Below are 62,908 nucleotides of genomic sequence, written 5' to 3' on the forward strand. Positions count from 1 at the left end.
AATATGAGTGATAGGAGGCATTTGTGCTAAAAAGATCATTAAAAATATCTGGCAAGGCATTCGTATGATAATGATACATAAAGATATAAGTATACATAAGTACAAGGTCAGAGACCTTTAATGTTTTACATTCAACAAATAAATTGCTTGTATGGTAATTAAATGGTACATTACAAACTGTTCTTATTTGCTTTTTTCTGAGTAATAAAAAGTCTATTTTAGTGTGTTTTAAATGTATTTCCCCCAAATCATACAACAGTAAGTGAGATGAGGCAAAATCAATGTGTTATATAATGATATCATAATATGTCTAGGTAAAGTAAATTTAATTCTGCGGAGGACACCAGTAGTTCTACATAGGCGAGTGCATAGATCATCAATATGTGGTTTCCAGGATAAAAATTCGTTTATTTTGATACCTAAAAATGTAATATTTGATACTTGGGTATTAATCTTGCCATCCATAGTGACTTGTGGGATATCATTACTAGCTTTTTTATTTTTTGTTTTAAAAAGAACATATTTAGTTTCTTCAAAATTTAAAGACAATTTATTGCATTGCAACCAGGTAACAACTTTGTGGAATTCCTTATTTAACAGGTGAATTAATGTGCTGATTTTTGAGTTAGAAAGAGTAATACTTTGTAGGCAACACTGTTGCCTATAAAGGTTAAAGGGATAGTTGAGTTCTGTTTTCAGGCCGCAAATGCCTTCAAAGTGCATGGTTATTGCTCTTATTCTTATCTATGACATGTCTAGTGCCCTTTTAGAACCTAAAATTGCCATGAAGGTAATTTTAGACCCTAAAATGTGTGAAATGTAGCCAATACGATCATACCAATTCAGCTCCACTTTAATAAAAACACGGTGACCGTTAATTAATTATTAAATTAAAAATAATAATACATGGGCCGGCTGGTTGTGCGTAATATAAGCAACACGAACATGCCAACAAAAGAGCCAACATCGGCATTGGCTGAAATACGACGTATAAGGCGTTATTTAATTTTTCAACGGTTTTTTCAAATTTTTCAAAATATCTAATATTTGTGGTGGTACACAAGTATTAGAAATCGTTATATTTCAGCCGTCTCTGAACCGATTTTGATCAAATAAAGATGATTTCGTCATTTAAATATTATGTTCTTTCAAATTTGACACTCAGTTTTTCATTATCTCACAAAATAATTATTTTGTGTAGCGCCCTCTGCAACAGCACTCAACTATCCCTTTAATGGACAAGTCCAATCGAAAAATAACTTACTTGCAATAAAAGCAGAAAAATCAGACAAACCAATCAAAAAAAGTTTGAGCAAAATCAGATAACTAATAAGAAAGTTATGAATTTTTGAAAAAGTATGTAAAACTATGGAACAATAAGAATCACAACACAAATTGCCAAGATGGTTATCAGTTTGTGACGTCATGTCCTCACAACGTATCAATTGTTTTACACAGTTTAATCCTATTAATTTCCCTTTTTATCCCCCAAAACTTGATTTCCCCATACCTTTGCCCAGGTTATATGATTTGTATTATATTGCGTGCATGATATTTCTCAAAAACTGTTATGAATTTTGAAGAATTTATACTATTTTCTGAATATTGTATTTCATAATTATTGACTTTTATATAAATAGTTTATCTAAATTCAATTTGTTCATGATTAAACTGGACAAAAAATACTCTTCATTTGTGCATCCACACAAACACATATTACTAACAATCTAACTTGGATGCTGGTGTGAAGAAACAAGATTCTTAGGGTGAAAATAGAAAATTTATATTATCAATATACAAAAAATAATTAGTGTATAGTGAGGACCATACGTCACAGACTCATGAGTGAGTTGCCAATTTTGTGCAGTGATTTTCAAAGTTTTCATGTCATTAAAAATTCATAAAACAATAGCTCATACTCGTTTTGATTGGTTTGTCCGATTTTTCTGGTTCTATTGAAAGTAAGTTATTTTTCGAGTGGACTTGGGCTTTAAGATCTAATCTACCCCTTTTCATGATATGAAAGTGACAATATTTTATATTCTTGATAGTTGCAGTGTATATGTTCTCAAACCTTTATTATAGAATGGGTTTATCAATCCCTGCAATCTGATTGGTTAATTGCTGCTTATAACTATCGGCTTGCATGGTGATGTAGATATACAGTAGGCTTGCGGTTGCACCATGCCAGACACCTAGGGAAGGATTGGGGAGTCCTGAAAAGGACCCTCGGTAATATTTCTTTCTTAAGTGTGTGTAGTCCTGAAAAGGACTGTTGTTGTAGTGTTGAAAAAGACTGTTGTTTATCTTTCTTAGCTTATAGTTCTAAAGAGAACTATAGCGCCGGTTTGAGAGGAAGGGTGGTCCCATCTTCTCAAGATTGCTCAGTTTTTGTTTTGGGTCAAGACTATTAAAATCATGTTGCACAATCATTTCTTGAAGAGAGGTAAAACAAAATTATTCCAACTTGATGGGCAACAGTGTACAAGGTAAGTTATCATTTATTTGGCTATGTTGCATTTAACATCTTAAAACACATTTACAATATTATCATTCCTCTTTCCTGTTTAGTCAGATATATCTGAGATAGGTTGATACAATTGCAAAATGGTCATAATATCTAACGGTTGTTGCGTAATTTTCTGTATTGACAGGCGCGAATCCAGGATTTTCCAATTGGAGGGGGGGGGGGGGGAGCGTAAATTTGAAAATAAGAGGAATATTAATTCAAATCAACATATCAATACTGACATGGTCGTATTAGAAGCACCGTACCGCAACCTACAAGCTGGCACAATTTTGGAAAGGGTGCAAGCCCACGTCTCGTCTCTTATCCGATATCACCTTTCCCCGTTTTTAAGTTGAACCCTGTCTTAACTGGAAAATAAAGTGGCGGTGTCGTCCGGACGTTGTCCGAATGACATTTACCCCCTTCCAGTTAAGACGCGTCCATCGGGGTAGCGTCCGGACAATATCGAGGTGACATCGAGGTAAATCTCACCCTAGTCGAGCCAGGGTGATATCGCGGTGACGCCCGGACGTCGTCCGATCGACATCCTGATAAACGGCCTATTAAGACGCGCGCGGAACGCTACCCGGATAAATGACGTCATCGCCGTGAAAAAATGTATAAATGTACACTGCGCGCGCCAGCTGATCGCGATTGGGGAGGTGCGGTTGTTATGGTAACCTACCCGGGTGAGGTTTTTGCGGATGGCAGGATACCAATTACAGAATACCAACGTGCTCATATTACTCCGTATTTCAAATGAATGTAACGTAAATATAAGTTTCTTTTTTTACAACCACCATAAGAAGCAAAGCCGTCGATTATTTTCATTGTTGGGGATGAATTATCTTTGTTAAAAACGCTTCAAAGGATACACATCCCACATAATATTAATTATTATCAGAGGCTACTGCGCAAGTACTATTCTATTCTGCGCAAAGACATGCACAATAATGTGCCATTTTCAAATTTCTCAACAAAGAGTGATGACCTTTGTAGCGCAAGGGATGTTTTTAAAGTTTAACTTCGAATCAGCTGCTCGGGATTTTATGCGGCCGGCCCCCTCTATTCAATAAAATATCCCGATCTTTCTGGAATGACCCCCAGTCTCCCGATTACCATTCTGCTCTTTGTAGTAGCCGGGCGCGGCTTTATCATGAATGCTTTTACATGAACTTTTAAAGAATAAATATATCATGCTGGAATCTGACCCAGATTGCACAACCTCAAATGATAGGATGATCATCCCCAACATGCTTGCAGTCTACATGTGCACCCCTTCCTCCTTATTCCCTCATCGATCGTTACCGTCACTGCCATTTACGTATGGCCGGCCCCCTCTTTAATAACGGCTCCCAAGGCTTCGGGTATGACCCCAACATTTCCTAATTACCATTTTGCCGCTCTTTGGAGGGTCCGGGCGCAGCCTTTTCAGGCACTACGGCTTAACATAAACTAGCATGCTTAGAATTTTTGAAAATAAGCTGAATCGTGATTCCGACTCAGTTTTGCACAACCTAAAAATTAGAAAACGGTTAGTCACCCCCTCATGCCCGCGCATTTCACACACGCCCCCCCCCATTCCCCCTTATTCGTCGTTACTGATATAGTGCCATTTCCTTGTCTTTTTCCCTGTCTCACAAGGCTTCTTTTTTTCCCCAAAAAAATCAGCTCTTGAAAGTTTTCATTAATCCTAGGCTGCGTTTATTGGGTCTTGCCACTAGATATGTACATATCGTACCCCACTATCATACCCCACTATCAAACCCCACTATACGAAAGTGATTTGCGGGATGTCGCGTTTATCGTCTCTTCACGATTAAAAATAAAGGCCTTGTGTCTGCGCAGCTGTTTTGACCCGGGAAGCAGACAGTTTCTCGGAGGTCAACTACACACAAATGCTTATACACAAGTTAACACAACACATGGCGCGCGCTAGCCTCCGAACCGGAAATTAACCTGGGTGGTCCGATTTGTATGTGGGGTTCAAAACAGCTTTGCGTTTATCATCTCTCAGAAACGTGATTCTGGCTGTATGTCACATTAAAAACACACCTTTATGCGTCTTTAGATATGCCCATATCTAAAGACCTTTAAAAAAGGCTTTGCGTTTATCACCTTCTAAATTTGCCTGAAAGACGTTTGAGAAACCTGATTCTAGCCAAAAATTTGGTCAATAAAAAATGTGAATGATAACCATTATCATTTTCATTATGACTGAATATAATTTCTGTATTAAAAGCCCAAAGTATGCAGTTCCGTTGCATTAATATCATGAATACATGAATTCACGTCCCACTCCTGCCGCAACTTTTAAAGTTTCAGACTATCACAGAAAAAAAATCAGTTGTGACCTTATATTACGTATATTTCAAAGAAGATCATATTAGACTTCAATCATGATATTTATATATAAATGACTATATAATATATATCGCAATTTCCTTACCTTGTGGTTCAAGTCTGCACCATGCATCAGCAGATAATGTGCACATTGAAAGAACCCGTGTTCACATGCCTTAGCGAGACATATGTCGCCATGCGGGCTGACGGCATGCACATCAGCCCCTTGATCTAGAAGATATTTCACAGCTTCGTATTTGTTGCTTCCGTTCGGAATGGGTGTGTAAAGAAAACGGGCGGATGATCATTTGTTTATTTTAACCCGAAATAACTTAATGGATTACTTGAACATAGGCAAAGAGCACAACAATCACTGGACAATTTGGTTCCAATTCTGTTGCTGTACATTGCACCGTTTATGAATAACAGCTAATATATTCACTCATACAATTAATATTGAAGTCTTCAAACTGGCAACGCAAAAAATATTGTATAACCATTTTTGTTTGTTTTATGTACAAAATGGCAATTTCGTGTTTACGTGTTGATTATTTAATTCAAAGCTGTTTATTTTTTTTAAACACCTTTTTTACATTATGAAAGAGTGGGTTAGGGTAAAAAGGTACATAAAATGACAATTAAAAAGTCAGAAAAAATAGGAATAAACCGCAAAATAATGAACTAAAAATTAATGGATAAACAAATGATAACAAGTCAGCCATCATATATAAGTGTCACAGGTATTCTGGAGACAAATTACTCTGCAATAGAATATGCTATGGGGAATGGTGCGTAGGGGCGGGGTGGGGTGGGGGGGGGGGTACATCCCCACGCTAGTGTGGTTACAGTGCAGTTGACCGAAGGCCGGCGAGACCGAAAACCATATATTGTGTGCATTACACAACATGCAGTAGGCCTACATATGCTTTTGGCTTATGGTTGTAATTTTTATGACCGTAAATTTTGGTGCTTTTGATCCCTAGGCATATAAAGATTTACAATGCATTTTATAATAATTATAGGGGACAGTAGATTGAAAGCAAAATACTATACACCCTAAATCGGTTTTACCAAAAAGGTAAACTTGTCATGAAAAATATGAAATCTGAAAATTTATTACTCTTCTCATTTATGACTAAAATCACACTATCATAAATTAGGTCATTTCATTGCGATGACAATTGATGATTAAAATATCATAATGTTACTTGTAGAATGTGAGGGGGAAAATGCCAAGATACCTCTCCTTAAAAGTGAGAAATGATACGTGTCCTGGCTGCTGTAAATGCAGAAATAATAAATATGCCTAGTTGAAGGACGGATATTAAAATGCAACATTTGTACACGCTTAAATTTACTTGCCTCAATATAGACGTCGATGTAGAAAGTCGAGACAGATCTCATCACCCATTATTAGTTTACAATATCACACAGAGTTTTTGTTAAATGTAAAATATTGTTGGGGGCAGAATATTAGAAGAACTCATTGGTATTCGAAAACTGAAAATGTTTGCAAGATTTTGACCCGTAATAACGAGCGACCTAAGGAGGAAAACCGCCGTTTCTCCGGCGCTGGAATGTTTATTCTCATCCGAGTCTGTGGGCTATGCATCGTGTGCATGTAGCGCATGTCGCATGTTCAGGTTCAGGGGATGGTAGACCACCGCATTGCGCTAACTCGTTGAGTGTCAAAAAGTGAGGAATTTGGTTTTCTATCAAATGTCAGATATCTTGAAGAGTTTATGAAATAATAGTCTCTCACATAACATTGTTTAATATGGAGACTAAGTATACGTAGTTGAAGCGTAAATCTTATTTTCTCTTTCAAACAAAGTTCATCTATTAATAGTCTGATTAAACAAACTATTATTTCCCAGAGCATTTTTTAATTGGGCTCCTTTTTAGCATTAGCAAAATTAATGACAACCCTTCCACAGCTACAATGATGCACACACATACAAATGTGTCACGATGAATCTGTGTGCAGTAGGATATTTATAATAATTTATTATTGTCTGTATAAATAATGTCAACCATAAGCAGCCCAATTTGTCCCAGATAGATAGCTTACGTTATATTATGTACACGCGCGAAGTCTCGCGGACCTTCAGTCAAGTGGGCAGACCCCAATAGTGCCTCAATGGACAGAAAGGTCATACAAATTCATTTAAACTAACATGTATAATTTCGATTATCAAAAATTAATCGAGGAAGTAAAACAAAAAGTACAGATAAACAATGAATACATACTGACAAATCAATATTAAATTAACTCGAAGGTACATTACTACAACCAAAAGGTACATGTGAGAATTTCTTCTTACATGATAACAGATTTTAATGATGCGCAAATAACTTTTCTCTTTTTAGATGCATTTAACATGAATTCAACATGAATTTGATTAAATTTAAATTCATCAGAGAAACGCATGCTAATGGTGAAATTAGAAAATATTTTGTAAAGCAAATTAGATATGAGATAACCTTCTGTTTGGAACCGTCTTCAGGAGAATGTGTGTACAATGGCTTATAGACTCGGACGAAAAAACCTGCGGGATATCTAATTTTACTGATTTAAAAAACCTTTTCATGTGAATCATGTTGTAACATCAATGTGGGATGATGGAAATTGACTTTCTCTGTTAGATTTTGAATAATGTATTAACAGATTAGCAAACACAAATTATCATTTGTTTTACAAAAAACACTGTCTTTTCTTGGAGTATCTTACGCAAGTGTCGAATGGTGAAGTGGGGAACAGTGGTCGTTATCAATAAAGGCCCCTTTCCCAACGAGGAACTTCATCATGTGTACATCTCCTTTAAGTGCACTGCACCCTAACAGTGTTATACCCGGCTCTGGCTCATAATGAATCTAGATGCAAAAAGATAAAGAAAACTACTATACATAATCTTTTCACGGACAGCTTTTCTTCAACTCCCGTTAACGATAGGATTCGCTGTATCTATAATATGAATGCTTCGTAAACTCTTAAATTTAATATCGCATGAGGGAAACAAGATCCAGCTCATTAACCCCCCTCATTTTGACACCTACGTGGCATAACTAATATGTATACATAAGCCGAACATGTGCTCCCTTTTAAAATTGGTTTACCTTTCTTTCTTCTTTCTTCTCCTTCTTTTTTTGTTGTTGTTACAGAATTCGAGAATATAGGAAAACCCCCAAAATTTGATGACTTTGGTACTCCCTCCCCCTGTATGGAATTCTAGATCCGACTCTTAGTACTAACCGATTCTGGGTGTATAGCCAAGATACGCTCTACTGCTTTGATGTCACCTGCGTCTACATCAAGCACGATGCTCCTTTCATGATTCTGCATGATCCGAGGGACACCTAGAGGCAAGGAAAAACATTTTCATATAAAGCTTGTAACGAATGCTCGCGTAATCACGTTTTACGTTTTGAGTACTTTCGTAGATACAATCTAATCCAGCGTTTGTCATACTTTTTATAGTCACGGCAGAGAAATAAAAACATTTGCGATATATGACGATATTCGGGCACCTCGCTAACAAAAGAGATATTCTGGCACCTCGTTTTCAGATGTATGCGAGAGAGCGCGGAGCGACTGAGGAAAAAAGTCACTGTATTGTCCTTAAAACTTTATTTCTGCATGAAAATAAAAAGCAGTTTCTGATAATTTGTTTTCACAAAATTTTATTTCATTACAGATCCAGAAATAGTTTAACGAATTTGTCTCGCGGCACCGCTGTCTTGAGGTTGTTGTGGCACTTGTTGAAAAACGCTGATGTAATTTTCGAAGTGTAAGGTTGACACAGTAAATCATGAATTCTCAGGCTGTGCGAGTACGCGACGTGACTCGTATTAAACCCTACATTTTACCGGTGTCTGACATAGGGGAACGTGTATAACAATGGAACGAAGTTTTTATTCACAAGGCCTGCAGACAAGTCCACAAGTCCGCAACTACTAAATGAAAATACAGATGATACAATATCTAATCTAAAGATCTATGAATTATATTTAATTTTTTACCGTATGACGCAAATCCGATTGCTTCCGAAAGCGATGATGATTCCTTCTTGAAAAATAATATCAAAGGGTGAATTGCAAGGAAATGTGCTAATAGGACTTTCACTTATTGATTCGTGATTTTTATTTTATTTATAAATTAATTTATTTAATTTATTCATGAATTTATTTTATTTATGTTTTTATCATTTTTTTTTATAATATCTTTTTCGAGGAGGGGGGGGGGGGGCAATTAAAGTTTGCATCCTCTTTGGATGTAGATATTGAACCAAATTGTAATGTGTAATCGTAAATGTAATCAACTTTTATAAATGGAGAGCCTTGATTTAGTCAGCACTATTGTTCTTTTTACTTAAAACTTACCACGCAATTTTTCTTTAATATCTACATCTGGTTTAGGAGCACGAAACCGTTCTGGAGTCAAGTTTACAGAATTGAAAACGAATTTGTGATTGCCCTTGATTTTGACGTGAATATCCGATCCGTCAATCTCTACCACCTTTCCAACTGTACCGATGGCCTAGAACAGGAATATAATGATCATGATTATTGGGCTACATAATTGTTTTGTTTGTAATGTGGAAGTAAATAGAAGGATGGAGGGCTGATATCATTGCCCGTATATTAACTTCGTTTGCGACCTAAGCGAGAGAGTTATAACAAAATATAGATTCGATATGGCATAACAAAAACGAGCATCTGTGATGCCGAAATATAGGAACCTTGTTAGTTCTCGAGGGGAGGGGTTCGCAGAAAGCAGCTCCCCTCTCCCGCCTCGCGCACCCGTATTCTATAGATAAAATAGTTATAAAGACAGAAGTCACCTGTTTCATAGCTGCCGTCCATCCGCCATGTCCAGACTGTAATCTTTTGACCATCTCGATATCATCACTTATCCGGACAAGCTGACCGAGACTTAATGGATGAATCTAAAACGAACAGGTGGATAGAAATGGAAATGGTAAGAGTACTAATGATATCAAGAAAATTGTTGATAATTATGTGTCCCCGTAGATTTGGTAATTATTTAATAACAATAACAACAACAACAATTGCAAAAACAGCAAAAGTAATGATGATAATTATTATACTAATACTATTGATAATAGTAGGTTATTGTTAAGCACTCATGTCTGTCAGGCTTGACACTCCTGGAGCTTCTAAATTAACATGGCTGCCGGTATGGTACCTGAGCATTTCTAGAAAAGGAATGAATTCCTGCTAGGTACCAAGTAACCTCATTTGGGTTGAGCGTGGCAAATGGAAATTTATGTCTTGCCAAAGGAAATTAATGCTGCGGTGGGGATTCGAAACCCGTTACCTGTTTGGTTACTGAACCCCCGTATCACGGTACCTCTACAATTAGACCCCATTTATCAAGAAATATATCATAAAAACATTTGTATAGTCAGTTAGGTATAAGCAAGGCCTGCTGGTTATGTCATAGTTACCTTCCTTAGAGCTGCAGAATTCATAGTAAATGTTTCTTGGCTGTCATGGAAAGTCACTGTGAAGTCACCAGTATTCGTCCTTTTAAGCACATATCCCTTCTCGAGAAACGTCTGTGTATAGACAGAGAAAGTAATAGTAAATATGTTTGCCTATTCAAATTTCTGCATTTTATTTTTAAAGTTACATTTAATTTGCAATAATGACGATAAAGTAATTAAAAATAAAACTTCGCACAGTTACTTTAAGTGCCATGTTACAAATTATTGTATTCACTAGTTACGAATAATAATTACAATACTCAGAATGCGAATTGCATATATTAGTTGCTGCGAGGTAGGCCAACAATTGTAAAATTTGAATTGTTGCTTGCAAATGAGTTTTACGAAACAAATTCCAGTGACATTTTAAAAGTCTTTGTTATTATTGTTTAAATGGTCCTCATACTATGTTGAAGAGCAAATTGTGAAGCGCTTTGTAACTGCACGGCTATACCAACTACTCTGTAGATTGGATTGGAGATTAAATCTTCAGTCATATGTAGCATTAACATGTAACCATGAGAAATACCCACATGAAGCACTAGTATGTAAAAATGTTTCTTTGTGAACTCGATTCAATGTATAGTCATACTTGTCTATTGAGGCTACCCATGGGAAATAGAGAAAGTGGCTTTTGTAGACAGGTTCTACGAAATATATTTTTTTCTCTAGGGTGACAAAATACATGGCCGCTATATACAGGTGGCATTTGCAAGAGATTGGGCGCTAAGACAGGTATGACTGTAGTTTACTAACAGGGGCAGCGGTGGGATATACATTTACTGAATTGCAAAGATAAATTCCTCTCTATTATCAAGTTCATTCATTATTTGAATGGCAAAACATTAACGAATTAGTGTTTGAAATATTTGAAATAAAACAATTTTTTGGGGGTAAAAGCTAAAAATTGCAGCATCAAGATGTTATTTGGAAGAAATAAAGGAACCTAAATCTCTCCAACACTTGATGAAAGTATATAATAGATATTAGTGAATATAGACTTATACTCACTTTGGTCATATCTGGCTTCCACAATCCCCTGCGCTTGTGGAGTTCCTCCAATTCTGCAGGAGTGGCAGTTATCAGGACGTTGTCACCTTCATTCACTCGCTCCAGATCCCCTATGATTAGCGAACAACTAAGGTTAACAAATCTGTTCTATGTAGCCTAGCTCTTTCTTCTTTTACATGTCTCAAGGAAGACATCTATTTTTTTTTCTTCTAGTTTGTTCTTTTGTTTACATGTTTCATAACCCAATAAGCGATAGTGGTAATAGTAATCTCAGTTCCAATGATGATGATGATGATATGGATATTTATGACTATACAAATGACCATATCTTTCCGGGTCTATTTACATGATTTAAGAACATATTCTATCCCCTGATATCAATATTTATTGGTAGGCAGGGTAACCCCCGAAAGAATATCTGCGATCTGCAACTTCAGCGACCTCTTCACGGCTTGCCATACAATCAGCTGTTTTGACCGGACGGAAATACGTTTCTCAGCTCAGCTGGTTGTATGGGAAGCCGTCATGCGCACATTTCTCACGGCTGCAAGTATTTTGCCGGTTGTAAAAGTATCAAAGTTTGAAAAAATATTGCCTCACAAAAATATCTGTAGAATCAAAACGCCTTACCGAAACACTTATAATCTTGGTGTCATTTTACCCGGAAAAAACAGAAATCAGTGGTGTCTTCGAAGGTGGTGTCTTCGAAATGGTGTCTTCGAAATTGCTGATCTCAGGTGTTGCAGACTTTTTGGAGCACCTCGTATATACAACTACTTGGAAAAATAAGAGATAAAATAAATTGTCTTAATTGTTAAACTCTAAGCACTCTAAGACATTGCTATTCTCACCAAGATTTGCTAAGTGTCCAGCATACACAAAACCTCCTGACCCTGGTAGTGTACAGAAGATTTTATTGAGGTCTACCCTCTCTCGCCCAGAAGAGAACTCAACCGCTGCTCGTACATTGACTTTATCCTCAAGTGTCTGTCCATGTCTGACTACTGTCCCGAGTAGCTTATCTGGAAAGAAATAAAATAAAAGGTCTGATAGATATCATTTGTATCTAGAGACTTCCTTGATTATTCTTCATTTCTGTCGCCAAATGCAATTATTTGGAGATTTCACCTGGATTATGTAACATACATGTGCGGTGAACCCTTTTGATTAAATACTATGATAGCCACTTTACTTGTTCATGCGCATTGTCAACATCTCTTTGGAGAGTATATATATATATATATATATATATAGAGTGGAAGATATCAAGACGAACCTGACTCAAGTCTCTTGTGCCACTGGGGATGTTTGACAACTTTTGCTCCAGCAAAGCTTCCTTTAAGAGCAAGACGAGGAGATGATGATCTTGGTAGCATCTTAGGACTGCATCAATTACAAAAATCAATATCGAACGCTGGAAACTGTTATGTGTCAACTTGTAGCAACGGAATATTGGTAAATTTAGGTCTGACTTCGATTTTCTGATTTTCAAAGACACTAACTAAGATTCCAACATGTTAAATAAACATTCTTATTGGTCTGTAGAGGCCGTTTCATGAATCTGTCATAAGTCTAACTTTGTGGAAATTCCATTGAAATGTGTTAAAGAATTAACACGAATTTTATATGAAAATTCTTTGAACTTAGACTTATGATGGTTTCGAGTTTACAGGCCCCAGGAGGTTTTCTTTTATCGGCATTAAAAAAACACAATACCAGTAATTTTAAATGTAATTCATCAAACCAATGTACACTCTGGCTGTTGGAACTCAACTGAGTTTAGAATGGGGTAACACAACCACATCACAATCTCATTTCTAAACGACCCCAATGACTGTTAAATTAAGTATAATACACTCGACTTTTAGGAGCAATTAAACGTTCTATAAGAAGATATGGCACGCAGAGAAGACAAAATCGGTGTAGAAAAGTGGGACTAGAGAAGATCGTTCCAGTGTAAGACAAGCTTGATATATATAGTAAGAGATGTACAAACAGGAAGAGTGATGTTGTACTGTTTCAAAAACCTGAGATATTATGATGACCAAGTTGCCATTTCTCCCTAAATTGCCCGTAGTAATAGCTGATTACTTGGTCTTTCATCACCAAAATCCCACAATATACCTGCAAATGTGGAGTGTAATAATATACAAGTGCATACCCCTTGGATGTTTTGTCTGAAGACAACACTCTCGTGAAGACATGACTGAGATCATGTTCGTCATTCATGTAGCAAGTGGTACAGAGGTCAAAGGCGTAGCACTCGGTGCATCTCCATCGCATCCCCCTAATCTCATCAATGTCACATCCGTCACACCAGACCTTTGGATGACACACTAAAACAGAGGGGAAAACAATACCAATTTCAACAAAGACTAATGGAATTTTTGTTCAATTTGACCTTAATTTATAGACCACACATTATGTTTGTCTGCTCCCTTTATCAAGCATATGAAACGCCGGAACCAAGGTTTGGCTGAAATCTAAAATGGAATATTGTCAATTGCAGCAGTTGTATCCGGCATATTATCCATAGGACACTGTAGAATATTTCTTCATTCGATTGACTTTACATTAAGAGGACTACTTTAAAATAATTTGTGATGATTATGTCATTCGACATGGCATTTGGTTAAAATGTCTTTCTCGATCCAGGTGTGTCATAGTACCTGGTAAGGAAGATAAATTGATTGCTGGATGCTTGGGTGCTTTGATCACTGCGATGGCATTCAGGCGGAATTTTATTAGTATCTACCTGTGCCAGGAAAAATAATTTTGTAACGAGCATGAGTTTATGTATAAAACGCTATTTGTCATTGATGTAATTGGTGAGAGGTACGAACCATATCAAAACATCAATAGTTATCACGGTGTCGTTGTATAGTAATTTCTTGTAATAGTTAATTTAATTGACTGTTAGGGTTCGACTTTGAATCTTAGCCTGTCACTAACGTTCTTTGGTAAGACAATAGGGCGCTTTAGTAACGAGACGGTACGCACAGGAGACGGAGTGTTTAACCAACTGTGACGGGTCTCGCACTCTTGTTACCGTCGTGATGTTTAAGCGCTTTCGCTGTCTGCTAAAGGCGACGGGGACGCAAAGCCGCGCTGAACTGCACACCTGCTGCATTTTGGTGCTAGTGCTCTTGGGCCTCGAGGCTTGGCCGGAGCGCCGGGGCAATAGACCCGGCGGTGGGCTGTAGTGCGCAGCGTGCAGGCACGTCATGCATAACGATGAAAAAGGGCCCCCACAGTAGGCCTAAACGGCCAAACCATGAATTTATTGTAGATTGAGGTATAGATACCGAACAGACATTGGAAACACTAGTAGATTCCCTGTTTTTATCTTCAGTAGGGCCCTGCATTGTTAGATCTAGATACAATTATTTGTCAGCTCTCTCTCTTACGTCGTGTTTAGGGAACGAACGCTATGTTGGCCGAGTACCGTTCCGAAAATCGACGGGACGGAGATAATTCAGAATCGCGCATGCGCAGTTTTTTTTTTTCGCTCGCATTACCGTCTCCTGTGCGTACCGTCTCGTTACTAAAGCGCCCTAATAATCCATATTTGACACTCTCCACCCAGGTGTAAATGGGTACCTTGCAATTGCTGGGTTATTACTAATTGCAGGGCCCTCAAGGAGAACAGCATTGAAACGGATGAGGCTTCCCTGGGTTAACAAAAGTATTAGTAACCATATTGGGAACTACCTGCATTAGCTGTATCAATGATCCTGAGATCGTAACCCTGGTCATGTCCAGCCCGGTAGAGACCTTTATCTCCATTGTCCCACTGAACGAGTACCGAGAGTTTTGGAAAATGTGGTTGGCGTTCATCATGTAGTCTTAGAACCGTTCCTGCGTATCCCTTTCCGCCATCTTGGTTCTTATAAGTCCAATCAGGTCCTCGGATGACACGGAAACCTGGTTTTACAGGGGTTTCCATTTGTGTTAACGTTCAACAGCTAAATAGAGGGCAGAAATGGGAAACATATAAGATAGATATATAGGAAGAATGTTAAAAGAAATAGAAACATGTACTGTATAGATTAAGAGAGGGTGAGATAAAGAGAGGGTAGAAGTCTATGTCATGTTCGGAGAGGTTTGTAGTTATCAACGTTTGCAGATTAATCCACTCTTTTTAGTTTCATGCCATTTGAAGCAAGGATTAATCAAGGTTTATAATCATATTCGTTTATTATTCATCCTGTTAAAATATATCGTTTTTAACGAGATAAAGGGAGACCTCCATAATTTTCACAAATAATCCATCGATATAGAGCAAGTATTGGCTAAGATCGATTAATGATGACTTCTTAAAATACTTGACATATTGTTTACTTGTTCACTTATCTACTCCTTATACCATTGTATACGTTCTATGCCGTTTACCCCGACGTTCGCCAAGGCAGTGTGAAGGCAGTTCTCTTGTTATTGTACTCAGTTATACGCCCACTATTCACTAACAATCCGCGATTAAGGTTCCTCACCGTGTACAATTATTGAACTTCTTTAACCTTTGTTCACCATTCTGTTGTACCCTGTACTAGTGAGGCTTCTTACCATAGAAACGTCATTTTCACATTCCTTTGTATATTCCTCTAACTCCTAATCCAAAATTTGTTTATCCATAAATAACATTCTAGTTCTGGAGAAGATCAAATATACATTATGACTGAAAATGTATAAAACTCAAAATGATCACATCATTTCTTACTGGCTCTATAAATGCGTATAGATTGAATTTGGAATCCATCAAAACGTTGTTCTTATCGGCTAATAAATAAACGGAAATTCATGTAGAACTTCCTCCTTTTCTTTTTCTTTTAATTTCATTTAAAAAAAAATTGTTTTAAAAGTAACCAATAGTTGAAATTGGAAAAACCTATCCGCATTTTCTTTTTAAAAGTTACATCTTATTTTACATTTCAATGAAAATTGAACTTAGGCACTCATTCACTCATCCGATTAAGATCTATTCATACAATTAACATGCAAGTTAGTTTCTTTCGTGCTTCTTTGAAATACAGGAAATAATACACACACACACTTATCCAGTCATACACCCCAGGCGCATATAACCATTCTCTCCCTCTCCCTCTTCCATGTTTCTATTAACAACAAAAAAAAAAGCAAATTATACACACACTTGTCTATACACCCACACCCATGCGCATATAAAATTCTCCCCTCTCTCTCTCTCTTTCATGTTTCTTTAAATCCATCACACAATCCATCACACACATCACATAAAATAAGGATGAATTACATGTTCTTTGCTTCCTTCTCCTCTCTGTCCAATTTTGCGTCACTGGCTTCATACAATGACTTCTTTCAATACGTATGTTGTTGATTAGTAATGGCGGCTTCAAAACCTGGCACATACAAGTACAGCCAATTCTCAATAGCTGTCTGCAGCGTATTGAATTTGTAGAGTGTTCACGGGGATTCCCCAGTATTGCGCAATACCAACTGGCAAGAAATTCCGACCGTACACTGCTTACGCGTCCGTGTGTTATTTATCATACATTATAAAATGGGTTCAATCAAGGATGTAGCCAATGAGAAGCGTGAAAATGGATCACGTGATCGTGCATTATTTTTTACTATCTGCATGGTACCATCTGCATGGGGTTCATTTTGGTGATAACAACCGCGGATAAAGGTTGCGGGAGACATCTTATGGCATTGCTAAGTAAGATTGTCGACCCATTTTATAAAACAAATAATACACAAGTAAATATATATTTTTAAAAGTTTCTCTAAAGTTAATCAAACTATAAACATACACACACAAATACTTATCCAACACACCCCCCCTCCTCCTATCTCATTCTCTTATAAATATGTTCATAAGGAAATATATCTGGATCAAAGACAAGTTTAATCATATAGAACAATAAGGATGAAATACATGTTCTTTGCTTCCTCCTCCTCTCTGTCCATTTTTTTTTCACTGGCTTCATAAAATGACTTCTTCCAATAAGTCTGTTGTTGATCAGTAACGGCGGCTTCAAAACCTGGCACATACAAGTACAGCCAATTCTCAATAGCTGTCTGGAACGTGTTGAGTGCGTTAAGTGTTCACGGAAATTCCCCAGTCTTTCGCACTAACAACTATGAAGAAATTGCCACCACGCAATGCTTACGCTTCCGTGTAAACTGATATCTATCATACAATGGCTTTTTTTTGTTCTTACGCACCATAAGCACACTATGTATTCAGAATACACTGGTCTGACAAGCTTCAACGAATACTTATAATGTGGGATCCTGTGATAATTGTCATATTTTTTGTTATACACAAGTCATGTACATAAAGTTTGTATACCATACTAATAGTAAACTGACATGAAAGTTATGTTAACAAAATTACTTATCAATTCAAATCAGTTCAAAATGTTTTTTTTATTAAAAACAAACGTGCGTCTCAACATAATTTTAAATTGTTTATAGTTTACAATCATTACAAAAAATAAAAGTCAACACAATTTTACCAAATGTAGTTTTTACCTTCTCGGCTAATATTTTCCCTCCGTGAAAAGGAAACGTTTTGTTATTGAATAAAAAGTCTTTCCAATTAAAGCTTCATGCGTGATACATGTATAACTTGGTACGTCACATCTAAAATGGCTGCGTCCATGTCGTGTTAAAAGACATAACATGATGCCAAGCAATCCACCGCCACACACACCGTCCCTTGTTGAACTAAGTGCATGACCGTGAGCTATTTAGTTTTGCCCCTCCTATTTTGTAAAGTAGCAAACATAACTTTAAAAGAAGCACATTTGGATACGAATGTTGAGCCATTAGGGCTCATCAGCATATCTTAGATAATTGTTGTTATAAACTCTTATTTAACATTAAGTACAGAGGACAATTCTCATCTAATTAGAAAGGAAAGAAAAATACAAAGCACATTATTGAAGTAATGAACTGTAACTGCATAACGAACAAAACAAAACAAAGAAAAAGTTACACAAACTTTCATAGTAATTTCTGACAATATCTAATACAAAAGAAAGACAAAAAGAGCGTACTCTTTCATTTTCATAATGAAATGAAAAGGCATTTTTCTGTGGAAAATGAAACACTCCAGAACTGCAATGACTTGCCTACATATCAGGGTATTTTAGTTATTTCATAAAAAATTCTTGTACATTGATTAAAGAGATACGTTCCTCCACATTTGAATTCGATCTGAATATAATAATAATAATAATAATATCGAATATTTAGGAGCGCTAAAAACAATAAGTACCATAGCGCTTACAAATACAAATATATGTAAAGAGGACAAGAAAGTACAATACAGGAAGTATATCACATAGATCATTGGTGGAAAAGGTGAGTTTTGAGGGATCTTTTGAAGGTGGCAAGACAGGTAATTTTCCTTATGGAAAGAGGGATGCTGTTCCATGTCTTTGATGCAGCTACTGCAAAGCGTTTTTCAGCTACTGAGAGTCTAGATTTGGGAATGTTAAGTTTACATGTGTCGGTTGCTGAACGAAGATTACGAGTTGGTGTATATATTTGGAGGGTGTCATTAAGATATTCAGGTGCCAGATGATTGAGTATTTTAAAAGCATACAAACAGAATTTAAACAGAACACGTTGGTGAAGAGGTAACCAGTGGAGCTCCTTAAGTAAAGGTGAAGTATGAGTTCTTGACCCAAGGCCAAAAATTAATCTAGCGGCACGATTCTGGACAGTTTCAAGTTTCCTTCTATCTTTAGCAGATAAAACAGTATAAAGACTATTGCAGTAATCCAATCTAGAAATAATAAGAGCTCGGACAGCATGGTGACATGTCTTTAAATCAATAAATCTGCGAATCCTCCATAAATTGCGGAGATGAAAATTACTATTACGGACTACTTGGTTTACATGAGAGGTCAATTTGAACATATTATCGATGCATACACCAAGATCTGTAATTTTAGGAGAGAGAGGAATGAATTGATTATTTACTTTAAGCTGTACATCTGATATATATTGAAGATGGTGAGCGGAAGAACAGAAGGCCATGAATTCAGTTTTGTTATTATTAAGTTGGAGATAGTTCGACGACATCCAAGTGCTGATCTCTGCAATGCACAGTGAGATTTGGTGGAGTGTTTCGTTAATGTTTTCCAAAGAGCGTGGGTCAAAAGAAGTAAATAACTGAATATCATCAGCGTAGCAAATATACTGTAAACCATATTTATTAATAATATCAGATATTGGGGTGATATATAAACTAAAAAGGATCGGTCCGAGAACTGACCCTTGAGGAACTCCAAAATCAGATACCCATGGGTCAGATAATTCCCCAGCTATATTTACCCTGGATGACCATCCAGTTAGGTATGACTTCATCCAACTAAGAACTACACCGGATATATGAAAACGAGACTCTAAACGATTAAGTAATATCACATGATCGACCGTATCAAAAGCTGCACTAAGGTCTAATAAGACTAAGAAAACTGACCTTCGTTGATCAAAAAATGTTAAAACGTCATTCTGTAGCTTCAAAAGAGCTGTTTCAGTGCTGAAATTGGACCTGTAAGCTGATTGCATTGGATCATATAAGCTGTTATCGTTTAAGTGGTCTGTGAGTTGAATAGCTACTACCTTTTCTATCAGTTTGGCAACATGTGAAAGATTACTAACAGGCCTGTAGTTACGTAAAGTATCCTTATCTAAGTTGAGTTTCTTGATGATAGGTACAACTACAGCCTCGTGAGCAGCTTCTGGGAAAATACCAGATGCTAAAGAACTGTTTACAATACAAGTTAAGGCAGGAACATTACAATTGATAAGTTTCTTCAAAAGCCAAGTAGGTTGAGCATCTAACATAGAAGTAGCATTAGACATATGGATTATAATGCGTTTGATATTATCTTAATATAATGCATCCTGCTTGTTTATCTACTACTCACACTGAATGAATGTACTAGGTTTCACACTCATAACACCAGCTTATACTTAAGCAACAACATGATAAACTGTTGTTCAAGGTACTATGTCCCATTTGCAAGCCAAACAAAAGAAAAGGTTAAATTCCAACGGCATTTGAAAGATAATACTAATTTAGAACTTCCCTAAAAAACGGGGGGCTTGAAAATGTCTTTACGTGGGAAAATAACGACTATTAGTTGTCAAATCGACTTAAGAGTTAAAGAGCCAGTAAGTAATAGTCTTATTTTCAGACCATTGTACCGAATGATCGTACGTTTTATGCTGCGCAAAGATTCAGTCAGTTTAAATTTGGCCATTACAAGAAGTGGGTTATTGATGTAGACAAATGCTCATGTACCCTTTACAGCTCATTTTATGTATAAAGAAGAAAAAAAATGCCAGTCAGTTACTCAATAGTGTCTGCCAGTGAAGTCTAGCAAGTAAACGGGTTTGCTTGCATAATTTGAATATTAGGACACTGCGAACGTTTAATTTTCACAGATAGGACATACATGACATATTTATAATTTCTGCAAAGTTCTACAGAATTTGATGTTGGCTGCAAAAGGGACATTGTATCTTTAACATACGGAGTAACCTGTCCTAGTTATAATAAACATTTTTCTTTTTATTTGTTAATGAGGTTTGGAAACATGGTGTTACAAAAAGTGGTTTATTTAAGCAGGTCTTGCCCTTTGCGTTTAGAGAAGAGATTCAAAATCAAACGTGCTATTTATTGTACAAATGGCATGAAATCTACTCAGTGATCAGGGATAAATAGATTCGTAATATATTTTATAATAATTATGATCATTATCACAGTTGAAAAGACAAATAAATCGTCGATGAATTCTCATACAACGTCAGGCCAATAGGACATTTTCACAATGTTATCAAAATTATATACGTTTACCTATTATTATAATTGACTGTATAGCAATTGGCAGGATGCCTATTGCAAACGTCAGTTGGTGCTAGGTCAGACAAACTTTGTGACAAGCCCTAACAACATGTACTATGCAATTTACATGGTGAATTTTGAAATATAATTACATGTACTCGAAACGAATAATAACAATTAACTCAACAAAGACATATGTTTTAAAATATGATTACGTCAAGGAGATCCCATGTCAGCTCTTATCTTTCTATTATGCGCCGAAATACTAGGTCTCTTGTTTAGAAATTCCGATTCCATTGTTGGTTTGAGCTTACCTGGTAGACAACTTAAAATAATTCAATATGCAGATGATACTCTTCTAACATTGAACGGGTCAGTAATGGAATTAAACAGTGCATTAAACATTTTAGATAAATATAATGCAATGTCTGGTTTAAAAGTTAATATACAGAAGACACATGCGATTTGGATTGGAGGATTTAAAAACAAGAAAGATGGTGTTCTTTTGAATAGAAATCTAAATTGGGTGTTTGATGATTATTTCAGATATTTAGGTATAGACTTTTGTACGGATTTGCCCAAATTGATAATTCACAATTATAATGAAAAATTTAAAGAAATAAAAAGTCAAATGACATCGTGGTTGAGACGATACTTAACTGTTCTTGGAAGAATCACTGTCGTCAAGTCATTGTTGGTATCCAAATTAAACTACCTTTTTTTGTCCCTCCCTAATCCTGGTGAAAATCTTTTGAAAGATATAAATGCTCACTTTTATAGATTTATATGGGGGGAGAAACCTGATAAAATAAGTAGAAATCAGATGTCACAAAGTTACTCAGACGGAGGGGTTAAAATGATAGATATATACACACATTGCCAATCATTAAAAATTTCCTAGATTAAGAGATTAGTAATTGGCTCAATAGATAGCAATATCCTCTGTCTTTTGCAATCTTTCTTGCCTGAACGGCAAGATTTAAAATTATATATGGGAAACAATTATTTTCGGGAACTGGCAGGTAAAACAAAGAACCTTTTTTGGAAAGAAATGTTCATGGCTTATAGTACGCTCTTGTCCATGCATCATGATAAAATTTCTTGCCAACCCTTATGGAATAATGATTACATTAAAATAGGCAATAGCTCAATATATAATAAAAAATTGTGTCAAAAGGGAGTTCGTTTTGTTAACGATATTTTAGACACAAATGGTGATTTTTTCTCTCTGGAACACTTTCAAGAAAAGTATAATATTCAAATAAATTTTCTTTTTTATCGTGGATTATGCGATGCAATAAGACAAGGGTTTAACAATTGTACTATTTTTAACAAGGTGCCACAACCTCTTTTCCCAGATACAATGGCATTTGTTATGAAACGTATTAAAGGATGTTCACATATCTATGCAATATTATTAAAGAGAAGAAAAGTACTATGTAAAAGTTTTCTTAAATGGAAATGCATTTTTGACCTGAATGATAAGAGTTGGGAAACATATTGTTCTATTGGATTTAATTGTACCATTGATGTGGGCTTACGATGGTTTCAGTTTAAAGTCTTGCAACGCATATTATATACGAACGATCTACTGTTTAAAATGAATTTAGTCCCAAGAAAAGAATGTACATTTTGTAATGAACAGATTGAAACAGTTGTACATTTGCTATGTGATTGTACATATGTTAAAAATATTTGGGGTAGGTTAGAACACTGGATTAATACTGGTACCGGAAATAAATTAACATTTTCATTACAAGATAACTTATTTGGTTTAAAAGGTTCAAATAATTATGCATTGAATTGTATACTGATTGTGGTGCGACAGATGGTGTATACTTGCAAAATAAAGAAACAATTGCCCGACTTTGATAGTATTAGAGTTTCGATTATAAATTACTTCAAAAACGAAAAATATATTGCAAATTCGAATTGTAGAAATAATAAATTCACAAGAAAATGGTTTCAATTCAGGAATTTGTTTCCTTAAAATGATATTTTTTCTGTATTTGTTTTTCTTTCCATGAGTGTTAGAAATGAATTATTGATTTGTTAGTTTTCTCTTAACTCAACAGCTCAACAATACTTGTATCTTGAAAAGCCAATTTTATTTTATTCATGTTATTATGTAAATTACCTTGAATATATATTTTTGTTTGTGTTTCAAATGAAAATCAATAAAATCCCTGTTGAGGGAAAAATATGGAAAAAAAAATGATTACTAGTGCATTACGGAAATGGCATTAAAGTCAATCTTTTTTTGAGGACATGCGAATCATGTAGTTTCAATGAACTCTTTGTCATGTTACCCCAGCAATGATTTGAATTAATATTGATCACTAAAGTTGCGCCGCCATGGGTAAACAAATGTGGTATTGAAATCTCAGCCTTCAAAATATTTAGTGGTAATACCTCTACACGTGCGATGAGAACCAAGAGGCGTTAACCCTTATAATTGCAATGCCCTCGATAATTATGAACAGGAGTGGAAATCCACTTTGGGAGAGTGATATTAGGGATCATTCTTCGTTTTGGAAAGGAAAACTACATTGAAAATAAAACACGGCGATCCACTATTAAACAGAAGAACTATTAAATTACTATATTTGAATGTATATTCAGTTCTAAAGGTGGCAATCCTTTATATTTATCCTAAAAAGGTTTCCACTCCTCTGTATTAAGAGGGTAAAGTCCCTACTGCAAGTCAACGACTGAAGAAATTGGCTCGCTGCAATATGGGCATTCAGGGACGAGCTCAGCAATGCTTCGGATGACATTATGGCCACAAGTGAAGGAGATTTTCTTCTTGATCAGGTGTTCCAGTGTCTTGACCCTTGACCGAAGGGTTTCTAGCTCTTCATCTTTGCGCTGGAGCTCAGCTTGGAGGTGATGCAAATCGCCTATAAGGATATAAGATACAGAGAATAAAGAAAAATATTTCTGTCGCTTGATTCCTTGTCCATTCTAAGCTTACTTGAACGCAATTCCATCACAATTTGAAATATACCATTTTCAAGTTTGATTTTCCCTCCACAGAAATTTTCCTGATTCAGAAAGGTATATGAAAAATAAGAACAATATTAGAAAATAAGATATTTACACTATCAAAAAAACATAGTTAAATCAAAGACTTAGCAAATAAATAGTAACAGTATATTATATCCAAATATAAACCGACATGACGGATCTATGCTTTAGAGCTTTCAGCACTGTTTTTTTTCTCCAGATCGATGGTATCACAATCTGATTCCTTAGTTTTCCACATAAACTTTAGGAGACCGATGTGGGTAATGATTTCTGATTAACTTAGTCCTCGTCATCGTTCTACTATAAGAAGAGAATATAAATATCGATTAATATCCTTATCTATAGCAGTGTGTTTCGATTCTGTGCTCTTTCTTGTTTAAGACACGGACACACCCCTTTTGGAAAGTTACATATCATTCTTGATTTCTCTATCCAAGGAACAGTTTTATTAGCTTTTGAGGTTCGTTTTTGAGCTCCTTTTGTATTTGTTTAAGTTTAGGTCAATTTTCGTGATATTTCAACATCATGCCTGTCGCCAGAAAGGGAAAGAAAAAAGCCGCTGTAAAAATGAAGGAAGTTGTCGACAATCCTTTTCAATCGCTTGCCGAAGCTTCTGGGCATGTTGATATCAGCGATTGCGAAGACTCCGAAGAAAGCTCTGCTGCTCAGTCAACCCCATCAAAGCTTTCAAATTCAAATTCACCCAGCTGCATGAAGCGTGAAATAATGGATCAGGTAATACATGCGTTGCGATCCCCTCTGGTTGTCAAGGAGATCGTTGACGCCATTTACAACACAGTCTACGAGAAGATCGCAAGTGAACTTCACGAATCCTTCCAACTAGAAATGAAAAAGAGCGAGGATAAAATATCTAGTTTGGTGGATTCTTCAGATTCTCTAAAAAAAAAGGATCGCGGGTTTGGAGTCTCTGCTGGACGAACAAGAGCAGTACTCACGAACGCAATGTTTGCGGATCTACGGTGTCACAGAGAGAGTAAACGAGAATACCGATAACCTTGTTCTGGAAGTAGCCAGGAAGATGAATGTCACATTAGAACCACGTGATATCAATAGAAGTCATCGAATTCCTACTAAACATATCGCTACTCCGGAGTCGGCTTCAACGTCCAGTTCGACTCCTACAGCTAAACATCGTCCGAAACCACTAATCGTCAAGTTCTCAAGATACAATGCACGTCAGTTAATGTATGCCGCAAAGTCAAAATAGAAAAATACCGGTATCGTCATCAGGGAAGACCTAACATCCATTCGGCAGGATCTTTTCTGCAGGGCCATGAAACATCCGAACACGAAATTCACGTGGTCCAATGACGGCAAGATCTTCTCACTCACCAAGAATAGTCTGAAAGTACTGATTAGGAACACCTCTGACATTGATCGTCTCGGTTAGTTTTTTATTTACTTATTATAAATCCTTTTCATAAGCTCCATACTGTTATGAACATGCAAGATACGTCTCATAATTTATCTTCCACCTTTAACAACCCGGATTCTGTAAATGTCATCAATAAACTTAACGACAGAGAAAGTTTATTTTCTAATGAAGGAGATGAGGATTCAGATTCTATATTTGTCAAAAATACTAATCGTAAATATTTTAATGAAGAACAATTTATCATTAGTACTTGCAATGCATCGGCAAATCAATTTAGCCTCATTCATTTCAATGCTAGAAGTCTGTATAAGAATTTTGACAGCATTTGTGCATATTTATTGTCTTTAAATTACCCGTTTTCAATCGTTGGTATAACGGAAACCTGGATGTAAAATAGACCCAACATTTTTTACTCTCTGGTTATACATTTATTCAGTCAGCACGTTTGTCCGGGAGAGGAGGGGGAGTTGCATTCTTTATCGATGACCAATTCACTTTTCGTTTTTTAGACAAAATTAATTTCAATATCGTAGGAGTAGAATCACTTTTTATTGAAATTGAAAGTAAAAGCTGTAAGAATATGATTATAGGAGTTATTTATCGCAAACCCTCAAGCAGTGCTATCGATTTCATAAACAGATTTGAAAATATAGTGCACTCGATTTCTTTGAACCATAAAACATGTTATATTATGGGTGATTTTAATTTGAACTTACTGGATTTTACTAAGGTCTCAGGTATCGGCAACTTTTTGAACATGTTTTTTTCTTTTGGATTTTATCCTTTGATCAATAAACCCACTCATTTGTCTATAGATTCAGCTACTCTACTTGACATTATATTTACAAATTCAACCTATGATAGTATTGTTTCGGGTATTTGTGTTTCTGACATTAGTGATCATTTTCCTATATTTAGTATTTCATCTATAATTGGTTCACGCAGTACAAGTGAAGTCGATACGAAGTGTTTTGCACGTAATATTACCCCAACTTCAGTTGCCTCTTTAACCAATGATTTGAGAATTACTGATTGGAACATGGTACTTCAATCAAGTGATGTAAATACGGCATATGATATATTTCTTGATAGTTTTACAACGTTATGTGATAAGCATATACCTTATCAAAAGAAGAAAAGCTACCGTAGAAATGAGATTAAAAAACCCTGGATAACTCTTGCTATTTTGAAGTTTATTAAGAAAACTAACATGTTGTATGGTAAATATAAATTGGACCCTTCCTTTTGAAAATAAATTCAAATATAGACAATATCGTAATAAAATAAATACCTTAAAACGATGTGCTAAAAGAAAATATTATTTTGATAAATTCACTGCTGTGAAGTCTAATTTGCGTTAAACATGGAACGTTGTGAATACTATTTTGGGTAAAAAAAAAATCGTACAACGCGTCAAACGCTGCAATACAAAGGAAAAACTGTAAATGAACCAAAAGAAATTGCAAATATTTTCAATAATCATTTTGTCAACATTGGAGAAAACCTTATTAAGTCCATTCCTGACTCTAATCATTCATTCTCTGACTATTTACAAGGTAACTTTGTTCACAGTTTATTTTTCAAACCAGTAACTATCACTGAAATTTTAATTATTGTTAAAAAATTGCCTAGTGCGAACAGTTCCGGATATGATAACATAAGTACACGTCTTTTAAAATCTGTCATCAATTTTTTACTCGTACCTTTAACACATATTTGTAATCTGTCGCTTAAAAATGGTGATTTTCCTTCAAACATGAAAATCGCCAAAGTAATTCCCTTGTTCAAGAAGGGAGATACAGATAATGTTGATAATTACCGTCCTATTTCCATTCTGCCTTCTTTTTCTAAAATACTTGAAAGATTAGTTTTTAATAGACTATCAAGTTTTTTGGTTCGCTTCAACATTCTGTCTAATGAGCAATATGGCTTTCGAAAAAATTCTTCCACAGGTCTTGCTTTTCTTGATTTATATGATAAAATAGTCCATTATGTTGATGTAAATAATCATGCAATATGTGTTTTTATGGATCTTTCGAAAGCGTTCGATTCTATACCCCATGATATATTATTAGTTAAATTACATTTTCACGGCGTAAGAGGTTTACCTCACAAATGGTTTCAAAGTTATCTTGCCGAAAGGAAGCAATTTACATCTGTAAATTCTCATTGTTCTTTTTTTAATCTAATATCATATGGCGTCCCTCAGGACTTTATTTTGGGGCCTCTCTTATTTTTGATTTACATCAATGATATTGTAAACTGTTCCACTTTCTGTAAATTCACACTTTTTGCAGACGATACGACTATTCTTGCCTCAGAAAAAATTGATCTATTAACCCATAAACTGAATATTAATTTGGAGTATGTTTACGAATGGCTAGTTTGCAATAAGCTGTCTTTGAATGTTTCTAAGACTAAATTTGTTATTTTCAAAAATGCTAGGAACCTAAATCCTGTATATGACAATGTATCTATTTCTATCAACAATAGATTAATTGAACAGTGTAGAGTTTTTAATTACCTTGAAGTACTTTTCGATGAAAACCTATCTTGGACTTCTCATATTAATTATATTACAAAAAAGGTTTCTCAGAGCGTCGGTATTATTAGTCACTTAAGATTTGTTATTCCACTTCGTATCTTATTCATGTTATATAATGCATTTATTTTGCCATATATTATGTATTGCAATTCTGTTTGGGCGACGAAACATCCCTCTAAGTTACTCAAATTACATAGACCTCAAAAAAGGGCATTACGACTCTGCTCTAATTCCCCTTTCTTAGCTCCCTCACAACCTTTATTTAGAAAATTCAATACTTTACATATTTATGATATTAATAAATTGCAAATTGCCTCCTTGATGCAACGATTTTTCTCAAACTCACTACCTCCAAACCTCATGCACCTATTTAGCCTTAACAATGTGGTCCATACCCACTACACAAGAAATGCTGATAAATTCCATCATTGGAATGCTTCATCCAATATACTAACCGATTCTCTACGTTATGTTGGTCCAAAAATGTGGAATTCCCTACCTCCATTTTTACAATCTGTTGGATTAAATAATTCTTTCAAAAGACTTTACAAGAAACATCTTCTCTCTCTTTATGACGCATAATTTATTTTAAGACCACACCTATATTACTAATACTCCTTTTTATTTTCCCTTTTTTTTTCTCTCTTCAAGTATATGTTATTATTAATTCTGCGCCAGGTGCTTTCAATTGTCAAGCCTTACTGGCTTTTACGGATGCACCATTTTCCATTTATATTTTGAATGCTGTTATGTTAATTTTATATGTAATTTTGATATTGTTACATGTTATGAAATTCCATATTTTATCTTTGTATATATTGCCATGATGATGGAAATAAATTTCAATTCAATTCAATTAAATCATTGGATTCCTTACCTGAAGATTTCTGCTGTATTCCTGATCCCGCTGCAAACTTCTCCGAGGAGTCTCCAGAGCTCTGTTTCTTTGAATCTTGTCTACCAGTGCTTTTCTGTAAGAGAGAGGAGACAGAGTTGGCCTCAGCTCCAGTGTCATTGGTTTTCACCGTCAGGGTACGCAGGGGGCGATTGGCTGTGCTCTGCTGTCTGGCGATGTCTTTCCTGTAAGAGTTTTAGAGATTGCAAACAAATTTAAAACATTACGTTCATATCTACAGGTGAAAGAAAACAGAAACCAATATCTTCTGAATTTAAAACCACTACACATTACCACAAAATGGCAAATTTAAGAAAGTCTTGTTAACATGTGGTTTTTCGGAGATGTTAGTTTGATTTAACTGAATGAATAGTCAAAGTAACTTTTAGCTGACATTTTGAAATTGTAGGAACTTTTTTTAGCTTACGGCAAGTTCACTCTAAGAATGACGTCACAATGAGGCTGATTCAAACGATTTAATCTCTATCATAAGTGTAATTTATGGCGGATAAATAAAATCAATAATCAACAAAGTTTTAGATATTAACGAGTTTGGGCTATTACAGAGTGAATTTTTATATTGACTTATACATCATGTCCATGTAATATATTAAAATGCACGTTTTATGCAAATATTATATTGTGTGTCTTGTATACAAAATATTGTCATACCCTCTCTGACTTTGGATTTCAAGTAGAGGTTGCAGGATTGGTTGATGCTGAAGCAGTGTCTTTATTGTCACCCTTTCACTGTTGAATGCATTCAGGTCACCACCGTGAGAGACAAGGAAGGCAAGGAGAGCATCTGAGTTCGTCTTAATGCCAAGGTGTCCCCATTTCATCTTCATCTGTAAACAAAAAAGGGGTCGTTAGAGCACCACGTGTTGCCATACTGTCATTTAATTTTCATTGATGGTTTATTCAAAAGAATCAAGATTCGTTTCCAAATCAAAGAATTAGAATTTTTTCTTTATATGGGATTTCAAAATGCAAAATATAGCCTCTTTTTTTCTCATAACATACCGTATTTCAAGGCCTTTGCCTGAATGTTAAATTTTTAGTCAAATCCTTAAGAGTTAACGATTTAAAGCCTTTGAGATTTCTTTGTGATATGTATATGAAATAGCCTGCCAATTTGCACAATTTTGGGTGATAAACGTGGGTTTTTAGAGGTACGTGTAATGTATTCTCAATTCGTTTCATCCCTCAGTAATGTATTATCGGTTTGTTTCATACTCGGTAACATATTCTCAGTATGTTTCATACCTTGGTTATATTTTCTCACTTTTTTGTTATACCTCATAAATATTTCCTCAGTTTGTTTCTTACCTTAGTAAAACAAATTCAATTTGTTTCATGCCAATAATCCAAGTTTGTCTCATACTTGGGTAATATATTATCAGTTTTTTTTTATCCATCGGTAATCTCTACCCACTTTAATTCATACCTCGGCAATAAACTCTCAGTTTGCTTCGTACCTCATGGAGCGTCTCAACGTGACGGACATGTGCGCTATATAAGAAGCCATCATTATTATTATTATTATTAATATAAATGTACTTTCAGTTTGCTTTACACCTCGGTAATATATTCTCACTTTATGTCATACCTCAGCCATGTATGGCTCTTCTTTCATGTCTTGTCCTCGAGTAGCATGGACATCGACGGCAAATTGCAAGGACGTTTTTCCAACAATGTTTGGAAGGTTGATGTCTGCACCATGCTTTACCAAGACATCGACTAAATGGAAATTCTGAAAGAATATAGCTGCAGCAAGAGGACAGGTTCCACATTCGCTATCAACTGCATTCACATTACAGCGTCCCTGTCGGCAGAAATGTAAAGAAAAATCATGATTAAATGGACAAATGTTGCATTGCCTGAGTGCTGATGAAGTTCGATTTTGATCCAATTTAAACCTAGCTAGCGCACACTAAATCTGCAATCCGACTACGATCTGATTTTACAAGACTTTGCAAGAGCAGTCGATATTATATTTCGAACAAGTGAAATTGACGAGTCATGTAAACAATATCATTGATTTATGAATAAAAGCTTCATTGTCGGAGGAAAAATCCAAGTCGGCTCCGATTCACTAAATGACACCGGACTAGTCATTAGATTGTATATGATTTAAAGTCGATTCGACCTTTACAGAACTTTTAATTTAGTTTATTCATATGATTTTTAAGAACTTAAGTGAGAAAGATAATGTTTGTTTAAATTTCTATAGCTATTAAATTGAGATTCCTTGAAAATCTTATCTCAGGCGGGTCGAATAATGTGTAGCGGTACGCTTTAACCATCTGGCTTTTTACCTTTTTGATCAATAGTTCTGCAGCATCACGGCAGCCTTTGTAAGCAGCTGAATAGAGAGGAGTTCTGTCATTTCCCTCCATTGCTTCCCCTAGTCTAGGTATCTTGTCCAGGAGCTTACTCATAGCACTGTGACCAAGGCATGGAGAATAATCGAATAAGGGATAATGAATTTATACATCAACCCCTTGAAAAGGAATGGGAAAGGGGAGTTCCTCCCCCTGAATATTGACTGAATTAATACGACGTATATGGCACAAGCAAACCTTTTACTGTAACTTATATATTTTTTCCTCCATTGCACCCATTCTTATTCTTTAAAATAATTTTTCATTTGTGTCCTGTTTGCTTTAGAGACAATTTTATTGACACTTACATTTGTATAATTGCTACTAACGGTGCTGAAAAGTCCCGCTGTCTTTTAATGCACAAACAAACATAAATAAGTATATATATATATATATATATATATAAATATTCGTATTGGTGCTTTTCTTGTAATAAACCTAGATCTCTATGAAACTGTTCTTGTTCATGTAAGATAAATTTACATCAATTACAATTGATAGACTTTATACATTGTTTTCTTCAAATGACCTTCATGTATAACAGAGGTAACTATAAAGATAATAATTCTCTGAACCAAGATCTGCTAAAATGAATATGTTTGTTTCCCCGGATGAATTCTGAAGCTCATTTAATATGTCTTATTCGTTGGATCGTTTTGGAAAACTGAATAAATGAACTCCACGCACTATGTTTTATCAAACCGAGCAGCTTGATGCATGGCAGATACTAGATTTCTAGAAACGGCTTTCAGATCTGCTTCCTTTCTGTCCACGATGAGGTCCACTAAGGTTCTCCCTCCAATTATTGATTGGAGTGCAGGTGTCAAATTATTCTCGCCCTATTGCAAAGACATTCCAAGGCATATAGGAAGAACAATTATAATTTGAAATGTCTCATACTAAGTGATATAAACTGTTGCCTTTACACTTTAGTATTATATTTACCCCTTTTCATGAAATGATAGTGACAGTATTTTATATTCTTAATAGTTGCAATGTTTATTATCTAAGAACTCTTCTGTAAAAGAGGTTAGGAAATCCCTGTTATCTGATCGGTTAAGAGCCAGTCAACACAATTGAATCAATTTTACTGACTGCACAAATAACGCTCGAATAAATTGCGAAATCAGCAATTGATATTGATTTTGAAACAATAGCTTTTCAATATGGCAATTGCCAAACAGCTGCAATTTGTTACTGTTTTGAAAGTAAAAAATTATAAGAACAGACTAATAATAGAGATAGGTAGCCAATTTTGCAGGTAAGCTCTATAAAATATGGGTTGGAATTTAAAAATAACTCGCTACTATTTTTCTCGATGACACAAACAGTTTAAGAACAATGCAGATTTGTCACTGTTTAAATAAAATTGTAAGATAGTATTATGATAATAATTTCTAGCCGTCGTTATATAATTTTCTTTAATGGAGTATCAAATTATGAAGTAAAAGAAAATCTCCCACATACGTTACAACGATCCTGAATTTTGTTTAATTTACTTTTTATATGTCAATGATATTACTTGAATCATGGTATATTACCTTTTGGTTCAAGTCTGCACCGTGCATCAGCAGATAACGTGCACATTGAGAGAAACCTTGGGAACATGCCAAATGGAGACATGTGTAGCCTCGCCAGTTGACGGCATGCACATCAGCCCCTTGATCTAGAAGATATTCCACAATTTCGTATTTGTTGCTTCCGTTTGGAATGGGTATTTGAAGAAAACGGATGGGTTATCATTTATTTAACCCGGAACATTGGATTACAACTTGTACAGAAAAAACAAAAATCACTGGACAATTGGAGTCCATTTTTGTTGCAGTGCATTGTGCCATTCATGAATAAGAGCAGATATATTTACCCGAAAATAATTACTGAAGTCTCGAAACTGGCGACGCAGAATAAAGTTTATAACCATTTATTCTTCCTGTACATATTGACAATTACTTGTCGACTTGTTGGCTTGTTGTAATGTTCATTCAAGCATTTTTTTCCAGTTAATAAACATTGTTTGTTTATTCAACAGTATGAAAGGGTTTGAAATGCAAAAACTTGTTGGCAATTTGAGGTAGGAAAGCTGATGTAATTCGACCAATAGCAAACTCTGAACTGCACTATGTTGAGGTAAAGAGATTCATAAACTGACGATTAAAAAGTCTGGAAAATTATGAATACAAAAAATAATGGCGAAACGGTTGAAAAACTCGGCGGTTACATTCAAGAAATGGAGTGGATAAAAGATAATATATTAAGTAAGTTTCACAGGCATTCTGGACAAAAATTACTCTGCAATAGAATATGCTAGTGGGAACGGTGCGTGGGGGGGGGGGGGGGGCTACAGCCAAGTTGTCCGAAGGCCCGTGAAACCGAAAGCCTTATATCGTGTGCAATTATACGATATACAGTACAATTGCTTGCGTACATACATTTGGGTTTTAATTTTTTTAAAAAGTAATTCTTGGTGCTTATGACCCTTCACCTAATGATTAAAATATATTTGTGTTGGCATGTCAAGGTAAAAAGCGCAATTTGGGGGAATGATCCGGGCCTGTAAATTTTTAATATAATACAAATTCTTTATATAATAAACATAAATCGGGTATACACAAAAATGTTAACTTGTGATGTATCATCTGAAATCTGAAAAATGAAAGGCTCACTATTCATTTAATCAAGAGAATCGCATCATAATTAGTTATGGCATTTCATTGTTATGATAAGTTGACCATATTGATTGTCTGATGTAACAAACTTAAATCACCCAGAGCATTTTTGTACAGGTCATTTTGAACACAGATCAGCAAAGTTCATGACAACAGCACTTCTACACCTGCAATGATCCATACAAAAAATTGCCAAGATGAATCTGTGAGCAATAGATCTCTATAACAATATATTTATTGTCTTGTGAACGGTACATTATTAGTCATATGAATCATGTCAAATATACGCAGCCGCAATTTGTCCCAGATAGACAGCTTACGGCATATTATTTACACGCGCTGTCTCGTGGCACCTTTTTCATATTCGGTCTTGCGGGCCTTCAGTCAGGGTAGGGTAAACCCGCTAGTGCCTTTATGGAATGATAAAATTATATCAGTTCACTTGAACTAATATATATTAAATATTGAATATTGAATATGATCAAATATTCAAGGAAGTTAACCAAACAAAGAAGGTCCAAATGAACAATAAAAACATACTGACAAATAATTATTAAATAAACTTGAAGGTATATCATTGAAATAACAAAGGTACATGTGAGAATTTTGTTTACTACATCTTAACATAATTTGAACAACGCCAAAATAATTTTTCTTTTCGGTGGCGCATTTAACAAGAATTCTATTAAATGTCCATTCATTAATAGCATTAATGCTAAGGGAGAGATTAGAAAATGCTCTGTAAAGAAAATTAGATATGAGATAGCCTTTTGTTTTGAAGCTTTTTAAAAAGGGTGTGTGTATTAATAGGCTTGTAGACTCGGAGCAAAAAACATGCGGGATATGTTATTTCACTGATTACATGAATACATAAACTGTTCATGTTAATGATATTGTTACATCAATGTGGGTGATGGAGATTGACTTTTTTCGTTTGATTTTGCATGAGGCATTGAAAGATTCGGGTTTTAGCATTACATGTTGGCAACACAAATTATCATTAGCTTTATGAAAATACGTTCTGTATCTTTGAAAGACTTTAGAATATCTTACCGATGTGTTGCAAGGAACAGTGGCGTACAGCCGTTTATGTCAATGTACTCAATAAAGGCCCCTTTCTCAAGGAGAAACTTCACGTTGTAAACATTGCAGGTAGATGCAAAGTAACCCAACAGCGAAAGACCATACTCGGACTGGTAATGAATCTAGATGCAAATAGACAGAAAAAATATTTGATTGGAATCTTTTCCTCCACCTCCAAGGATAATATTAATACTTTATGAATTATTGAATGTGATAAGGAAAACGAGATCCAGCCCAAGACTCCCCATCCCCTCACTTGACCCCCAAGTGGCATACCTAATATGTACACAGCTAATCCCAAGTTGTGCCCCAGTTTTGAAATGATCTAACCTTTCTTCTTCCTTCTTTTATTTCGTTGCTTGTTACAGAATTTGAAAACAAAGATACAGCGCCAAAGTCTGATGACCATTTTTGTTGTTACCCCTTCCCCTTTACAGAATTCTAGATCCGACCCTAGATACTAACCCACTCTGGGTGAATAGCCAAGATACGCTCCATCTCTTTGATATCACCTGCTTCTGCAGCAGCCATGATGCTCCATTCGGGATCCTGCTTGACCCTAGAGATAACTAGAGGCAAAGGTAAAATTGTAATACAATGTTAAGAATATAAATAATAATGATGATACTAGTGACAGTAATAGAAATAATAATAATAACAATAATAAATAAATTATTAATGATCATGATGTTGATGATGATAATGATACATAATACAATTGATGATATAAGTACTACTACTACTACTACTACTACTGATAATAATAGTACAAATACTAGTAACTATAATTTTAGTACAAATAATGTTAATAATGATGATGATAATAATAATGATAATGGTAATAATTATTCAACAAAAGTAATAATGATATTTAAAGTACATTATATCTTTCACAATATTTACAGTAATAGAAATAACAATGATAACAATCATAAATATATTAATGATGATTATGATGTTCATGATAAAAAATACATAGAATAAAATTAATGATCTAAGTACTACTACTACTACTACTTCTACTTCTAAAGGCTACAAATAATAGTAATTACAATTATAGTACAAATAATGTAAATAATAATGAATTTGATTATGATAATTTATTGCCAGGTATCTATTGGTTATACCCGAGTCAAGAGGGACACTAAGGGCAAAACACTTTGATCAAGGATAAAAGCACCGAGTAAGTATTGAATCCAGAACCTCTCATTTCTTTAGTTCATGAATTAGTAGTTATGTGTAATTTTGTTGTATTAATATTGTAAAGCGCATTGCTATTTTCTTCGATTATGAAATGCGCTATATAAGTCTAGGTTATTATTATTATTATTATTAAAGTCAAGAGCCTTATTAAACCAATGTAAACACATTATACATGTACCTCATTAATTTTTCATAAACCCAAAACGAGGTAAAATTGAAGAGAAAACTGGGGTCTGACTTAGAGGGACGTGTAATAAATATGAAACGAAGGTTCTAATCACATGGCCAGCAGACGATTCCACAAGTCAGTTCCTACTACATAAAATTAAAGATGATAAAAATAAGTATTAAATAAAATCGTCTCTAATCATGCATTTTTGTCAAGCCTTATAACAAACTTTGGATATGCATTCGAACAGTATCGTTCTGCAGTGGTAAGAAGAATATTTTTTGAAAAGTTTCCCACCATTTCTCATTCAAAGATCTTTGAATTAAAATATTTATTTTCTACTGTATGAAGAAAATCCGATTGCTCCTAAACGCAATGATGATTCCTTCTAGAAAAATATTATCAAAATATAAATTGCAAGGAACTAATGCCTTTCAATTATACTCATTCCTTTATATAAAACTATTAATGTAGAGGTGTTGTGGTCAAGTGGATACGTCGCCGGAGTCCCGCCGCTGCACTAATGTCCTTTGGCAAGACATTGATCTACATTTGCCATACTCCACCCAGGTGAAGTAAATGGGTACCTGGTAGGAATTTATTCCTTGAAACGCACTGCTAAAGCCAGAGTAATTATGCTGCATTATTGTAGAGCGCTTAGAGACTTCTGACATAGTAAGTGTTAGGCGCTATATAAGCACTGTAATTATTAATATATTCATTCATTTATTTATTTATTTTCCTTTTTGGGGGGATTCATAATTGTAATCAACTAATAAAAATGGAGAGCCTTAATTTGACCAGCACACTTGTTTTGATTTTGATTTTACTTAAAGATAAACTTGAGTTCTGGTAAAAAAAGAAGAAAATGAATTCTCACAGAATCAAACGAAACCTACACTGAATGTTTAAGATTACAAATAAATGTAATTTGCCAAACAATTTTGGTACAAAATGTATACTGGCTGAGTGATGAACATAGACAGATAAGGAAATCAAGGTAAGTAGGCCCGACACCATTTGTGTAGTCCCTATAACATCTTTCTGTTGACAGTGCTTGTTACTTTACCAAGACTGGGCCAAATTTATTATGATTTTGATGACTCCAGAACTTTGCATGCTACATGATCAACTTTTTTTAAATCCATTCCACACCTTTTCTTTCACAATGCAATCGCATGACCAGAACTCAACTTCACCTTTAAAACTTACCACGCTTTATTTCTTCACTGCTCTTGTCTTCTGGTTCAGGAGCACGAATCCGTTCCGGAGCCAGATTTGCAGAATTGAAAATTAACTTTTGATTGTCCTTGGTTTCGACACGAATTTCAGATCCATCAATCTCTACCACCTTTCCAACTGTACCGATGGCCTAAAACAGGAATATAATTATCATGGTTATTGGGCTACATTATTTTTTTTTTCGCATTTTGAAAAGTAGATAGATTAAAACAAGTCAACGCAAAGTGTGGCATCCCATCGCTGGGTACAAATGGCCTATACTAGTATTTAGAAATGTTTGCGTATTTGATGAGCTGTGAACTTTGACCTTTGATGTACATACTCAACAACATTTCTTACGTTATTGAATAAAAAGAACCTTTTCCCATATACAATTAAGTATTTTCGCATATCAAATGAGCTATGACCTTTGAACTACATACTCCGAAGTCAATCTTAGGCTGTATTTAAATACCATGTACCTTCATATCAAATTTCATTAAAATCCGCCAATATTAGGCCTGTTATCGAACGGCAGCCACATTTTCGGATGCATAATAAGCTATTTTTGCATATCTAATGAGCTATGACTTGACTTTTAACCTACATACTCTGAAATAGAACTTAGGCTGTATTTTGATACCATGTACCTTCATATAGGTCGATACGTGCGCTATATAAGAATCCAATATTATTATTATTATTATTATATCAAATTTCATAAAAATCCGTCAAATATTACTGCAGTTATCGAACGGAAAACCAATTTGGGTATTTTTGCAATATTTCGAATATTTGATGAGCTATGACCTTTGACCTCCATACTCCGAAATCGAACTTAGGCTGTGTTTTGATACCATGTACCTTCCTTTCAGATTTTTGGAATATATGATTAGGTATTTTCTCATATTTAATGATCGATACCCATCGACCTTTGACTTACATACTCCGAAATCGAACTTAGGCTTTGATACCATGTACCTCCATATCAAATTTCATTAAAATCCATCAAATATTACTAAAATTATTGAACGACATCCAAATTTTAAATATTTAATAAGCTATGACCTTTGACCTACTCCAAAATCCGTCAAATAATACTATAGTTATTGAACAAAAACCATATTTGTTACGGACGGAAGGCAGTGTTACTAGCGAGCTTTCGATTTAGGCACCGGACATCGGCTACTACGAGGTACTGGATCGTGGAGACGTTTTGCAGCTCACGTCCGTTCCCTTCGCGGCAGAGCTTTCGATTTTTCACGAAGGTGTTTTCGTCGGTCACGTGACCAATTTTTGAGATCAGGTGGTTAAATGAGGTACGAATTCACAGTGCGCGAAAATCTGATGCGAAAATTACGAAGAAAATCAAAGTGCAATTTCAAAAGAAATGTATTCCTAGTCTTTTCCTCAAGAATCATACGTTCCGGAAAATTTTGCCAAACGGGCTCAAACTGTGTGCAAACGGAGCTGAACGTAGTAGCAACTGTTTGCGATCTGTTTGAGAACTTCATGGACGGGCTCAGACTGGCTATACGGGAGAGTGCTCTAGAACTTTGAGCCTGTTCAAAATTGTCCCCGTCCTGCAATTAGGCGGAGTGACAACATACTTAAAACGAGGAGGACGTACTACAAGCGGACTGATTGCCGTACTATAAACGGACAGGCGTACTTCGATCCTACTTGGAACGTGTCACAACGTGCTGTGGTCGAGCATCAAGTAGCAGCAACTAAGCGCCATCACACCAAACTAGTTCTCACTACGTTCCGGAACCGTCCTAGAAAATCGTAACAAACGGGTTATGGTCGGGGTAGAATGTGTAAATAATGTCTACAATACGATCCTAGATCACTACCTTCGCGCACAGTTTGAGCACGTCTTAAAACATGGTCCACTGAATTGTATATACACTTCAAAGCTTGTTGACGCTACTCAGATTAATGTTGATAAGTAACTTAAAAAGTAAAAATTCACTACAACTGATAATTAGAACAAATTACATATGGATGGAAAGATTTTCTCTTGAAAAACAAAAAATATTTGCTGAGAAATCATATAGATATCATGGAAAGGCGTAAAATGCAATTTTTCAAGACCCTTCTTAGACCCCCGAACGCCCCTGAACGTAAGCCAAACACACGAGCGTAGCGAGCTCTGAATAGTGACGTAACACACTGGACCAACAGCTCAGTACCGGAGTCGCGCGTGTATTAGTCTGCAGCTAGCCAGCCGTGTCCCGTGTGTGACGTCACAGATATTGACGCTCTACAAAGGACCGCTGAAGGCAGAAAATCTAGATCTCAAAACTAACATTCTTGAGAGTTGATTACTGCGGGCCCCAAACATATTTTGAAGAGGAGAGTTGTTGTATTTGATCAGTAAGCTTCCCCTTCGCAATGATATGAGTTTCGCATCAATTAAAAACACTTTTGATTTTTCGTGTGTCTACTTTAATTAAACAGATCGTAAACAGTTGCCTCTACGTTCACTACCTTCGCGCACAGTTTGAGCAACATTTTACAGAACGTAGTGAGAACTGGTTTGGTGTGATGGGGGCTTTACTTGAATGTCTTGAATTGAACAGCTTGAATCGTTGAAGTTGTACGGGAATAAGGAATGGCTAGAACACGCTGGGGTCGTGCTTTCACACAGGCGCGGATCCAGGGGGCAAGGCCCGCTGCCCCCCCCTGTATCCGCGCCTGTGTGAAAGCAAACAAAAAAAAGAGAGAGAGAGAGAGAGAGAGAAGGAAAAGAAGGGAAAGAGGAGAGAAAGGGAAATAAAGAAGAGAAAGAACAAAAGAAAAGGGGGAAAAGAAGGAGATCGGGGGGGGGGGGGGGAAAGGGCCTTGCCTCCCATCTGTTACCCCCCCCCCATCACAAAATAAGTGAGAATGGAGGAAAGGGAAAGAAAAAATGAAAAGAGGAAGTAAAGGGAAGGAAAAAAGTATAAGTAAGTAAAGAAAAGAAGGGGATATCAGTTGCAATTTTCCGCGAACAAGTTGTAATTTCGGGGGCCAAAAGGCCCTTGCCTCCCCCCCCCCAACAAAAAAGGGGGAGGAAGGGAAAGGGAAAGAGGAGAGCTAAAAGGGAACAAAAACAAATGGAAGAAAATAAAAAGAAAAGGGTGAAAAGAAGGGGAGAACAGTTGCGATTAATCCGTCCAAAAACGCGTGAATCAGGGGGGGGGGGGGCCGGGGGGGGGGGCAAAAAGCACTTGCCTCCCCCAGCAAACCTAAAACAGAGAGAAGAAAGGAAAAAGAAAGGGAAAGAGAGAAAGGGGGAAAGAGAGAAAGAAGGGGAGATTAGTTACGATTTCCCCACCAACAAGGTGTAGATCAGGGGGGCAGGCTCACTGGCGTACTCAATATGTAGGAGGGTGACAGATGCCCCCCAAAATATAATTCAAACGTGGTTTATTTCTAATTCGATACCGGTGGTTTACAAATGTTGCTGAAATGACATAATTTTCAGAGATTTTTCCTCAATGTTTAGTAAATTATACCTTTTATGTGTTTGTTGGAAAATGGCAAATTCATAAAGAAAGAATACTGACCTGCCTTTGTCACAAAAATAATAAGGTGTCAAAATTTGCCCATCTGACGGTAATTTAATGCCTAAAACCCATGATCTCGTGGGGGGCTCCGCCCCCTGGACCCTCCACCAATTAGTGACCTGCCAGTATCACAAATAAGGTATAATTATGTTCATCTGACCGTAATTAAATGCCTAAAACCCATGAGCTTCCGGGGCTTCGCCCCCTCGACCCCACCATATGCCATAAGGCGGCCCCTTCATGCTTATTTGACCGTTATAAAATGTCTAAAACCCCTGAGCTTCTAGGGGCTCCGCCTCGTGGACCCCACGCCAATGAGTGAACTGCCAGTATCACAAAAAATGGTATCATCATGCTCATCTGACCGTAATTAAATGCCTAAACCCCTGAGCCTCCGGGGCTCTGCCCCCTTAACCCAACCAATGGCCCTAAGGCGGGCCCCTGGATGCTCATCTGACGGTAATCTATTGCCTAAAACCCCTGAGCCTCAGGGTCCCCGCCCCCTGAACCCCACGCGAATTCGTGACCTGCCAGTGTCACAAAAAAAGGTATAAAAATATGCTCATCTGACCGTAATTTAATGTATAAAACCCCTGAGCTTCTGGGAGCTCCGCCCCTAGACCCCACACCAATTTGTGTCCTACCAGTGTCACAAATAAGGTATTAAAATATGCTCATATGACCGTAATTAAATGCCTATACCCCCTGAGCTTGTGGGGCTCCATCCCCTGGACCCCATGCCAATTCGTGACCTGCTAGTGTCACAAATAAGGTGTAAGAATATGCTCATCTGACCGTAATTATTGCCCCAAACCCCTGAGCTTCCGAGGGCTCCGCCCCCTGGACCCCACACCATTTTGTGTCCTGCCAGTGTCACAAATAAGGTATCAAAATATGCTCATCTGGCCGTAATTTATTGCCCATAACCCCTGAGCTTCCGGGGCTCCGTTCCCTGGACCCCACGCCGATTCGTTACCTGTCAGTGTGAGTGAGTGAGTGATGGTGATTATTTTACCTGACTGCTAATAAAGCAGACGGCCGACGGCTTTAGGTCCTCTCCGAGGGATCTGGTAATGAGGATTAATGCCTTACCAAAGGACACTAGCGACTTGGTTCCGAACCCGGGTCACCGGATTACGAAACCACTGCTCTACCGACTAAGGTATCGCGCCAGTGTCACAAATAAGGTATCATTATGCTCATCTGACCGTAATGAAATGCCTAAACCCCTGACCTTTTGAGGGCTCCGCCCCCTGGACCCCACACCAATTTGTGTCCTGCCAGTGTCACAAATAAGGTATCAAAATATGCCCATCTGACCGTAATTAAATGCCAATACCCCTTGACCTCCGCATGGGCTTTGCCCCTAGACCCCACGCCAATTTACGCAACGCTTTACCCGCTGAAACGTTCAGCGGGGCCTGCATGTAATGGTGGGGTGTGCGGATTTTTTTTTGTCTACCCCCCCCCCCCAAACGTAGGAGCGCTTTCGAACGCACTAAGAACGAGATGAGGACGAGATGAGGACGAGCTGAACTTGTTAGAATGGGTTTTGTCGTATTTGGAACGAGTTAGAACTAGTTAATAACGGGTTTAAAACTGACTACGGACCGGCTTGAACTGCCTGGAAATGGCAGATTTACCCGATCTGAAGTTGATATGAACTGACTTGTGCACGAGGTACAGACGAGATGGACGTATTGAGGACTATTTATGAATGACCTAGGGTCGTATTATTGACATTATTTACAAATTCTACTCCAACCACAACCCGATTTACGATTTTCTGTAGTGAGAACTAGTTTGGTGTGATGGGGGCTTTAGGCACTATGTTAGGCACCACTTTAAGACCGCAACACACGTCGGCTGCCTAAAATCGAAAGCTCGCTAACTATGTCCCCTCCGACTACGTCGGCGAGGGGATGATAAGAAAATCAAAACAATGTCACTTTATTTGAATCGATGATCTGGTGATGTCTCCTATATTGTTCGTCATTGTTGAGACAGATAACTTTAAAAATTATTTGTTGATTAACGTTTAGATATTTCAAAATGGTATATTATTATGATTTTTTTTTTATTTCATTAATTTACCATTCTCTGTGAGAATTCGTTTCAGCTATTTTTGTCATAATGAACACTTCTTTACCAGTGAAAACAAAAGATTTCTGATCCAACCACATTGAGTTCTTTCTCTTTGTATATTTGCTTGTATTATGTTGTTTTTAAATGGATTGTAATTTGTCCTGCTTTATACTTTTGTATAATTGGGATGTTTTTAATTTGGATATGTTGAAATTTATGAAATCAAATTAAAATTAAGGTTGTGTCAACTTGCAAACATCTCAAAGAATATTTATTTGCCATACAATTAAAAAAAAATGCAAGAAAACAACGTCAGTATTGAATAACTTGCCTTCAGTGTCATACTGTTAAAAAATTGTTTTTTAAAATAAAGATAAACGTATCTAAAAAATCATACATTCTAGCTAAAAGGTAAAAAAAGGCACATTTTCGCCAGGGGGGGGGGGGGGGAGGGGGGGGGGGTTGACGTCCTTGCCCGTATATTAATCTTTCATTTCCTAAATTTCATTAGCGACCGAAGCGAGATAGCTATAAAAACAAAATATGCATTCGGTATGGACATAACAAATACGAGCACCTTTGCTGTGAGAATATGAGAACTTTGTAAGTTCACGGGGGATGGGGTGCAGCAAGCAGCTCCCCTCCCCCGCCTCGTACACCCGTATTCTATAACTAAAATAGTTAGACAGAAGTCACCTTTTCCATAGCTGCAGTCCATCCGCCATGTCTAGACTGCAATCTCTTGACCATCTCGATATTATCACTTATGCGGACAAGCTGACCAAGACACAATGGATGAATCTAAAAGCAATGAAAATGGTAAGAATACTCACGATATCAAGAAAAAGATTAATGACGATGTTTCCCCATAGATTTGGTAACTTTTTGATAAAAATATCAACAAAAAATAGCAACAAAAAAGAAGTAATAATTACAATGAAAATAATAATAATAACAATCATAATATAATAACATTGATAATAGTAGCAGTCTTTTTTAAAACTATAATAAGGTTAAGAAAACTTGTAAGAAGGATAATAATGATTATAGTGGGTCCTTGTTTAGCGCTCATGTCTGTCAGACTTGACACTTCTGGCGCTCCTAAGTTATTATCCTTACTTTAACATGGCTGCCATTATGATGCTCTAGCATCTTAAAGATAAAGACCAGTTATGGTCATCCGATTGCATTGTGAAAGAAACGTTGTGGAATCAATCAGAAAAGGTTGATCATCTAGCATATAAGTATTGGTGTGTACTGCAATGTTCTGGAATCATCAAAATGATAAGAAATTTGGCCCAGTCTTGGTAAAGTTAAAAGCACTGTACACAGAAAGATGTATATGGGACTACGTGACACATGCGCGATATCTATCAGGTCCAAATAGATATAATAATTTACCAAATACATCCATTAGTAGGCGATTTTTCGGCAAAATTTGTATCATCACGTATTAGTCAAAACATATTCCATTTCATATTTTGAGAGGGGGGTGTTTCCAAAACTGGTCTTTACCAATTATCTCACCAATTTTCAAGAAAGGAGACAGGAGCAAGGCCTCCAACTACCGCCCTGTATCAATCACGTCCATCTGCAATAAACTGCTCGAACATGTCATTTTCAGCAATATCATGGATCACTATGACGAAAATAATATTCTCAATGATGTTCAGCATGGCTTTCGTCCTGGCCATTCATGTGAGACCCAGTTGATCATTACATCTCAAGATGTTGCACACTCTCTAGACCAGAAAGAGCAAGTTGATGCAGTTGCATTAGACTTCTCCAAAGCCTTTGACCGTGTACCCCATAACCGCCTCCTCCATAAGCTCCATCACTATGGTATCCATGACAACCTTATCAGATGGATCTGAAAGGTTACAACGTGTTGTTGTAGATGGAGAGTCATCTGAATGGGTTCCAGTCACCTCTGGGGTACCGCAGGGTACAGTTCTCGCCCCACTTCTGTTTATATCCTTCATCAATGACATAGTAGATGGGATCTCTTCCAAAATCCGACTCTTTGCTGATGATTGTCTTCTATACCGTCCGATCACTGATGTCACTGATAGCCAAGCCCTACAGCAAGATCTCAACAGGCTGCATATATGGGCTAACACATGGCAGATGAAATTCAACACCGAGAAATGCTACCACATCACATTCTCCCTACGTCGGAAAGCCATCACCACGACATACACGCTAGGAGACACTCCTCTTGCGTTGGTAACAGATCTCCGGTATCTAGGACTGACTTTCTCATCCAACTTGTCCTGGCAAGGCCACATGAACAACATCACATCCCGAGCCAATCGGATGCTGGGACTAGTCAGCAGAAATCTCCGCAAAACCTCACAAAAGATCCGCCAACAAGCCTACTTCTCTCTTGTTAGACCTCATCTGGAATACTGTTGCTCGGTCTGGAACCCTCACACAAACAAGCATATATCCAAAATCGAGGCAGTACAAAGGCGAGCAGCAAGATTCACCCTCCACAGATATCGTCGTATGGCCAGTGTCTCAGCCATGATTCAACATCTGAAATGGGAGAGCCTGGAGAGGAGAAGAAATGCTGCAAGCCTCCACCTCATGTACAAGATCCAAAACGACACAGTAGCCATCAATGCACACCATTACACAACACCCATGATTGCCAGCAACACACGACAGTATCACTCAAAGAAGTTGCTGGCTATCCCATCCCGCACTCAGCTCTACCAGAACTCATTTCCCCCCCGGACAGTAACTGCGTGGAATGCACTTTCAAAGATCACCCTTGACGCTACTTCACTGGAGGGCTTTAAGGGAGCGCTTCCACCAAGCATCTAGACCAAGAACTAGATAGTTTATTCCTTAGCACTACATCCTGACTTATGGATCCTGCTGAGTAACGTCATAGAAGTAGAAGTAGAAGTACCTTTAAGGAATTAATTCTTGCCAAGGAAAATACATCATCTATGTCGAGTGTGGCAAATGGAGATTAATGTCTTGCCAAAGGGCGTTTAATGCTGCGGTGGGGATTCAAACCCCGTAACCTGTCTGGTTACTGAACTACCGTACCACGAATCCTTTACAATTAGGCCCTATTTATCAAGGAAAAATGTTAAAGCATGTGCATAGTCGGTTAGATTTAAGCAAGACTAGCTGATTATGTCCTTGTTACCTTCCTTAGAGCTGCAGAATTCATCGTGAAGGTTTCTTGGCTGTCTTGGAAAGTCACAGTGAAGTCACCATATTTCGTTCTTCTATTCACAAATCCCTTCTTGCGAACAGTCTGTAATATAGATAAAGAGAGAGTAACCTTACAAATTGGCCGATTCATTATCTGCAATCTAGTTTGAAAGTTACAGTTAGGTCGGGGTAGTCTCCCCGGCTTGGCTACCGGCGGGGGGGGGGGGGGTTGGAGAGAGATATAGAGGGACGTCCACTGAAATGTTAACAGGGTGTATTTGCTCCCATCTCTATTACTTTAACGTTGAATTCATAAAAACATCGGAAGTGAATTTTAAGATTTTTAATACTAGTGCACCGTATGATAATATCAAGTAGGTAAGGTCCCCGTTTCATTCAATCCTTTTAGAAATTGCAATTTACAATGATTGACATAGTCTGCTTGCGGTATTTGATTGGCTGTGAACTAAATAGTTAAACTAAAATTGTTTCTGCTTAACAGGTTTTTGCGAAACCGGTTTTAGTGGTGTTTTTGAAGTTTTTATAAATCATAGTTTAAACTGTCCTTATACTTCGTCGAGGAGCACATGGTGAAACACCTTGTAACTGCAAAGAAAAGGCACTATACCGAATTCTCTGTGGCTTGGACTAGATTGGGTTAGAAAGGAAATCTTCTTTTCCATGTAAAATGAGCATGTCACCATGAGTAATACCTGTATGAAAATCTAGTATGTAAAATATTTCTCTCCAAACTATATTCAATGTACTGTCAAACCTGTCTATTGAGGCCAAACGAGGGAAAGAGACAAAATGGCCACTATAGACAGGTTCTACAACATACAATTTGTTCTCGAGGGTAACAAAATAGATGGCCACTACAGCCAGGTGGCCTTTATAGAGCGGGGGGCACTTAGACAGATATGACTGTAGTTTAATAACAGGTGGCAGCGGTGGGATATACATTTACTGAATTTACAAAGAAAAAAAAAAGGATATTTTTTCCCTCTTCATTACCAAGTTCATCATTTATCTGAATGTCAAAACATGGACGAATTACTTTTTGAAATAATAAAATTATAAAGTATTATTTTCAGTAAAAGCTAACATTTTGCAGCCTCAAAAAAATGGCCTAAGTGAAAATAGACTTATACTCACTTTGACCATTACAGGCTGCCACAACCCTCTGCGCTTGTGGAGTTCCTCTAATTCTGCAGGAGTGGCAGTTACCAGGACGTTGTCTCCTTCATTCACTGGCTCCAGATCCCCTACGATTAGCGAACAACTAAGGGTAAACAAATCTGTGCTATATGGCACGGCTTTTTCTACCTACGTGTCTAAAGGAAAACATCCGATCTAATTCTGTCAATTTTCATGTTTTATAACCCAATTATCACTGATGGCAATAGCAATCTCAATTCCAATCATGGCTGTTTGGTGGATTGTGGATGATGATGATGATGATGATGATGAAATGGATATTCATGACTATAAAATGACCACATATCTCTGGTTCTATTGCCAAGATTTAGGATCAGACCTTTTTCGCCTGATATCAATACGTATTGATAAACAGGGTAACCCCAAAAAGAATGCAATATCTGCTATCTGCAATTTCAGCGACCTCTTCACGGCTTGCCATACAATCAGCTGTTTTGACGGGACGGAAATGTGTTTCTCAACGCAGCTGGTTGTATGGGAAGCCGTCATGCGCACATTTCTCAACTCCGCTGCAAGCATTTTGCCGGTTGTAAAAGTATCAACGTTTGAAATAATATTGCCTCACAAAAATATCTGTAGAATCAAAACGCCTTACCGAAACACTTATAATCTTGGTGTCATTTTACTCGGAAAAAACAGAAATCAATCACATTGGTCAATGGTGTCTTCGAAATTGCAGATGTTGAAGACTTTGTGGAGCACCTCGTATATACAACTACTTGGAAACATACGAGATAAAATAAATTGTCTTAATTCTCAACCTCTAAGCACTCTAAGACATTGCTTTTCTCACCAAGATTTGGTAGGTGTCCAGCATACACAAAACCTCCTGACCCTGGTAGTGTACATAACATCTTAATGAGGTCTACCCTCTCTCGCCCAGAAGAGAACTCAACCGCTGCTCGTACATTGACTTTATCCTCAAGTGTCTGTCCATGTCTGACTACTGTCCCGAGTAGCTTATCTAGGAGGAAATAAAATAAAAGGTCTGATAGATATCATTTGTATAGAGAATTTCTTGATTATTCTTCATTTCTGTCGCCAAATGCAATTATTTGGAGATTTCATCTGGTATTATGTAACAGACAGTCATGTGCGGTGAACCCTTTTGATTAAATATAGGATTTCCCGGCCAAATTCGCGTGTTTGTCATTCGAATTCATTTACTTTGCATTTAAGTTAGCTCAGATCGGCTTTGCCATGCCAATTATCATTCAATTTTCCAGCTTTTGTATTTAATTTAGGATTTTGGTCGAAGGGTTTCATAGATCTGTCATTCAATTTAGAAACTGCTCAACTAACATTCAAATTAATATTCACTTTTCGAAGCGTAACTTTTATCATTCAAATTAACACCTGTCATTCGTATTCGTAATATTTTTTATTAAAGTTAGGAATGTTAGGGGGAAGAATTGCAACAAACTTTTACAGTTTTTAAATAATGCAGTTAAAATGCATGATTTGCCATTGGGGTCTAAGCTGTTATTCCATTTATTTATTTTCAGGACCATGCAGATGGGTGTAGTCAGACATAAAGTAAAGAAGCGGCGAAATCAAGGGATATGGCATTTCTGCACGGACATGTTCATATACCCGGGAAAGGTGGGGATACCCTCAATCGCCCCTTTTTACTACAGACTCGGAATTGTACAAAAGTAATTCACATCGTCTCTTATACCCAGCACACCCCTCTGTTTTTCTTAAATAGTTTCATAGTTTAATTGCGCGCCAGCAGATCGATGTCTAAAGACATGGCTAAATAATGAATCATGTTCAAATTGTTGACTCTAGTCCCTACCCCCAGTCACAATATTGTACCCTTCTTTCATAATGAAATTATGATGAAATTATAATAAATTTATGATGAAACATAAGACAAACAACTTCCTTACATGAACATTTACAAATATACTGAGACCATCAGGTCCGTAGATGCAAGTCGTTTTTTTCTTCTTAACAATCAAACTTAAAGTCTGATGAATATCAGATAAATCTAATAAGTATAAGTGTATAAATGCAAGAAAATGAAATATGATGAAATACACATGAAAAAACAATCTTGAAAGAAAAAGAATGAGCTACAAAAAGTGTGTAATAAACGAGAATTGTATAATGACCATCAATTTAAGTGCACAAAGTGCTAATTTGAATGCAACAAATAAATTAGAATGCTAAAAGTACACCGTCGCGTTGTCAGAAAATCGTGTTGCGCCAAATCGAATGACCAAATAGCGAAAGAAGCACAATGTTTGTTAATTTGAATGAAACATACGTAGATTCTAACGAAAATTCCATAGATTTGAAAACTAGAAAAGGGAATATAAACCCGAGATATACCTGACTGCACTAAAACCGTCGAATTTGAACGCAAGACAAATTAATTTGAATGACAAACTCGCGAATTTGGCCGGGAAATCCTATACTATGATAGCCACTTTACATGTTCATGCGTATTGCCAACATATATATGGAGAGTATATATCTTCTTCTTCTTTTTTTCTTCACAGAGTAGAAGATATCAAGACGAACCTGATTCAAGTCTCTTGTGCCACTGGGGATGTCTGACAACCTTTGCTCCGGCAAAGCTTCCTTCAAGAGCAAGGCGAGGAGATGATGATCTTGGTAGCATCTTAGGACTGCATCAATTACAAAATCAATATCGAACGCAGAAAATAGGGATTTTTAGATTGAGTGGACGAGAACGGCGTGGACGTCCACTTGTCATGCGTGTCCATGGCAAGCCGTATTAACATCTATTCCTATTTCTTCATATCAGGAATTGATTTTCTGTTGTAAAGCAATGGTAATTTGTGATATCAAGAAATAGGAATAAATGATCATTGGACGTTCACGCCGTTCTCGTCCACTCAATATAAAAGTCCTTACTGTTATGTGTCAACTTGTAGCAACGAAATATTAGAAATTTTAGACCTGACTTCGATTGTCTGATTTTTAAAGATACTAACTAAGATTCGAACATGCTTAATAAACATTCGGATTGGTCTGTGATTAGGGGGCCGTTTCACGAAACCGACAAAAGTCTAACTTCGTGGACATCCCACATGTATGTGTTATAGAACTAACACGAGCTTCTATGAAAACTTAAGTGAACTTAAAATGTTGATGGTTTCGAGAAACTGGCCCCAGGAGGTGCTCTCTGATCGACATCTAAAAAAAATAAGAAGCAATATCTGTTATTTCAAATGTAATTCATCATACCACTGTAGTTTCTGTCTGTTGGCAGTTAACTTACTCTAACATGTGGTGAATACAAATCATTATTTAATATCTTAAAGACAATAGCGACTGTTAAATTAAGTTCAATACACTCCGCTTTTAGGAGCAATTCAAATTTCAATTACAGGACTCGATGTACACAAATGGGACTAGATGATATCGGTCCAGTGTTAGCCAATCTTGATATATACCAAGAGATGTACGAACAAGAGTAGTGATGTACTGTTTCAAAAACCTGAGATATTATGAAGAACAAGGTGCCATTTCTCCCTAAAATGCCCATAATACTAACCGATTTCATGGTCTCTCATCACCAGGCGCGTACGCAGGATTTTTTCAAGGGGGGGGTTTTAACATTTATAAATCGGTCCGTAAATTTCACAACGACTCAGCCAGCCGCTGAATAAGCGGGGGGGGGGGGGGGGGGGGGGGGGGGGGGGGGGGTAAGAGGACACATTTTTTTTTTTTTGGTCCCAAAAAAATCGCAACGACTCAGCCGACCGCTGAATAAGCGGGGGGGGGGGGGGGGGGGGGGGGGGGGGGGGGGGTAAGAGGACACTTTTTTTTTTTTTTTGGTCTCGAAATTTGGAAATTTGACATTTTGCTCCGTTGGGGGGGGGGGGTAAGGTCACCTTTTTAGGTCGGCCATGGGAATAATTTTTTTTTTTTTTTTTTTTTTTAATAATTTAAAAAAAAAAAAAAAAAAAAAAAAACAATCCAAATGGGGGGGGGTTTTAGGTTTTTTTTAGGGGGGTTTACACACAAAAAATTTCCAAAGGGGGGGGGGTTTAACCCCCCAAACCCCCCCCCCTGCGTACGCGCCTGCTCATCACCCAAATCCCACAAAATACATTTAAAATGTTGAGTGTCATACACACGTACCCCATGGATGTTTTGTCTGAAGACAACACTCTCATGAATATATGACTGAGATCATGTTCATCATTCATGTAGCAAGTGGTACAGAGGTCAATGGCGTAGCACTCGGTGCATCTCCATCGTATCCCCCTAATCTCATCAACGTCGCATCCGTCACACCAGACCTTTGGATGACACACTAATACAAAGGGAGAAAAAACACAATACCAATGTCAACAAAGACTAATGGAAAATAATCTCAATTTGACCTTAATTTGACCATATCGTAACACTGACCAAGAACGTTAAGTTTGCGAGACACTGTAGAGCAAGGGCTATGAGCGCCCAATAAAAGCGGACACAGGCGTTTTATATGCAATAACCCATCGTCATCAATATTAGGGACTTTTAGATTGACACGTCGACATAGTGGACTGCTAATTAAGTGTGCCTGCCCAGTGCCTTAAAAGGAAGTCTACTGTGTCGACGTGCAAACCTTAAAAGGACGTGACCCGTAGCAGTCCACTATGTCGACGTGCAAATCTAAAAGTCCCTAATATCGTCACAATGCAAAGCAATCATATCAATGTAATACAGCTACTAATTAATTAAATTTATAGACCACATATTATGTTTGTTTGCTCCCTTTATCAAGCATATGAAACGCCGGAACCCTGGTGGGTTGAAATCTAATATGGAATATTGTCAATTTTAGTAGTTGTATCCGGCATATTATCCATAGGACACTGTGGAATATTTCTTCATTCGATTGACTTTACATTAAGAGGACTACTTTAAAATAATTTGTGATAATTGTGTCATTTTACATGGCATTTGGTTAAAATGTCCTTCTCGATCCAGGTGTGTCATAGTTCCTGGTAAGGAAGATAAATTGTGGCATTCAGGCGGAATTTTATTAGTATCTACCTGTGCCAGGAAAAATCAATTTTTAACGAGCATGAGTTTATGTATAAAACGCCATTTGTCATTGATGTAATTGGTGAGAGGTACGAACCATATCAAAACATCAATAGTTGTCGAGGTGTCGTGGTTTAGTAATTTAATGTAATAGTTAATTTAATTGACTGTTATTCCTAGGGTTCGACTTTGAATCTTAGCCTGTCACTAACGTTCTTTGGTAAGACAATAATCTATATTTGCCACTCTCCACCCAGGTGTAAATGGATACCTTGCAATTGCTAGGTTAATACTAATTGCAGGGCCCTCAAGGAGAACAGCATTGAAACGGATGAGGCTTCCCTGGGTTAACAAAAGTATTAGTAACCATATTGGGAACTACCTGCATTAGCTGTATCAATGATCCTGAGATCGTAACCCTGGTCATAGCCAGCCCGGTAGAGACCTTTATCTCCACTGTCCCACTGGATGAGAACAGACAGCTTTGGAAAATGTGGTTGGCGTTCACCATGTAGTCTCAGAACCGTTCCTGCGTATCCCTTTCCGCCATCTTGGTTCTTATAAGTCCAATCAGGGCCTCGTATGACACGGAAACCTGGTTTTACAGAGCTTTCCATTTGTTTTACCTTCAACAGCTAAATAGAGGGCAGAAAAGGAAAAAGACAGAGAGATAGATAGGTAGAAATATATATATGTAGATAGCAGGCGCGTACGCAGGATTTCAAGGGGGGGGGGGTTAACATTTTTAAATCGGGCCGAAAATTATGATATGGATATTTATGACTATAATTATGAGCATATCTTTCCGGTTCTATTTACATGATTTAAGAACGTATTCTATCCCCTGATATCAATACTTAGTGGTAGGAAGGGTAACCCAAAAGAACGCAATACCTGCGATCTGCAACTTCAGCGACCTCTTCACGGCTTGCCATACAATCAGCTGTTTTAACGGGGGGGGGGGGGTAAGAGGATACTTAAAAAAAATGTTTTGGTCTCGAAATTTGAAAATTTGACGTTTTGCTCCGTTGGGGGGGGGGGGGGAAGGGTAAGGTCAACTTTTTTAGGTCAGCCATTGGTATAATTTTTTTCTTTTTAATTAAAAAAACAAAAAAACAAAACAAAGGGGGGGGGGGGTTAACCCCATAAACTCCCCCCCCCCCCCCCCTGCGTACGCGCCTGGTAGATAGATAAAGAGAGAGACAGGAAGGGTAGAAATTCGTGTGATGGTAGGAGAGGTCCATAGATATCATAGTTTGCAGTTCAATCCACTATTTTATTTTCATACCATTTGAAACAGACAGTTTAACCAAGGTTCATGAATTAGGATCATATTCGTTTATTATTTATCCTGTTAAAAACATATTGTTTTTAACAAGATAAAGAGAAACCTCCATATTTCTCATGAATAATCCATCGATATGGAGCAAGAATAGTATCAATTAATAATTATTCCTTATAAGACATTGTTTACTTGTTTACCTGCCTTCTGTTTATGCCATTGTATACTTCATTATATGTCACTTTAAAAAAAGAATATACCGTAATGCAAGAACAACTTCCTCTTTTTCTTTTTCTTTTGATTATAATTTTTATTTGAAGTAACCAAGAGTTGAAAGTGAAAAAAACCTACCCGCTGCCGCATATTCTTTTTTAAAGTGATATATTATTTTACATTTCAATGAAAATTCAACTTAGGCATTCATTCACTTATCCGATTAAGATCTATTCGACATTCAATTAACATGCAAATTAAGTTTTTTTCGTGCTTCTTTGGAAAACAGGAAATAATAGGCACTTGTTTTTGCATGTGGGGAACTGCCTTGTATTATGCATGCATGCTTGCAACCCCAGGGGTTTATTTTGCATAACTATATTTACATGTAAATTAAATTATGTATCACAACTGTAAATAATAGATATTCAAATAACAGAGCTTGTAAATGAAAGGACATATATATATATTTATATATGCGCACATAAATGACTTGCTATGAATATTACATAAGGGCTTAACCCGTCATACTGAGAAATGGGATGAACATGAAAGGAGGAACAAAAAAAGGTTTAGTTCTGGGGAGAGGTGGAAACTATTTTTGTGAGCGTTTTCATTGTTATTATCCAAGTGTGGAAGAAAATCAGAGAGAAAAATGTTCCATGAATTACTCTTGTTTGACTACTACAAAATACTCATTAATCAAGCTCTACAATATTCAGATACCTGTTTGATTTATATACACCTACCAGGCAGGGGCTAGACCTTTTTCAGGGGAGATGTAGAGGCCACCGATTATCGACAAAACTAGCCACAAATTACTGGAAAATATATTAAATGCATACACAAATATATAAATGCACACACACACACACACACACACGCGCGCGCGCGCGCGCACTAGCGCACCATCACCCACACACCTATCCACCACACAACCCAGGCGCATATAATCATTCTCTGCCTCTCTCTCTCTCTTTCATATTTCTTTAAAAATTGGCAAATTATACACACTTATTTACCAACACTCACACCCCTGCGCAAAGAGAAATCTTCCCCGTCTCTCTTGAATGTTCTTTAAAATTAATCAAATTATACACACACCAAACACACTTATAAACCCACCACCATTCACAGGGGCACACACTCAACCCTCTCTCTCTCACTAATAAATATTTACTGATCAAAGACTAGTTTAATGTTATAGAAAAATAAGAATGAATTACTTGTTCTTTGCTTCCTTCTCCTCTCTGTCCAATTTTGCGTCACTGGTTTCATAAAATGACTTCTTCCAATAAGTATGTTGTTGATCAGTTATAGCGGCTTTAAAACCTGGCACATACAAGTACAGCCAATTCCCAAAAGGCTGTCTGCAGCATATTGAGTGCGTTAAGCGTTCACGGGATTCCCCAGTATTGCGCAATACCAACTGGCAGGAAATTCCTATTGCACACTGTTTAAATACACTTCCGGCCATCTTACGCACCATAAGGATTAAGAATCGAGAATAGTACACCGACACAGATGACCCGACACAGCAACATATTTACCCGTGTCTTTCTTGCACCCTCGACGAGACGACTCCACCAAACAACCCCCTCTCTCTTTTGCTCCCACTCCTCCTCTCTCATGCTGTGACCTCCCCTCTCTCTCTCCTCTTTTTCACCCATGAACACATTTTTTTTTGGCCCTCGAAAATATACAAATTTGCACCCCCCCCCTTGGGCGCCAGGGGGGGGGGGGGGCCCATCCCCCCAAAAGGTAAAAATCTCGTGTTTTTACACATTTTTTTTTCGCAGCGGGGGGGGGGGGGGGGGGGGGGGGGGGGTGTGACCGCGCCGTTTGTCCTACCAGTTTCGTTTGTCCGTCAGAAATAATATGCGGGTTTTCTGCTCGCACGGATCGTCCCTGACTCGTACGGGTCGTCCGGCTACCCGCACATTCTGTCCCCCCATTGTTTTACGTGTATATTTGATAAAAGGAAGCAACTCGGCAAATCAATGTATTTAGACTCATTGTAAATCATGTGGTTGACATTTTTTCTAGAAATTACATAATAATAACTCTACAATTTTTTTTAAAGCAAATGGGCCAGTCCTTTCGAAAGTAGAAGTAAATATTTTCTTTAAAACCTTTATTCTATGTAGGCATACTCGTGATATCGGCCCCATAATTGTTGTAATCGATTATACTTTTGTACGTGGCTTCGAACTTCAACCAACTCACTACTAATACTCGTGATACAGGCCCGCCCCAAGTATTTGGGGGCGTTTCGAGGTTTAATGAAGGAGAAATTGGGAAAAAAGTGATTACAAATGGGGTTGAAAGTAAGTGGGGGAGGCTAGAGTATTTAAGATAAGGTAGAGCGTAGCACAAATTGGCGGATGCTCAGGGGGTAGGGGCATTTAATTACGGTCAGGTGAGCATATTTTAATACCTTATTCATGACACTGGCAGGTCACTAATTGACGTATGGTCCAAGGGGCGGAGCCCCCGGAAGCGCAGGAGTTTTAAGCATTAAAATTAAGGTCAGATTAGCATCCAGGGGCCAGCCTTAGGTCCCAAGGTGGGGTCCAGGGGGCAGAGCTCCCAGAAGCTCAGGGGTATGGGCATTTAATTAAGTTCACATGAGCATACTTTCTTTTAATTTCTTTCTATTTAATTCTCTGTAATATACTTTTTCAAAAGTGTGGGGGGGGGGGGAGGATTGAGCCCCAAGCCCGCCGTTCCGCGGGATCTGACATGTAGGCCTCTAAATAGTAAATAAGCACATTTCTTGCCTGACTGTAAATTTTGATATTTGTCATTCTCCAACAAACGCATAACAAGTATAATTTACTGAAAAGTGAGGAAAAATCCCGGAAAATTAGGCCAAATTCATCAACATCTGTAAATCACTGGTATCAAATTTGAACAAAACAAATCACTTTTAAAGTTAATTTTCGGGGGGGGGGGGGGGTGGGGGTAGCAACTGGCTGAATACTTGCACCTATGGTGTCGAGGGGCTCTTTCTTTATTTTTGTTTGGTAAAAAATAAGGTTAGTTTATGTGGGTGTCACTCAGGCGCGGAAATACGGGGGGCGACGGACCCGCCCTCTCTTTGAAAAAAAGGAAAGGAAAGATCAGAACTAGCCCTAACTATCATTCCAGGATTTTGTTTCAGAACCTGAGACAAAGTTACCCAATCCCTTTAAGTTTCAAAAAGTAGACTTCATTGACCTGTACATAGGATTAGGAACCGGGGGGGGGGGTGCTTGGGGGCACAGCCCCCCAAACAAAATATTGGGGGGGGGGGGGGGCTCAGATATCATTGAGCCCCCAAAAAAATATTTTTTGGCGGGGCTTATAGATATCATTGAGCCCCCCCCCCATATGTTGGTGGGGCTCAGATATCATCAGCCCCCAAATTGTTTTTGGTGGGGCTCGAATAACATCACGGAGCCCCCCGATATTTTTGTGGGGTTCGGATAACATCACGGAGCCCCCCGATATTTTTGAGGGGCTCGGATATCATTGAGCCCCCCCTCCCTAATATTTTGTTCGTGCTGATAAGTTAAGTTTTTTTCGTGCTTCTTTGGAAAACAGGAAATAATAGGCACTTGTTTTTGCATGTGGGGAACTGCCTTGTATTATGCATGCATGCTTGCAACCCCAGGGGTTTATTTTGCATAACTATATTTACATGTAAATTAAATTATTGTATCACAACTGTAAATAATAGATATTCAAATAACAGAGCTTGTAAATGAAAGGACATATATATATATATATATATTTATATATGCGCACATAAATGACTTGCTATGAATATTACATAAGGGCTTAACCCGTCATACTGAGAAATGGGATGAACATGAAAGGAGGAACAAAAAAAGGTTTAGTTCTGGGGAGAGGTGGAAACTATTTTTGTGAGCGTTTTCATTGTTATTATCCAAGTGTGGAAGAAAATCAGAGAGAAAAATGTTCCATGAATTACTCTTGTTTGACTACTACAAAATACTCATTAATCAAGCTCTACAATATTCAGATACCTGTTTGATTTATATACACCTACCAGGCAGGGGCTAGACCTTTTTCAGGGGAGATGTAGAGGCCACCGATTATCGACAAAACTAGCCACAAATTACTGGAAAATATATTAAATGCATACACAAATATATAAATGCACACACACACACACACACACACACGCGCGCGCGCGCGCGCACTAGCGCACCATCACCCACACACCTATCCACCACACAACCCAGGCGCATATAATCATTCTCTGCCTCTCTCTCTCTCTTTCATATTTCTTTAAAAATTGGCAAATTATACACACTTATTTACCAACACTCACACCCCTGCGCAAAGAGAAATCTTCCCCCGTCTCTCTTGAATGTTCTTTAAAATTAATCAAATTATACACACACCAAACACACTTATAAACCCACCACCATTCACAGGGGCACACACTCAACCCTCTCTCTCTCACTAATAAATATTTACTGATCAAAGACTAGTTTAATGTTATAGAAAAATAAGAATGAATTACTTGTTCTTTGCTTCCTTCTCCTCTCTGTCCAATTTTGCGTCACTGGTTTCATAAAATGACTTCTTCCAATAAGTATGTTGTTGATCAGTTATAGCGGCTTTAAAACCTGGCACATACAAGTACAGCCAATTCCCAAAAGGCTGTCTGCAGCATATTGAGTGCGTTAAGCGTTCACGGGATTCCCCAGTATTGCGCAATACCAACTGGCAGGAAATTCCTATTGCACACTGTTTAAATACACTTCCGGCCATCTTACGCACCATAAGGATTAAGAATCGAGAATAGTACACCGACACAGATGACCCGACACAGCAACATATTTACCCGTGTCTTTCTTGCACCCTCGACGAGACGACTCCACCAAACAACCCCTCTCTCTTTTGCTCCCACTCCTCCTCTCTCATGCTGTGACCTCCCCTCTCTCTCTCCTCTTTTTCACCCATGAACACATTTTTTTTTGGCCCTCGAAAATATACAAATTTGCACCCCCCCCCCTTGGGCGCCAGGGGGGGGGGGGGGGGGGCCCATCCCCCCAAAAGGTAAAAATCTCGTGTTTTTACACATTTTTTTTTCGCAGCGGGGGGGGGGGGGGGGGGGGGGGTGTGACCGCGCCGTTTGTCCTACCAGTTTCGTTTGTCCGTCAGAAATAATATGCGGGTTTTCTGCTCGCACGGATCGTCCCTGACTCGTACGGGTCGTCCGGCTACCCGCACATTCTGTCCCCCATTGTTTTACGTGTATATTTGATAAAAGGAAGCAACTCGGCAAATCAATGTATTTAGACTCATTGTAAATCATGTGGTTGACATTTTTTCTAGAAATTACATAATAATAACTCTACAATTTTTTTTAAAGCAAATGGGCCAGTCCTTTCGAAAGTAGAAGTAAATATTTTCTTTAAAACCTTTATTCTATGTAGGCATACTCGTGATATCGGCCCCATAATTGTTGTAATCGATTATACTTTTGTACGTGGCTTCGAACTTCAACCAACTCACTACTAATACTCGTGATACAGGCCCGCCCCAAGTATTTGGGGGCGTTTCGAGGTTTAATGAAGGAGAAATTGGGAAAAAAGTGATTACAAATGGGGTTGAAAGTAAGTGGGGGAGGCTAGAGTATTTAAGATAAGGTAGAGCGTAGCACAAATTGGCGGATGCTCAGGGGGTAGGGGCATTTAATTACGGTCAGGTGAGCATATTTTAATACCTTATTCATGACACTGGCAGGTCACTAATTGACGTATGGTCCAAGGGGCGGAGCCCCCGGAAGCGCAGGAGTTTTAAGCATTAAAATTAAGGTCAGATTAGCATCCAGGGGCCAGCCTTAGGTCCCAAGGTGGGGTCCAGGGGGCAGAGCTCCCAGAAGCTCAGGGGTATGGGCATTTAATTAAGTTCACATGAGCATACTTTCTTTTTAATTTCTTTCTATTTAATTCTCTGTAATATACTTTTTCAAAAGTGTGGGGGGGGGGGGGGAGGATTGAGCCCCAAGCCCGCCGTTCCGCGGGATCTGACATGTAGGCCTCTAAATAGTAAATAAGCACATTTCTTGCCTGACTGTAAATTTTGATATTTGTCATTCTCCAACAAACGCATAACAAGTATAATTTACTGAAAAGTGAGGAAAAATCCCGGAAAATTAGGCCAAATTCATCAACATCTGTAAATCACTGGTATCAAATTTGAACAAAACAAATCACTTTTAAAGTTAATTTTCGGGGGGGGGGGGGTGGGGGTAGCAACTGGCTGAATACTTGCACCTATGGTGTCGAGGGGCTCTTTCTTTATTTTTGTTTGGTAAAAAATAAGGTTAGTTTATGTGGGTGTCACTCAGGCGCGGAAATACGGGGGGCGACGGACCCGCCCTCTCTTTGAAAAAAAGGAAAGGAAAGATCAGAACTAGCCCTAACTATCATTCCAGGATTTTGTTTCAGAACCTGAGACAAAGTTACCCAATCCCTTTAAGTTTCAAAAAGTAGACTTCATTGACCTGTACATAGGATTAGGAACCGGGGGGGGGGGGGCTTGGGGGCACAGCCCCCCAAACAAAATATTGGGGGGGGGGGCTCAGATATCATTGAGCCCCCAAAAAAATATTTTTTGGCGGGGCTTATAGATATCATTGAGCCCCCCCCCCCATATGTTGGTGGGGCTCAGATATCATCAGCCCCCAAATTGTTTTTGGTGGGGCTCAAATAACATCACGGAGCCCCCGATATTTTTGTGGGGTTCGGATAACATCACGGAGCCCCCCGATATTTTTGAGGGGCTCGGATATCATTGAGCCCCCCCTCCCTAATATTTTGTTCGTGCTGATGAGTTGAGGGAAGTGTATGCCGGAGATATTGACTTTGTAGCATTAACTCGGCAGCTTACAAGCCTCCAAGACGTGTGTGACGATGAGAGGAAACCTATCAAATACATTAAAACAATCTGTGAGATTTTAAACAACAGTCTAATCTAAAAGAGATCATTCTCAGAGGTGCACATCCTTCTTCTTATTTACCTTACCATCCCGGTTACAACGGCAACTTGCGAGAGAACATTCCCTGTCTTGAAACGGTTCAAAACTTATCTGATAAGTACAGTGACCCCAAGAAAGCTCAACCAAAGCTTAATATTACTCATACATAAATCTCGTACAGTTAAACTGGACTTGAAAAATATTGCCCAAAACTTTGTTTCCAGGAACACAAGAAGACAAAACTTCTTTGGCACATTTGTCTAAGGCTGCATGTGCACCTCAAAAGAAGAAAAGTCTGAAATTTTTCGCCGCGATGACATAGACGAGGAACAAAGAATTAATTTCCAGGTGCAAATTAAAGACAAAGGAGGATCTAAAAATTATATTTTTTGGGTGGTGCCACATTTCAGTTTTTAAATATGTCCGATTATAGGCATGTGTGACAATAACAGTTTTGTTTTTCACGTTCCTGGGGTATTATTTTTTCCAAAGGTGTTAAATGTGTGTTATTTTAACACCTAGTACTTTTTCTTACTTAATAAAAGTAAACTGAATATCTTACAATTCAACGATTTCTTCAAGTAGGCCTACTTTTATTAATTTCTTCAACTGCTTAAAATTAAGGCTACAAATGCTTTGTTACTGTAGAGCTGTAGTGTGAACGGGCTACTTAGTAATTCACATCCTCTCCTATCTGTTTGTTTTCATTCCTCTGTTAGTCATCATTTATTTGCTACCTATGATATTTGAATATTCATTATTTCCTTTTATTAAATGAACATGTAAATACCTATATATGCAAAATAAACCCTGGAGGTTTAAAGTTGTAAAGCCCAAAGCAGTTCAACACACGCAATCATGAAATAAGGGTGTCTTCATCTAAGTGTCTCTGTAAGTTTAGAACCACGCCCTGTGCCTACCCGCTCAGGCCACTCTACATTCAGGGGCGTCGCTAAAGGGGGGGGGGGGGGGGGGGTGTGGGGTTGAAGTCAGTGGGATTTTTTTTAATGTCGGTCGGCCAGCAATTTGTTCCCCTTCGAACTGTGACTTTTTATCGGAAAAAAGAAACATCTTTGATAATTCAGACAATGATTTAGAGTCGGTACAATGAATCGTCTTCTTTTTCTAATAATTTAATGAAACGTCGAAGCTCCCGCGCTTCGCGCAAGAGGGGGAAAACTGAATTCAGACAATTAGGGTTAAGAGTAGAGAACGGTATACAACAAATCGTCTTCTTTCTATAATAATTTAATGAAACGTCTAAGCTTCCGCGCTTCGCGTGGGATGGGGAAACTGAATTCAGACAAGGATTAAGAGTCGAGAACGGTCCAACAAATCGTCTTCTTTTCATAATAATTTAATGAAACGTCTAAGCTACCGCGCATCGCGCGGAAGGCCTTTCACCCATCCCCTCCCCCACCTATAGGGAGCGCTTTGCGCGCTCTTTAAGTGATTCGCTGGCTCAATACCACCCCTCCCTAAAATAAGATCCTAGCTACGCGCCTGCATTAAAATATATAGCTATGATGCTTAATAAGTTGACGAAATAATGTGTATGTCGTCGACGAA

The 62,908-nt window shown here is 37.5% G+C and overlaps 2 protein-coding genes across 2 annotated transcripts; both read right to left on the bottom strand.

Moving 5' to 3' along the window:
• Window positions 1-9,109: 9,109 nt before the first annotated feature.
• LOC100891636 (E3 ubiquitin-protein ligase MIB2-like) lies at window positions 9,110-15,316 on the bottom strand. The gene is made up of 8 exons (XM_030995913.1): window positions 15,082-15,316; window positions 13,532-13,706; window positions 12,647-12,753; window positions 12,222-12,392; window positions 11,371-11,480; window positions 10,321-10,431; window positions 9,694-9,798; window positions 9,110-9,389 (listed from the first exon to the last, which is right to left on the bottom strand). Exons 1-8 carry the CDS (start codon window positions 15,314-15,316, stop codon window positions 9,222-9,224), a joined length of 1,182 nt encoding a protein of 393 aa, XP_030851773.1. The 3' UTR covers window positions 9,110-9,221.
• An 8,041-nt stretch (window positions 15,317-23,357) lies between these two features.
• Window positions 23,358-58,885, bottom strand: LOC105444572 (E3 ubiquitin-protein ligase MIB2-like). Its single transcript, XM_030996443.1, has 18 exons — window positions 58,874-58,885; window positions 53,227-53,479; window positions 51,951-52,125; window positions 50,361-50,467; window positions 48,625-48,795; window positions 47,769-47,878; window positions 46,606-46,716; window positions 44,139-44,243; window positions 37,795-37,954; window positions 35,676-35,779; window positions 35,181-35,332; window positions 33,003-33,159; window positions 32,149-32,300; window positions 31,396-31,522; window positions 30,687-30,902; window positions 29,750-29,925; window positions 29,060-29,262; window positions 23,358-24,114 (listed from the first exon to the last, which is right to left on the bottom strand). Exons 2-18 carry the CDS (start codon window positions 53,459-53,461, stop codon window positions 23,909-23,911), a joined length of 2,667 nt encoding a protein of 888 aa, XP_030852303.1. The 5' UTR covers window positions 53,462-53,479; window positions 58,874-58,885; the 3' UTR covers window positions 23,358-23,908.
• Between the last annotated feature and the right edge of the window lie 4,023 nt (window positions 58,886-62,908).

The sequence above is a fragment of the Strongylocentrotus purpuratus genome, unplaced genomic scaffold, assembly GCF_000002235.5.
Source record: "Strongylocentrotus purpuratus isolate Spur 01 unplaced genomic scaffold, Spur_5.0 spur5_scaffold_3, whole genome shotgun sequence".
NCBI lineage: Eukaryota > Metazoa > Echinodermata > Echinoidea > Camarodonta > Strongylocentrotidae > Strongylocentrotus > Strongylocentrotus purpuratus.

Excerpts from the sequence above, each read along its gene's own strand:
- LOC105444572 (XM_030996443.1), bottom strand. The coding sequence starts at position 53,461 with ATGGAAAGCTCTGTAAAACCAGGTTTCCGTGTCATACGAGGCCCTGAT. Across the intron at positions 33,160-35,180 it reads CTGTTCCTTGCAACACATCG|CAACAAATACGAAATTGTGG; the intron begins GTAAGATATTCT and ends TCCAAACGGAAG. Across the intron at positions 24,115-29,059 it reads AATACAGCAGAAATCTTCAG|GCGATTTGCATCACCTCCAA; the intron begins GTAAGGAATCCA and ends ATATCCTTATAG.
- LOC100891636 (XM_030995913.1), bottom strand. The coding sequence starts at position 15,316 with ATGGAAACCCCTGTAAAACCAGGTTTCCGTGTCATCCGAGGACCTGAT. Across the intron at positions 13,707-15,081 it reads CATTGATACAGCTAATGCAG|TGTGTCATCCAAAGGTCTGG; the intron begins GTAGTTCCCAAT and ends CCTCTGTTTTAG. Across the intron at positions 10,432-11,370 it reads GGAAGCCAGATATGACCAAA|ACGTTTCTCGAGAAGGGATA; the intron begins GTGAGTATAAGT and ends GTCTATACACAG.